The 72,089-nt window shown below is 45.3% G+C and overlaps 2 long non-coding RNA genes and 2 pseudogenes across 2 annotated transcripts; 2 read left to right on the top strand and 2 right to left on the bottom strand.

Moving 5' to 3' along the window:
* Positions 1-3,669: 3,669 nt before the first annotated feature.
* On the top strand, positions 3,670-4,776 carry LOC120851064 (annotated as a pseudogene).
* Positions 4,777-42,191: 37,415 nt separating this feature from the next.
* On the top strand, positions 42,192-46,069 carry LOC120851066. The gene is made up of 3 exons (XR_005718239.1): positions 42,192-42,231; positions 44,810-44,880; positions 46,037-46,069. It is a non-coding gene; the product is annotated as an uncharacterized LOC120851066 (long non-coding RNA).
* A 15,254-nt stretch (positions 46,070-61,323) lies between these two features.
* On the bottom strand, positions 61,324-66,453 carry LOC120851065 (annotated as a pseudogene).
* A 1,471-nt stretch (positions 66,454-67,924) lies between these two features.
* Positions 67,925-71,842, bottom strand: LOC120851062. Its single transcript, XR_005718238.3, has 3 exons — positions 71,805-71,842; positions 69,142-69,212; positions 67,925-67,971 (listed from the first exon to the last, which is right to left on the bottom strand). It is a non-coding gene; the product is annotated as an uncharacterized LOC120851062 (long non-coding RNA).
* Between the last annotated feature and the right edge of the window lie 247 nt (positions 71,843-72,089).

The raw sequence follows: 72,089 nt of genomic DNA, 5'->3' as shown, positions 1-72,089 counted from the left end.
GGGCATTCCGCACAAGTGCAGCACTCCATACCACCCTCAAGTCAACAAAGCTGAAAGGATCAACCGGAACCTCACAGCAATGCTAGTGGTATACGCCAAGAGTCACAAGGACTGAGACAATTACATCCCGGAAATGGCTTTCTTGGCTCGCACTCCGGAAATCCGTACGACACGGCTCAGGCCTTCCCAAATAAACTTCGGACGCGAGCTGCGATTTTCCCTCGAGAACAACTTTTCTGGCGCCAATACGGGACCAAACACTTCGTACGCGAGGTTCGCTGAACAACTTCGTGATAAAATCACCGACTCTGTGCGAGTGGCTTGACAAATCATTGAGTTAGCGCAGCTGGATTAGAGGAACCAATATGACCAAGGCAGGAGGCCCTAGAATTTTAAATAGAAGATTGCGTTCTCCGGTGTGTACACGCGCTTAGTAAGGCAGCGAGGGGCTTTCCGCCATGACTAGCTCCCTGTTGAGAAAATATTTTTAGTTGTTTCAGGGGTATCACATATGGTGTATAGGTTACGACATGTGAAAGACGGGTCGTGAACTGAGTTCGATAACATTTGTGATCTGAAGCCGTTTGTTACAAGAGGTGTCAGCCTTTATGAATGCCCTAATGAACTCAGTCCCCTGTCGATTTTCGCCACACGAAGGATCACTGCTCATGTTTATTTCTTATCCAAGCATGCCACCTCGACGCAGCAACGCCCATTCCTTTAGGCGATCTCGGAGCCGCTCCCCATCCGCCCTACGCCCCAAATTCAACACAAGTGGCCACTCTCGCCGCGCCAGGCGACATAGCCGCCGTCAGCGACCACCACGCACTGCCGAGGCTGCCACCTGGTGCGTGATGGAGGTCGTTCGAATCGTCACATTTGCGTCCCCGGTGGTCTGGGAGGACCAACCTCAAGTGCCACAAGGGCCTGCACCAGAGGATGTTCCCCATCCCTTCCGGCGTTGGACTCTGACGGAGGGCTGTGCTGCAGACCTGACCGCCGCCCACCGCGATAAAGAATACGCCGACATCAGTGAACTTTGCCGCGTCCCACTCATTTCATGCGAAAAACATCATCAAGGAGCACTTCATTACGACCGAGAAGACCGCCAGCGGGCGCTGGTGCTGGCTGGATTGCGGGCCCTCACACCTGCCGACATCGAGGCCGCCCTCGTTATGGTCGGCCGTGCCTGCCCCGAACGCCTGCGCCCAACACTAACTTCACCACCAGAACTGGCTAACGTCAGACTTAGCGACGGTGAAATATAACCACCACAGTAAACCCTATACCAGGGGTGGCCAGGCTGACCCGGCCTAAGAGTCGCAAACGATATCACAAAACTTCTAAGAGCCGCGGGCGGGGGGGGGGGGGGGGGGGGTTGAAAACTTGAATTTTGTTTAGAGTCTGACTGTACGTATGGGGGCACAGGCTGTACGACTGTACGTAGGGGGGTACAAGGCTGCCAAACCGCGAGGCGTGCTTTATTCTGAAGTCTTTTTTTTTTTCCTGGGGAAGTGCAGAAAGGGGCGGGGGGGGGGGGGGGTTTCTTTGCGAGGGATCTACGAGCCGCACTTGGGCCAGCAAAGAGCCGTGGTTTGGCCACCCCTGCCCTATACCCTAACAAGCAAACACAGGCTCAAACAATTTCGCACGGTCCAAATAGAAGCCTTCCAATTCCGGCGGGACGATTGTCCATTCTGTAGACGACGGGCAGCCACCGCCTATCGCCAAGGCTTTACCGACCACGCCCCACCGGCGAGTTGTGACCAAGGAAGCACGTCTGTCCTGGCTACCCTAGCATCACTTGCTGAGGCCACTGCTCCCAACGGAACCCTATCGTCGGCGGAGGCTGTGCAGTGACTGTACACACGGCATCACTATGCCCCTGCCAACGACTTCACAATCATGGCGTCTACACTGGGAGATGGTCATCGAAAACCAGCTGCGAAATAAACTTCCTCCTTCCCCCCTCCACCCCCCCCCCCCTACCCCCGAGAGGTGGAATGGTGTGAAGATTTGTCGAAAGGAAAAAAATAAAAATGGCTCGTGAGGCGGGTGAAGCTAGCTCACACTCAGGACAAGCGCGGGTTAGAACGGGTGAGGCCACCAGCGAAACAGTTGCCAGTTCGTGTGCCTCGACAAACTAGAAACGCCGTACCAATGGTACAAGCATTAAAATGCATTTTCCGAAAACGACAATTTGAAAGAAAAACAACTACTGAAATTCGCTTCCCAAACTCGATAAGACAATTCCTGCTGCAAAGTGAAATATAGTAAATTGTTCGTTTGAATTAACATAGGCTTTCGAACATGCGAGAGAGTTAGTAGTGTTTGTTTATGATTCCCGGGATTTCGCTGAGTATCAAGATTGACACATTGAAACCAACGAGCTTGAGTCTTACCTTAGAGCGCTAAACCGGAACCCACTGCCTGCAGCGGAAATGGCGCGCCCCCCCCCCCCCCCCCGGTGGCCACCATCTTGCCTGTTTGCCACATTAGTGATCACGTGACGTTGAGATGCTGCGCCCAAAGGTGGGCCAGATCAGATTGGCCAGATCGCGGTCAGCAGATGTGTACCCTGGGGCTGCGTTCGAGTCTTACTCGAATGGCGCCGAGTTAGTCCGGCGGATCAAGTCACGTGACAAGACAGCTGCAGCAATGCTGGACGCGGGTAAGTTTCCGAACGCAACGGGTACGAGAAGTTCACCCAGCAGTGAGATAGAAGCTTCGTTCAGTTTACTTGCACCTCCTCCACCGGTGCAGAAAAGTGTGGGCGGTGTACTTCCGGTTGTATCTCAATACATATACCGGAAGTAGACTGCCCTGCACTTTGCTGCACCGGCGCAGGAGGTGCAAGTAAATCGAACGCTACTTCTATCTCACTCCTGGGTGAAGTTATCGTGCCCGTTGCGTTCGAAAACCTACCCGCGTCCAGCGTTGCTGCATGTCTTATCACGTGACTTGATCTGCCGGAATAACTCGGCGCCATTTGAGTAAGATCCGAATGCAGCCCCAGAATGCCCGCGATCTGGCCAATCTGATCTGGCACACCTGTTGGCGCAACAATCTTATTATCACGTGATCACTAATGTGGCAAACAGGCAAGATGGCGGCAACCGGGGGGGGGGGGGGTGCCATTTTTGACCGTTGGTTTACCGCTCTAAGCTTACTCAAGCTCGTTGATTGAAACACATGTTCCTCCTTTCACCACGGCAACGAACTTTCCCTTTTTAGGGGCGAAGCTCCTTAGGGGCTAGCCAAATCCGTATATCCGTGCGATGTCCGGTGTAAGGGGCTCGTGCTCCTGCTCGTGAGCTCACGTGCTCACGAGCACGTGAGCACGTGTTTCCGTGCTTGTCTAGGAAAAAAAACGCATCTCCACGTGGTGAATAACGTTGATTGGGGAGAAGCTCTGGTGGTGCTTGTCTGCGTAGACGGTGAGCCGCAGCATGCCGAGCCTTTAGTTCGTTTTCATCCATGTCAGAAAGAGAGTGTGTGGTACGGAACGTGGTTATATACGCATTTGAGCATTTGACCGCAGCGTGCCATGGATGAAAGTGAACGAAAGGCTCGGCATGCTGCGGCTCACCGTCTACGCAGACAAGCATCACCAGAGCTTTGCCCCAATCAACGTCATTCACCAGGTGGAGATGCGTTTTTTTTTTTTTTTTAATTCTTTTCACGGATCAACTGATTGGGGAAATCGTTCACGAAAGGAACCGGTATGCGTGCGAGAGGATTTCTTCTGCGGAACCTCTTCCAAAAAATTCCACTCGAAAAAGTTGGGAGGACGTCACAATGGATGAGTTCAAGGCATTTCTCGGAGTCCTCATGAACATGGCTCTGAATCCCAAGCCAGATATCAAAGAGTACTTCAGTGAAGGAATTCTGAAGAAAAGCCTTTTTTTGGGGTGGTGTTCACCCGAACAAGATTTCTGCAAATTTTCTGGATGTTGCACGTTTCTCCTCCTCCGCAAGGTCCATCAGGACAGCCGACACGTGGCAGCAAGGTGAGAAACGTTGTGAGCTAGGTTGATTCAAAGTGCAGAGGACATTTCAAGCCCGGTCCGAAGATTTGCGTTGATGAGAGCACCTTGGGTTTCAAGGGGCGAGTCTCCTTCAAGTGCTACAACCCACAGAAGCCAACAAAGTGGGGCCTTCGGGAGTGCCTACTCTCGGACGGCGTAACTGGCTATGTTTCTGCATTCAAGACATACTACGGCAGCGCCTAGTTCGGAGAGCCTCGCCCGGCCAGACCTTCCTTTTACTTGCCGAATCGTCCCTCACCTCCTCGGCAAAGTGCAGTGCACTTCGCCGGGAAGGGGGTACCACCTGTACACAGAGAGGTTTTATGCGTCGCCAACACTCGCAGAGAAGTTGCTTTCGCAGGACGTCAGGCTGACGGGGACTGTGATGACCAACAGAAGAACTATGCCACAGCAGCTGAAGAAAAAGATGAAGAAGGGTAACGTGGTTGCTTACCGACAAGGAAACTCGTTCATCGCCCTTGCTTGGCAAGATGAGCGCCAAGTAACGATGCTGAGCTCAGCTCACAACCCCTCGATCAAGGCTGGGACGAGAACTCAAGCTCGTGGCCAAACGGTGATTCTCCAGAAGCCCGTCGTCATTTGCGACTATACTGAAAACATGGGGGCAGCGGACCGAGTCGACCATTACTGCGCAAGCTACGCCTTCTCTCGGAAATCTCTCAGGTGGTGGAGGAACCTTTTTTGTCACAATCTTCCTTGTGCCTTTATCAAAACGGGACGAACTTGATCGATTTTCTATTCTAGGAAACCTCATAATACTACGCGCTAAAATCTGAAAAAAAAACTTCCAACGAAAACATGGTTAACTTTCACTTAGTAAACAGTACAATATGTACCCACAACGATAAAACAAATACTACGTGAGGTGGCTGCGTCCTGAATGCTGCAACAAATAGAAAATTATGAACAGAAATTCAGACCAATTATAACCGTAACTTATTATAAATCCGTGTGTAACTACATTTGATATATTCATAGGAACCTGTTAACGCCCTCCACATATTGATCAAACAGACTTCATTGACATCCTGCATAATTTCATCGCAGAATTAATGACTTATCAGAGTATCAATCTTTTTGGCTATGCTGCCCCCTGTGTGGGAGAGATGTCAACGCACGTGGTTTCCACGTGGAAGAACGGCGTGCGAACTCCGCTTGGCCCAGTCGTTTCCTGAAGTAAGTGTTGCGTTCCTTCAGAGTTTTATGTCTTTCTCGGTTGTTATTGTGTCTTTGGAATACATTTTAGCGCTCAAAAAACAGGGACAAAGAGGCGAGAAACAGAGCACAGCGCACTGTGCTGTCTGTTTCTCGCCTCTTTGTCCCTGTTTTTTGAGCGCTAAAATGTATTCCAAATTCCAAAACCAACTAGCCCAACAATCTACTCTACTGGTATTGTGTCCTCCGTTTTTGAACGTTTTAGAACGTACCGCGTGTACAAAAGCAGGGGTAAGCCGCTGGTTTAGGGAAGTCGGCCTCCAGTTGCCCGGCAATGTTCGTCATAGATTTTATTTTAGTTGGCAGCAGCAATTTCAACGCATTAAACGCTTCTTTTTCAGTTTTGAATTCATCTGCCTTATTAATTTGTAACAAAAAGAATCAACCTGTCATAGATTGGCCCAAGCTAAAACGTGCTTGGAATTGTGTACATGTTTCCCAGTGTCGTGATATTCTTCTCTAAGAAGTGCCTATATTTAGTTAGATGCTTCCCTTAGCAACTTGTGACTAGGCGACCTTAGAATTGACCATCTGTACTCTTGTATTTGTAACATCAGTGAACATCATGGCAAGCGTTACTAATCATTCTGTCATACAGACAGAAATGCTATTTCTCCGGAACATCCGGAAAATGGTAATGACGTTATATTCGCCGATTCACGCACAAATATCGAATGTTTTATTATCATATTATCCGTTATTAAAAAGTGGCTTATTATGAAGAATACATTTGGTGAATTGCTTGCCCTTTTGTTCTGCGATTTATGGTATCATATGATGATTTATATTCATGGCTTGCAAACGTACTAAACGTCCAACTAAATGAAATAAAATGTTATTTGCAAAAGCCAAACTGATTTTCAGCTTGGCTGATAGACTATATTAAAAATTGATTTCCAAACAATGGAAAAGTAACGTAAAAGAGCTAAATTATACTTTCTGCCCCGACTGTACCTACCATGCCTTCTTCATATCCGCCTATATTCCAGAGAAAACTGTGCACATAAAAAACAATTTTTATTTTAAATCAACAAAAAAATTAAGCTAAGCGGTCTTGTAACTACAGATTTGATAATAAAAAAACGTTTTCTGATGTTATTCACCAAAAAAGCACAAACATTATCACGATACACTCTTTCTAACTGTTTTTCAATTACGCTACCTGTATTATTTAGTTCAAAAGCATATCTAAATCGACAAAAATGTCCGTGCAAGCAGAGCATCTGATTAGCATGAATTATTTCCCGCGAGCGCAGCTGACCAAGCAGGCAGCGCGTTCGTTGCCTAACGGTTATCGCGCTCTCCTTCCACACAGAAACGTAGGGTTCGATTCCTGGCCGCGCGTACGCATTTTTGTTGTCTCTAATGTGATGTTCTGGTAAATCCGAGAACCGTGTTCGCTAATTCGACGTTAGTATGTTCTACGCGTCGAACCTTCTACACCGACCATTCCGGAAGCCCACGCGTGTACGAAATTGGCTCTGCGTGGCGAGACAAAGTGAGTCTCGCCCCAGCGCTCGATCTTCCGGTTTCGCGGACATCGACGCCCGCGACGCTCTGTTGTTTTCTTCTGTTTCCTTTTTGTTTTCGGCACAAGTTTGCCTCCCATTAAACGTTTCAGCGTTCTCAGTTATTCCTTGCTTGTCACCTCGTCCTTCGCGACATTTTTGGTGGAGGCGCTGGGTACGCATGTCCAATCAGCGCACTACTATGAGGGCCCGCAGTGCAAGTCCGATCCCAAGCCCCCGAGGACCCAAAAAAGAGAGGACCGAGACCCGATCAAGCAACCGCAGCCATGGCCTACCCCCGGAACTTGAAGCACTGCCGGACAGGACAAAAAAGCTATCGAAGCCGACAATGAAGACCACGTCACAGCCAGACGGAACGCCACCGACATCCATTGTCTACGTGCAGGCTCCACCAAGGACGCCCCCGAATTTCAGTGGCAATATTCACGAAGATGTGGACGACTGGTTGGGCCAGAATGAACGCCTCGCACGGTTCAACGAATGGGGTCCTCAGCAGAGCCTGCGAAATGATTACTTCGCTCTGGAAGGCACTGCAAGCACCTGATTCGAGAACCACGAAGCGTCGATTTCGTCGTGGCAAGACTTCCAGGCGGAACTTCGACGCACGTTTGCCAGCCAGCAGCGACGTCAGCGGGCCGAATAACTTCTTCCAGCAAGAAGCCAAGGGCCAAACGAGAGCGTCACGAGTTTCGTCGAGGACGTTCTCCGCCTCATGAACCGTGCCGACCAAACGCTCCTGAAGAGAAGAAGCTGCGAATCCTGATGCGAGGAGTGAAAGAAACCATCTTCGAAGGCATTGTGCGGAACCCGCCTTCCACCGTCCAAGACTTCATCATCGAGGAAACAAACATCGAACGTGCCCTTCAAGCACACGCCTCCCACTATCAGAGACTTCCTGGCTTCGCAGCCTTCTCGCCGTACAACAGCAACACCCGGACATAAGCGAGATCCTCCGGAACGTCGTCCGGGAGGAAATCAAGAAGCTCCTGCGTGCTAGTCACCAGCCTGCTTTGGTGTCAATAGCCGAAGTTGCCCGCGAGGAGGTCCAGCGGGCATTCCAATCTGAGGCTCCTGCCAGCGTAGCAGCACCCGAGGAGCCGCGGTAGCTCGGAGACCGGCGCCAGCTGCCCGGCAGTATTCGACGCCACCTCGACGTGTCTTACCAGAGCCACAGACTTTCCGACGTCGGGAAGTGCAATTCCAGTTCGTCCGCACTGAACAACCGGCGCCAAGGAAGACGGATGTGTGGCGCACGGCCGATCGACGACCGCTGTGTTATCACTGCAGCGAGGCCGATCACCTCTACCGGAGGTGCCCGTAACGACAAATGGGCCTGCTAGACTTTGCGCCGAGCGACCTGCGACCCCGCCCTGGGAAGCGACCAAGGGATATCGAGGAGCTTCGACGACCCCTGTCCCCGGTACCGACTCCACCCCGAGGTTCCTGTTCGCCTTCGCCTCGACGTGCGCTTTCGCCCTTCCGCCGCTCTGGTCGGGACAGCCTGTTGCTTCTATCTCGTCGGGAAAGCGAAGTGCGGCAACACCTGGAGGTGGCGTTGCCGAAGACGACTGAAGCAAAGAGCCTCCAAGAACGACGGAGCGCTCCCACTCTTCCGACGCCCCGCATCACACCCCTATGAAAATGGCTACCGCCATTCTATGGACATCTGACCGACGTTCTGTCGCCCCTGTTGTCATTCTATCGCCCCCGCTTAAATTTTATAGACACTTTATCGCCCCTTTATCAACGTTTGGCACTGGCACGGTATTCACTAAAATGGCAATCAAATGGTGAAAGAACCTTTTTGCGTATTTTTATTGACAAGTGTGCGTACATTATTTGTATATCATCATTTTATTGTCATTCTGTTGTCTATATGGCGCCCCCGGAGGCAGTGCAATATTGGCCAATTTTTGATGAAAGTAAAGCGAACTTCGACTAATGTACGCTAGAGGTTCAACTGGCGCTAGTGTGCCGCGGCAAATTGAAACAGGCCGTACATGGGTAAATTGCTTCCAAATGTAATTTAATTACACTTACTTTGCTTCAAAATCAGTTTAATCAAAATTGCAATTACTACTACATGAAAAGTAATTCATTACAATTACAAATTACTTTAAAAATAATACAATTACTTTAAAATTACTCAATTCTGAGAGAGACCAACTTGGGCCACATAACTTCAAACTAGATGTTAAAAATAGAACGCATTTCTTTATTCCTTGCCCTAATGTTTCAGGAGGCTTGAGCATCGCTGTATAAATGTCACGTATTGTACATTCCTTTGTGAATTTTGTTAAATTAATAAAAGAACTTGACACTTTGGGGTAATGAAATCCTACAATATATTTTTATTAAATAATAAAAAAATAGTTCACATGTGCGTACCAACAGGGCAGGCAAGGGGGGCGCTTGACCCTCCTGTTCTCAGAGGGGGGGGGGGGGGGGGGCAAAGCATGTGTTTTGTCTCCCCCCCCCCCCCCCCGGGCAGCCACCACCGGGCAGGGCAAACACTGGCCGGCGGCGCCCAAGGGATACCAAGGGCACTGCCCCCCGGCCCTGGGAAGGTGGGGCCGAATCAATGATGACAATATTCACAGGTGCGAAGTCAGCTCCAAAATATTTATGCAAATATTATCCGAAGTTAAACCAACAGAAAATAAACTTGAAACTAACGCAAAAAACACAAAAAAATAAATATGCGACAGTACTCAAAAAGGGCGTATAAAACTGAGAAAAAAAAACTAACTTCATAGACGATTAAGATCGTCAACCCTGGCTGAAAGCTGAACTGCTACTGTTTTCTGCTCGCAAAACAGACGATCCCTCATGGCGCCATTGAGGTAGGCTCCAAAGAGGATTCTCTCAGCCCGCAGTGTAAGCGTCAAAACAACAAACAACGCGACAATCTTTTTGTTGTGCGTGTGTGTGAGTGCGTGTCTATGTGTGCGAGTGTGTCACCCAGCGCTAGGCCGCTTGTGCAAGAACTAAGGCTTTCAGAGAGGTTCCGTCGGTACCGTATAATCTTGTAATTGTGAATGAAAATTTGCAATTACGTGCGCTAGAAAATATTTAAAATACAATTCCGTTTAGCCGAAAGTAACTAATTACAGTTACAAATTACAAAGAAAGGGACTAAATCACAGTAATTACATTAATATAATTGAAGTACTGCTCAAGTATGAAGCAGACTGCAACCAGTCGGAAATTGACTTCCGATAATGCATTTCTATGAGGCGAAAAGGGTGCATTTTCTCTCTGCGCTTGACTATAACAGCAAATATCACGAATAATTCGTATGTACTATGTGCATTTCACAGTCATGCACACAAAATAATTGGTCAGTTACAGCATTTTTTTATTTTAAATCCTGGCATGAAAAAATGGAAGATGTTTACAAATATTTGTAATGCGAAGTTTGAGCGCAGCTCTTGAGGCATTTTGATTTTGCGATATACCATGCTAAACAATGGGGAAAATCAACATACACGGCGTTTCACGAAAGGCGGACAAATTCGATATTACAAAAAGTAAGCATCGCAAAAACAAAAAACGGCTTGTGTCGTTTTGGTCCTAGGCCAAGGACCTATTTAGGGAAATTATTAAAGTTCGGGATAATTAGGTTGTTAATTATTTTCGCGTAATTATTTTTTAAATATTGAGTTTAAGGGCATGGTTTTAATTAGAATATTGATGAGAATCATCATAAAAAATTCGAATCAACAAATTGCAGAACGACAGAAGGCAGACGCGGTATTTTACGACTTTTTTGAAAATCACACAATTTCGACGTGTTCTTCTCAGTTTGATATCGGTTTGATATCGGAGCGCTTCTTGGCACCGACGGCGCCGCACCCCGTGGAGAAATAGTGCAATAAACCTCTGCTGCGCTGTCCTCGCGGAATGCAGCAGAGGTTGGTTGCACTATTCCTCCACGGGGTGAAGTGCGGTCGGTGCCGAGAAGCGCTACCGTTACAAACCTAAACTTGAAAACCCGTCGAAGTATCGTGGTTTTTCCCTTAAAATACCGCGCGTGCCTTCTGTCGTTCTGCAATTTGTTGATTTAGTCTTTATTGATGATGCTCAGCAAGATTCTAATTGAAACCATGCCCTTAAATTCAATATTGACGAAAATATATTTACGCGAAAATAATTAAAAACTTAATTGGTCTGAACCTTAATCATTTACCTAAATAGGCGCCTGATTTAGGACCAAAACGACACAAACGTTTTTGAGGTGAGCTGCGTAGTTTTCGCAATATCGAATTTGTCCACCTTTCGTGAAACACCCTCTATATATAAGGTTGATTTACGAAAGGTGAACAAATTCGATAATGCAAAAACTACGCATCGCGCAAAAAAAAAAAAAAGGCTTGTGTCGTTTTGTTTCCAGACCAGGGGCTTATTTAGGAAGATTATTAAGGTTCGGGATAATTAAGCTAATAATTATTTTCGAGTAATTAAGTTTTCAAATATTGAGATAAAGGCCATGGTTTTATTTGGAAACTTGCTGAGCATCATCGAAAAACACTAAACAAAAAAATTAGAGTGCGATAGAAGGCACGCGCTGCATTTTACAGCTTTCTGAAAAACAGCACAACTTGAACTGGTTTTTAAGTTTCGGTTTCTAAACAGAGCGCTTCTCGGCATCGACAGTACCGCGCGCCGCGGAGAAATTGTGCAACCAACATCTGCTTCGCTTTTCTCGCGCAACACAGCAGAGGCGTGTTGCACCGGTGCCATCGGTGCCGAGAAGCGCTTCGATTGCAAACCGAAACATAAAGGGGTTGAGAAACAAAATTCCAGTGCTCATTTTCTAGTTTCAATGTGTTGCATGCTGCACCCTAACTTCAAAAACACCAGTCTTCCGTTGAGAGGCACAAGAAAACTAATTTTAAAGCTAAATAAGCGATCTTTCAATGTGCACCTGGTCGATGCATGCGGAGCCTATTTGGCAGGTGGTCTAGCAACGTAATCTGCAACGTAGTCGTGACCAGGGTGTAAGATAGACAGGTGGGGAAACGAGAGCCAAATGAGTGACCGCATTGTGTCCCTCTCGGTTTTCTCTTTTTCTGTGGCGCCATCTATGTGGAGCACCGCGAACTCTCACTCCGGGTGGGCGACTGATGGCGACCGGCTAAACTGACGGAGATGATTTCTCGTGGATTTTTAATAAAGGACTGTGGTACTCTCGGTTTATTTTGCGCACTCTCCCATAGAGTTCCACGCAAATCCAATTCCGATTTTTTTTCCTTTTGCCGCAGCGCCATCTGTCGCAAGTGGGGAGTACCCACAAGCAGACGAGTACACAATCCGGTCACGGCGCTGCGGTAGGCTTCTATGGGCCGTTTACCCACCTGTCCATCTTACACCCTGGTCGTGACGTAGCAGATTCCTTCGGTGCAGCGCCGCTCTTTGGCATTTCAACATTTTCCCTCTTCGCTTTTCTCCTAAACTTAAAAGTCGCGCATTGTACAAAACGGTCCAAAAGACCGAAAGGAAGGACTCCCCTCTTTCTCGGACCCTCGTTCGTGCAACCAGACACAGCCACTCTCCCCCAAGTAGATTAGTCCGTCGCTGAAAACTCGAAAAAAAGTTGCTTTTTCCACCCCGTTCAGCCATAAGCTGACAGTGTTGTGGAAGCTACGTGCTCCTTGGGCTGCAGCCGCACGCTCGTCAGCCCACGGCTACTTCGAACGGCTCGGTTGTAACGCGTTGACGGTATTGACACCACCACAACGCTGACAACGCCACCAACGACAAAGCTCATAGCCACGCCAGCCTTGCTACTCCACGAACGCGGGGAATCACGCCGCGAGATCGGCGAAACTACTTTTCGACGAGTTGTTCCTTCTTTTTCCGCTGCATTGCACTTTTGAAAAAAATGTGCACGTTTTCCCATCGGCAAGTCTCACCGCTTACACAGGGTTTTAAGAAACGTCTTCGGCGAATGACGACGAACGGGTAAAAAACGTGTCTTCAAGCGCGCTGCCGCCAGCCTCTGCAACGCTAGCAGAAACGCGATTTCCCCGCAAGCAAGATGACCGTCCGATGGCCGTACTCACGGAGCTTGAAAAAGCAGTTAAGCGGAGTTTCGTATCGCGTATAAAACTTTGGTTTTAAAAGATTTGTTTCGGTTCAAGTTCGCTAAAATGCTTAATTGTTTTGTTTCGCCACGGTTTTTCTAATAATGTTATTTTAACTTTTTTTTTTTATTTCTGCATTTAATATGCACTTTGAAGAATCCAATCTATGCCAATCCAAGCCACCCTGTACTCACTTCAGGGTTACCACTGGTGGCTACTTTTCGCCAAATTAGCTACTTTTGGGGGCGCTTGGCTACCAAAAATTACGCTTGGCAATCTGGCGAATTTTGGCTACACTTGGCGGCTCGTTGCGGCTCTCAGCAGTATCTCACAGACACGTTTCCAGGCCAAAGCAAGCTCGTTCTGCAAATTTTAAACGCTGGAAACGGGCAGGCTGACGGAAGTAATAAAGAAACATGGAGCATTTTCCTGGATTCTGCGCAAGCTGGCCTTGAGGAAGCATTTTCAGAATTGCTTGCTACTAGCGGACTGCCTGCCCAAGAGCAACTTCGCATTTGGGAAGGATGCTTTGGTTTTAAATAAAATGGCTAGTCAACTGCAAACGTGCATTCTTAACAGAACATCTGCAGTCTGCAGGCTACAAGCAATCAACCCGGAGGTTGAAATGGGGCCCAATGCTTGCTGGGAAATTTTCAGTTTGCCTTCTCACCTTTTCAGCACCTTTAGGAATGAGCTGGAAGCGGTGATCCGACTGTGGTCTGCTTTTGCCACGAACGAGACGAGTCCTGTGTTAAGCTTTTGGTACCAAGCACTGGTTTTCAGAGATGCTGCCGTTATATGCCCTTTCTCAGGAGTAACCGCAGGTGCCGTAAAGATTCTCACGCTTCCAGTTTCAAATGCCGAAGCAGAGAGAGTATTGTCCCACGCAGCGCCGACTAAAACAGAACTTCGCAATGGGATGAAGCTTTAACTTATGGGCCGGTTTTCTCGAAGCGATGGTAAACCCATTTTAGTACATCACGGTGCCTAGGAAGGAAAAAGTACCTAGGTATTGTAATAAACGGCTGGATATAGAACAACAATAATTATTTTTGATTGGGCAGTAAGATGCGCCATCTATCGGTGAAACAAGCCAGTCATTTTCTTTATCCTTTTTTTCGCAGGTTGTTATCAATCTCGTATGGTATTTTAAGTCAAAATATAGTAATGATGTACTTGAAGACCAATATATTTTTTTCTTCAGATGGTACGAAGAAATTTTAGCTACTATGCTAGAGTTTGTCGACAAATATTCCAAAATGTAAGAAACAGTTCCTTCAATATGTTCAGCCATAAACAACGCATAACTTTCCCGTGTGCCTTCCAGTCTGGCAACGACGGTGCTGTAGTCTCGTTTTTGTTCCTTGCGACGCACGTTTCTGCGATTCCTGCTGATCTCAACTTTTTGCCCTCTCTTGCGTTTGGATAACCGATCCAGCGGTGACTAAGCTTCTCGTCACCGCCCATTTAACACGAGAAGCTAAGCTTCTCGTCACCGTTGAATTTCTGGCCACCGGGGATATGTAGAAACTTCGATGCTGTCGGCATACTGTCGGCGCACTGCGAACAAAAAACCAGTACAATGTCCCAGCTGTTCACCCAAAACGAAGACTTTATGGAGGATAACCCCCTTTCTCCGCAAAGTAATCGCTGTTCACGAGTTGGTGTGCATAGTGTAACAAATTAAACGTGTTAGTATAAATATATATCAACACTCGTTCGCAAAGCATTTTTCTACTCACCATAAGAATACTTGCAAGGCTTATGTACCGTCATATGTCTTGGATGCCGGACTGCTGAAGAGTGATGCGTTCGCGGAATGCTGCCGTCCGTTAGTTTTGTAGTCCCTCTGAACTACCGCTTTGCTTGACGTGCTAATAGGTTGATGGTGCGTCATTAATGGAGCAGCCGGATCGAAATGAATGTTCAGCAGAACCCAGCAGAACTATTAAGCGTGTTTCACATGCAGCGATTTCGGCCTATAGAGCGGCGCGATTTCTGCCGTCGCGGCGCTCGTGGCGCCGCGACGGCAGAAATCGCGACGCTCTAGGGCGAAAACCGCTGCATGTGAAACAGGCTTAAGCCCTCATTAATCGACGTCGCGGCCATTTTGCTTGTAGGTACTGCTCCTCCCTCGGCGCCCCTGCTCTCCCAGTCACGTGACCCCGAATTCCCTCTTCTAGGGACAATAGTTAACTCTAACCCACGGTTCGCGTTCGAGAAAACGGGCCCTGGAGTCCATCCTAAGAATTAAGTGTAGCCACCGACTGCAGTAGAAAATATCATCTACATACATGATCCCTGATAAAATGCTTGAGAAAATGACTGCAAATCATTCTGGGGCCAGCAGCATCTACTAGTACTTTACTGCAGTATTTGATATGAGTTTGAAGTGCTTCACCCTCACGCTTGTAAACTTCTATACGGCCGGCACGTGTGTGCAGTAAACTCAAGATTCCTAGTTATTAACCTTTAATATAGTGTTCGCTACTTCTTTTTTAATACCGTTTTATTGTGCATATTTGGTGTGGCGACTTTTTTTGGCTAAAGCTCGAATAGAATGGCTACTTTTGGCTACTTTCTGCACGTGATTTGGCTACTTTGACTCTGAACCAAGGCAACCCTGACTCACTTTGCGCCGAAGTACTGTCACTTATCGCGGTTTTGTGTTTTTTTTATTTTTTTATCTAGTACTCATATTGATTTAATATGCCGCGTCCGAGAATGGAATTTGCGACTAATAAGTGGCCAGGCACCACGCGAGCAGGAATGAAGAGCCCTGGAGGTCGTGGGCCCAGCTCAATTGGCTCATTCCTCGGTGCTTCCTGAAGGTGCGCCTTTTTTCTTTGCACCCTTTTAAGCTTCGGTTCTAGCATCTCCTTCGTTTGTTTCCTTGCCCTGCATTTGCATAATCGCGTTCGAGAAATGTATTCGGTCAGTTATTTCCCGTTGGCGAGCATCTCTCCACGCGCTTTTCGTCAAATTGTCCGACGGGTTGCCAGTTTTAATCGGGAGGGTAGGATTCGGTCACCCATCACGTCGGTCGACCTGTCAAACGTTTTATCGCACGTGGGTCGTTTTTTACGCGTTGCTTCGTCCGCGTCAGCGACACTTCGCGTCGGCACGCATCGCTGCGTACCGATATCTGTACTGGTCAGGTTTCTTTGTCGGCCCACGCGTCTTATTGTTGTGGGTGACCTCAAGCGACGCCAGCGAAGCGTGTAAAAAAACAAAGAAAAAAAAAACATGTTGTTGGAGCTGCTTCATCTACTGCGCTAGACATTTTTTTTTGTTTTTTTTTTTTGTGCGATTTGTGTGAGGTTTGTAAATAATAATTTCTAAGATGGGGCGGAGGAGGGGGGGGGGGGAGCATCAAATATAAATAAGATGTATTTTCCCCCTCTTGAAGCTGTGAATGCCGCTCGCTGTCATAATCGCAAAGGAGCGCGGACGGCGTGTTGACGGTTCTCGGGGTACCGCCGGCGCTGTGGTGGGGCTTGGAGTGCGCCGGGCTGGGCTCGAGCACATTCGAGTACGATGTGTTCGACCCTAGCTTGGCGGGTCCCGGGCTTCGGCGTGGAGCTGGGGGTCATCGGCCTACTGCTCGCGTTCCATTTCTGTTTCCGACTGGGCATACACTCTAGAACAAGAGTCGGCCTCAAGGGACTAACGGCAGCATTTGGTCCTCTGAACTCTCAGTTGCTCCCCGTAAGGACCATCTGGTTCAACCTAGGTACCGTGCGCAAATGCTGGGGACTAACTGCGCTCGACTGGGACTAACCGATAGGCGTGCGCGAGCAAAAGCAGCCATTAGTCCCCCTCAGACAGGGTGCATCTGTAGGATTTAGTCCCCGAAGGCAAACGGAAGGTTCGCCAGGAGGACGGACGATATTTCGCTTGTCTTGGGGATCGGCGAGACTCTGCCCAGCATGGCTGAAAGTGTTGACTAAACTCCGACGAAACTGGCGATTTTGTTTAGTGTGCCGCGAACTTTCAGACATTATATTGTCACGAATGACAAGTTGAAAAAACAACGAAATAACTGAGAAAACTGAAACGTTTAATGGGGCCAACTTGTGCCCAGGAATAAACGGCTAAAGAAAATAACAACAGAGCGTCGCGGGCGTCGAAAGCGGCGAAGCAGCAGGACCCAACGCTGAGGCGAAAACTGACTCGACAAGGTCGCGGGCGGCCTCTTATCAAGAGTGAGTCACTATCTCGAAGATTCGGCGGTCAAGGTTCAAACGTAGCGCGCTCGGGGTGAGAATGAACACGCACTCTATAGAACAAGAAAGCAGGAATAAATGATGGACGTTACGTCCGAAACAAGAATAAATGAGAACATTCTAGAGTTCCGTGACCGATCGTTGATTTCCCGGCACCAGCGCGCGGCAATATGGTGGCTTTGCGCGTTGCGCGAATCCGAGCCGAATGCGTTGACTCTACTTCACCCAGCTATATCGTCAAAAATGATCTGTTGACATTTCACAAGTCCCATTCACGTAATATGCCTTCGCGCAAAAAAATAGCATTTATCCAAACATAACATCTCTAAAGACTAACCCCCGAATTCATAGATGTAACTTGACTCGAACTTGACTTGAAGCCGTCTTGAAAAGACGCCATCGCGTTTCATAAATCCTCCTTGACTTGAAACGCGAACTTGAAGCGATCTTGACTTGATCCAAATCTTCAAAATTTCAAGACAGCGTTGTACCTGTCTTGAACGTGACTTGAGCTTGACTTGGGCGAGTTTTCCAAGATGTCGGCTTCCGACGTCGCTCGGAGAATCGCGGCGTTCGAGTTTGCCTCCCGCGCCTCTGACCTCATCTTCGGCAACGTGTACGCGTTACCGAGAGTCCCGTGGCCATCGGTTCGAGACCGCGAAAACCCAATGGAGAGGTACAACGACGGGCAGTTCCTCGCGCGGTACCGCCTCACGAAGGAAACCGTGCGGGAGCTGCTCGCCACGCTACCTCTTCAAGTGAGCGCTGACAACAGGGGTCTGCCGCTGCCCCCAATGCTGCAACTCCTGGTGACCCTGCGGTTCTACGGTGCCGGGGCGTTTCAGATTGTCACGGGGGACCTCGTCAACGTGTCCCAGCCGACAGTCTGCCGCGCGGTCGGAGTCGTGACACGCCTCATCGCAAGGCATCTGTTCAAAGAACTCGTGCATTTTCCGGACGCTTCCCAATTAAACACTGTGATGCGCGAATTCTTCGAGATCGCCGGATTCCCCGGCGTTACGGGCTGCATTGACTGTACCCACGTGCGAATTAACAGCCCCGGCGGTGACGACGCGGAAGTATACCATAACCGCAAAGGAGTGTTCTCAGTCAATGTCCAGGTGGGTTCTCAGTTTATCAAAACCGAGCGAATGTGCTATCCACGGAAACGTGTTCGCGCGTTCTTGGCACGATTGTGCGATCGTACATTCGAATGATGCGTGCATGTTCACAAGCGCCAAGTCCGAAAATGTGCACCCAGGTATTTATCAAGCTGCAAATAGCTCAGTTGATTGGCTGTACTATGATAAGGAATTTGCAGCTTCTGCTAGAATAGAATCTCTAGTTTATAAATTGTTTGCGATGTGCGCTCTCCATTTTAATAAAACTAGAGCATGGAACCATGAAAGTTTTCTGCAGTCAGTAGCTGGCACACATTTATTCCAGATCGAATATATTTGTCAAGAATTCTCAAAATGTCAACCAGAGAGACACCACCAGATTCTATGTATTATTCAATCTACTTGCAGGCTGTCACCGGTCCGCAGCTTCAGTTTTTTGATGTCGTGGCAAGCTGGCCCGGGTCTGTCCACGACAGCCGCATCTTCGACAATTCGAGGCTGCGGGTCATGTACGAGGAGCACCGGCTGCCCGGGCATCTGCTGGGAGACATGGGCTATGCATGCTTCCGTTTTCTAATGACTCCCCTTGCACAGCCCGTTAGAGCAGACACACCACGGGGCAGGCAAGTAAATCCTAGAAGTGCTGCAGCACTTGGTCTGGTCTGCACAAGCACTTCCTATGATCAAAAGCATTTCGGGGAGTAGATGGAAACAAAATAGCACTGGTTTTGCAAACATAGAGACTATTATTTGAAGTTCAAAGGAGCCGACATGGGAGCAGAGGGCTTGTCAATAGCCAAGATGACTGGTGGATGCATCCGCAGTGAATCTCTAAAAAGGGAATAAAGCGAGGGCCTACCACTTAAATCAGTGCACATCTATAGAACAAAGCGTGGAGGAGGTTCACCAATTCACCTACGTGTTTGAAAACTACACAATGGAAGGAACATTTAAAAAAGCACCAAAAGAAAACTACACAAGTACGAGGAAGTAGAAAGACAAGAGCGCACTAGCAAATGGTTTTTATTTGTGAAAACTAACCGTACTCGAAGGAAACAGTGTTTTGTGGGACTTCCCTTTAAGCAGTGTTACAATTTATATGCCCCAACTGAGGTATCGTACGTCACTCGGAGGCGGTGGTGCTTTTAGTGCACTTCCAATGGCGTACCAACTTGTTTTTGAGTGGGAAGGCAATCCAGACCCCCCCCCCCCCCCCAGGGCCGGGGGGTGGTGTCCTTGGAATCCCTTGGGCGCTGCCAGCCAGTGTTTGCCCTGCCCAGTGGCGGCTGTTTCAGAGGGGGCAAAACACATGCCTTGCCCCCCCCCCCCCCCCCCCGGTTGGTACGCCCATTTGCACTTCTAGTACAAGGATGTGGGAAAGAAAAGCCAGGCCTGAATTAACGTCATTTCAAAGCTCCTGGCTTTTTGAAGCATTGAAAATGGTGTAGCGTGCTGCTAGCGGCTGCTGTGCTTGGTGTCTCTGGTTTCAGCAACTTGGTTTTGTTTCGCTAATTGTCGCATAGAAAACCGTTCATCATGCGGACTTTGTTTGTGATGTATAAGCAGTCTTCAAACAGCCTTCCAGCACATGTCACCGTGATACCTGTGCTCCCTATGCTGTGTACCAACCTACTGCTTGCATTGTTTTCCATCCAGCATAGAAGCACGAATGTCGTGGTGACTCTAATTCAAATCTGTTTGCAGGTAGTTTGATATATGGCGTATAAGTGGCGAGGCCCCAGCTTTACAATATGAGCTCCCCCTACAACTGCTAGAAGTGCGCCTGGTTGCGTTGTCAGCATAGTGAACTTACATTTATTTCTCCTATCAGCCAAAGAAACGTCTGTTTCCTAGAAGCTGAAAACGATGGGGCCATTCTCGCCAGCTGCTGTTGCGACTGCCGCCATGTTGGTCATCTACGTCCACTCTTGCAGTTATCTCATTGCTGCGCCATTTGCACCAAACTGTGCCAAAGTGCTTACCCTGCTACATTTGACCAAAATGTGAGGAATTTGCGCCAACATTGTACCAGAACTTAAGTTCACTTAAATAATACTGAAAATATAACAGCTGCAGGCCTTGCTACCGAGCCGGATCGTTAGGGTAGGCTCGTGCGGGGGTTGTCAGGACTTTCGATAATCGCCTCAAATAACATACTATTTGATTTGGTCTTGCACCAAGCACTAACAGTACTCAGAAGTTTTGCAATAAGTCTTGTGGTCTGTTCTGGTGGGCTAGGTGCTCGAAATGATTGTATTTTAACATTTCTTCAGTGGGATTTTGTACATAAAATAATCATTCACGGCAGTTTGCACTGTCCTTCATCAGTCGTCTTGTTACTGTGTCTGGTGCCTCCACACGCAACTAAACAGCTAGTGTTTGTTCTCCTCCTAATATTTGACTTCTCTCCTCCTCGCATTTGCAGTGATATAAATGAAAATGAAGAGTGCAGTTATGCTCCAAAAGCTCTTTTTCCAACTCCAAAATGAAGTTTTGGCTGCTCCAATAGCTACTCCAAAATGACTGCGACCAATCACATCACTGCTCTTCACATGCAATGAAACATACCCATGATTCCTCGTGCAAGCACTCAATCCACTCCCACCAAGCAGATCAGTTCCGATTCAATGTGCCTGGCTAGCAAATCGGGGCATCTAGATGGACCAATTTGATTCGCTAGCTCGATTCAATGCACTAGTATCGCATTCGCATAAACACGGCCACTATAATAAAAAAAGTCCTGTTTCCGTCCCCGAACTCGACGTTTTAGCCTTTCGTGTATTCATATCTATTCACCAATGTGCTCATTTTCAATTATTCTCATAAAGCATTCCTTGTCATTAATCTCACTCTCCGGTTGAACACCACATTCAGCTCTCCCCAGTTCGCTCGGGCGGGAGATGAAACGACAATGTTTATCTGCAGAAAGTAGTTGCAGGCCTCTAACGACTTGCATGCTTGTTTATAGGGTGAACCTTCCAACTGCACATTGCAAGTAAAGTTGAAAATGTTCATCACCTAACCTTATTTATACTTTCTCATTCATCCAGGTACAACAAGGCCCACATAAAAACGCAAAACTCTGTCGAAAGGGCGTTTGGAGTTTGGAAGCGGCGCTTCCCTTGCTTGGATATGCGGCTCCAGCATAAGCCTGGTCTTTCTGCCAGCATTGTGACTGCCTGTGCTGCCCTGCACAACCAGGCATGCCTGAGGAGGGAGCCGCAGCCTCCACCGCCTCTACCTCCACCAGTCAGGCGCAGGGTCCGCAACAACAGGAGGAGGGCCAGGCGACCGGTACACCTGCCCCCCGTTGATGCCGTGGAGGACACCCTGACGGGCATCCATACACGAGAGATCATCATTGAGAAAAACTTCACTTATTAAAGGTACGCCAAAAAGGTGTTTGACTTTGTTCAAGCAGGTGGCTATCCTAACCCATACCTGCTAAACACTCCAATATCCCAAAACATTAGTCGAATGCCCGATTCCCACAAATTTGCGAGCTAAAATAGGCATGTTCTTTTCCTCTTCATCTTTGCTCTTTCAGAACGAGGAAGAAAGTGACAGCCGCAATACGAATCCAATCGTGCAATTAGCGGAGCCATGTACCGTGCCTCTGGAGTCTGGAAAACCTAAAACATGCTTTAATAAAGAATCTCTCATGCAAGTAAATTGGTAAAATGAGGGAAGATGTTTGGCAGTAAGGTTGCCGAGGGCTGGTAAATATATAAAATAGCATTTTATGAAACTGTCCTATAGAAAAAGCTCATTATTTAAAAACTAGTCCACACACAAGTGGAGGCACTGGGCATGCGCATAAGCCAGCTTTGAGTGACGTGAAGCATCTGCACGTGCACTATGTGATAAGCAGCGCCATTGCTACGACAGACGCATGTTAATGTGAAGGCATTTCTTGGAAATGCGATTCGCTGTAGATTATGCTGCTGTGTGCAATTATTTCGGAGTGATTTGGAGCAATGAACAGCTCGCCTAGGGAAAATCTACAAAACATTGCTCTAGTGTTGCGCAGGGATGCAGGGACAAACTTGCTACATCATCAACGCACTCCAAATGCTCTTCGATGAACTTCGCCACGTTTTACAAAGGTTGCCCATCTCGAAGGAATGAGAGTTCTAATTAAAGTGCTCCGCAAACTTCGGCCTCAACTTTGTGTACGACAAGACAAGTGGCCTTGCGGTGCACAGTGGGAAAGTTCACAGTGTGTTCAATTTTGATTGCCTTCGCTCATTTCTGCAGGCTGTTGTCATGGTGCCACTGCAGCAGGCAGAGATGGAGGGCATGCTCCTGTCCTGAGACAGCCAACCTTCTTCCCCTGGCGACTTTTCTAGGAACACCATTAACTATTTGGCCTTTGGGTGGCCTGGTCACATCACTGCCAACCACCACTGCTACCTACCTACATTCCTGCACAGCTTGCATAAGTTCCAGCTCCATCATTGCTGCAGCAAATCAACAACATCAGACTGAGCTGTGTTGGTGCCACTGTGCCGCAAAACATACGTATCCATTGAAGGAGAACTTCAATAAAAATTAAAATGTATCTATTTCATCTATGAGCAAGTTATATGTGATTACCCACATCCCTGCAAAACAGTGCACTCTGGCTAGGGCTCAAACAGCACCTTGCCAGAGCATGCCGTTTTGAGCATCCTGACATGGCGCTCCAATTTTACTCTCCACACAGAAAATTTATGTGTTGTCAACATTGTAGACTGTGCATAATGTAACACATTCCTCAGCGTGTGAGGCTACGTTTGAGACTGACTGGTGCTCTAAAAAAATCGAACCAGTACGGTAAGACTGTATCTAGGGAGCACAAAACTTCTTCCAAAACAGAAAAAATATATGAAGAAATTTTGGTTATGGTTAGAACGCTGGTGTTGTAGGGTAATGTTATAAATAGGACAACTTTCTCAAAGTTTGTCTGGTTTGAGTTTATGTACGTTGAAAACATGTCGACGTGCGTTTGGTTGAGCCGCTCAATTAGGCCTTTTGCTTACTGGGCCGAAGCTGTGATGGTGCGGTAAACATTACAGGCCTTCAGAATTTCTTGTACGTGTGTTGATCAAATTAAGACACCCCAGTGGCTCACCAATTGCTGTGGAGCTCTATGGCATAATAATGCTGAGTCAAAAATCTGAAACCTCCGGAGCAGTGGCAGCTGGCAGTGCGGATCTCTCGACGTGGCTGGTCATATGATCAATTGCCACGACGACCCAGTGGTTTTTTGCCGTCGAGGAATGCAGTGGTCCTATAAGATAAATCTAAATTCTTTAAAATGACCGTTCAGGTGAAGGCAACAATAGAAATAAACACGTAGAAAACCGAAGAGGGCGCTTCCTCATTTGGCAGTATGGAAAATCTTAGACGAATCGCTGTGCACTGCGACATTGCCCCGGCCTTAAGTAACGCTGGTAATATATTTACCTTCGAGTGTTCCAGAAGGCATGGGTATGTATGGGAACTCTTTCTGAGTGCATTCAGTCCTCTTTAGATCATCTAAGGATTGACTGACATCTTGCTCCTAGGTCATGGGTACTGGCTTTAGTAGTGTTTCTGTTGCACAAGCAAGCTCAAGACTTAAAGAGGCACTAAAGGGGATTCTGCGATCGTCTGTTCTTGGTCCTAACGGATTCCACGGGCCCTAAGCATCCTAAAATTCCAAAAATTTCAATCACGTGATGCCAATTTCCTTATTAAAAACGTGATGGAAGGCCAGGACACACCTCTTACTGAGCATATTTTTCTGCTCGGGAAAGGCGGGGCATACCCCATCAGCAGTGTAAGCACAGTGACGATGGGCACTTGTCGGCCAATAAGCCGCCTCTCCTGGAGAGGGGGTTTGCAATTGGCCGACGAGCGCCCATCATCGCCGCACTCGCACCGCTGCTGGTGTTAGCATTGCCCGAGCAGAAATATCCTCTCAGAAAGGGCTGTGTCCCGACCATTCATCGTGTTTTTAATAAAGAAATCAGTGTTGCGTGATTGTAATTTTTGGATTTTTACAATGCTTTAGGGCCGATAGAATCAGTTATGACCAAGAACAGACGATCACAGAATCCTCCTTAGTGCCCCTTTAAGCAATGATGGTGTGAAATTCTGTGGTGGTCCTTTCACGTATATTTGATGTTACCTTCATCTGATCGAGTCATGTGATATAGACCTAGCTTTCCTCTTGCAAGTTCTATGAAAGAAATCAAACCACCTTTTAAAGTTCCAGGTTAAATTTGAGCAGCCTCTTTATTTTTCAGCTTGCTTGAGCTGCTCGAGCTTCAGAAGTATGAGTTCTTTTTTGGCTCGCTTTACTTCCATTTCCAAGCTGTGCTCCGTTGCCCTTTTCTGCAGTTTATCGTCATGGTCTTCCTTCATGAGACGGAGGCGGAGTGCGTGCTCCTCTCGCAGTAAGGTCTCTCTTACCTCATTTTCTTTAGCTAAGCTATTCTCTAGGACCGCCATCCTGCCTTTGGGTAGCCTAGTGGCGGCGTGGCTTGAGGCGTCAGTTCCATCAACGCTGTACCTAGCAGCGGCTGCAGGCGGCTGGGTGGCATGAGCTCGAGAGTGCCCACTGCTTTGAGCTGCTCCCGTGTCTACGGCACTGGCGCTTGCGCAAGCTGCTGACGTGACCTCCGGCTCGCTGAGGTGGCTTGGGCTTGTAGGCCGATTGTGGGCATCTGAAATAAAAAGGGTGAGCAGATATCTGGTTGAGGAATTATATGCAGCACGTTGCATACAATTTACATACCAGAAATTATGTAGTGAGCTCAATTGTTGATTACGGCAATCAGCCATATTTCACTCCACTGCATGTCTCTATTCTGGTGTTAATTTTTCTGCTTATTGTTCATTGTTCAAGTCACTTGCATGCAAAGTAACAAAAGTTACTCTAATGACAGAGACGAGGCAACCAGAACCTGTGATGGCTTGATAATGTTATTAATTGTACTGGTTGTCACACTGAAAGCGTGACAAACAATTGTCTCAGTGAGTCTTTGTTCTGTCATTCCAGTCGCTTTGAACGCAACTCTGAACCAGGCTTCACATGGTCCACGCTTTATATATGTCCGACTTCGTGAATACAGGAATTTAAGCCAAAACATGCAGTGTTGCGTGCATTGTTTTATGGAAGCAGTCTATTTGGTCAAGCTATTATGTAACATTACACTAGGAAAGATGCCATGGCCCTCTCCTAGCGTGACTTTGTCTGCAGCTCAAGTGTATTTTGAAAGTGCAAATGTTTTGATACACATTTTATAGCTTTATAAGTATAGGGACTAATGACTTGCGGCTTACGTGCAAGTTGTGTGCGGTGCATTCTGGGTATATCACCATCTTTGGGTCCCCGACAGGAGACAGTCGCGTAGCCACGCCAGGATTAGCCGCACTACACCACGAATCTTTAGAGAGTTTTCGTAAACTATTTTCCCACCTCCGCTCTCCGAAACAAGGACGCCAGAACTGCACCTGAGCGGCGCTAGCCTTGCCTGCAGAGTCCCAGATCTCATAGCGGGTTGCGCAGAATGTTGCGGGACAGCATAAATAACCTATGAAAACTCACTTTTCTCTGGTTTTGTTGACACCAGAATTTTCAGCGCCAGTATGGTGTTGTGCGTGATGATCGACTGCCGAAGCAAGTTGCAGTTGAAGAAGAAAAAAGAAGAGAGCAAGCTTGGGGACTCCCATTTCTTCAAGACTTCGAGAGTTCGAAGACTCGAGTGCGAGAAAGTATGGTCGCTCTCTGTAAGAAGGCACCGCAAATGGCTTGCACGTGTCAACCGGAAATACCTCGACGTAAACGTCGACAAGTACCGAGTGTGCTCAAGGCACTTCATCTCGGGCAAGTGTGGGCCCCATTTGGTTTCGTCGGACATGAACAGCAAGATTTGCACAAAACTTCGGCAGCCGCCCGTCGCTGCAGCTCATCGTGACGTGCGTCGCTTGCATGTGGTCTCGATGAAACGAGTGACAGGGGGTCCAGTTTGGTCGCTTTGTCTGGAAGAATTGCTCATATTGCCGCGTGCAGGGCTGAGAAAGCAACGCTCGGTCACGGACCGAGGGTCATCATTCTTGGCTCAGCTCACGCAAGCACTCTAAAAAAAAAAAGGTGTCAAGGGAGAGTAAGTGGCCTAACTTACTCTCCTTTAACTCTATCTGCATGGAAGTTACTCTTTCCCGACCGCTTCTTTCGATGATACTCTACCTTAACCCTCCCTCGACCTCGAGAGTAACTGTCCCGAGAGTTAGTTTCTCCTCGCGATATCACGGGCTGTCGATAGATGGCGCCGCTATGGGTTCGGCGCAAGTTCGACGCTGTTCGGCGCAGGTATTTTTTTCGTTTTCTCGGGGAAACCTTTTTTTCCTATCCGCTTTTCTTTTTTTCTATTTTTTTTTCTTCTTCCTTTTTTTTTTGGGGGGGGGGAGATGGGGCAAGGATGTTTTAATAAATGAGTTGGTACAACCTGCCTTGACGGGTTTATATTTCAGTATTTATTAACTTAATTATTACCTGCGGCAGGAATATCATTGGAGCGGGGAACACTCCTTTATCCAAGCAATAGGCAATTAATGTTTTTGCTAGACAGATATATTAAACAATAAACATATAGATCAGTGTGTAAACGAGTGTATGAGCGGATGCTGACGCGCGTGTGCGATTATGTTTCGTTACATAAGTGCCTAGGGTTGTTATGTAGCCCAGAGATGTTTTTGGGTCATTGTTATATTTTTGGGGGGTCGTTTCAAGTTACTGCTGAGCCCGACCTCACTGATCGTAGGAACAGGTATATGTATAAAAAAAGTATTTTTTCCACATTCGCATTAAAAGCAAGCAAAGAGGAAAACCTCCCTCCGTGACAGAAGAGGTCGGCTTCGCGCGGTCTATTGCATACGCCACGTGACGACCATTTCATAAAGCGTCGCCCTAAACACGGCGTTCGTTTCGAAGCCATGTATAGGTTCAAAAAACCTATAAATGGCGGCAAGCCATGTTTATGGTACGTGACACTAGGGGCTCCCTTATTTTCACCGCCGTGGAGAAAATAAACGACGGAGCCAGAGCGTTTGGAAAAGTTGTTAGCGATGATTTCCAAACTTGTTATGCGGTCTTTGTTTTGAGTCATTAAATAAACTTGGCTTGACTACTACCTTTTTTTTCAATATTTACATTTTACTTTCCGAAGCGCGGGAGTCGATCAGTCTTCTGCTCTGTTCAAGAAAAGCTCTGGGGGGTTAAACCTTTAAGTCTGCACAGTTTGCTACATCCTTTAACTGTTTTAACCTCGCTCTCCGAAGCTCCCTTGACAGGAAAATTTTCGATATAAGGGAACATTCAAGATCGCTGCTCTTTTCCGCTGTTCATCAAACAGTTCCTAATGTATAGCGGAAGCACCGTGTAGCATTCTGGATATCGATATTTGTGGTACGGATCTCACTGGCTTTAAATATAGATACATTAGTGTGTATTACAGAAGTCTTATTTCGCTGTCCAACAGAGCCACATTTAAACTGCCATTGACGGGTTCACCTTATGTTCAGTTGATTCTACACAGCAAGCGATAGCTCAATTATTTTGGGAAGAACGTAGACTGCTCTATGTCGCCCTACGATATGTTAAAAAGTATGCTAAGCATCTTATGTTCAATGTCCCCGAGGTACGAAACACGGACGACAGAAGCTCAGTTAAAATGAATGAGCGAAATTGTCTGTATGTTCTGTAACTAGCGGTAGCTTCCTCCATCTAGCATGGCCTTTGAAAAAGCCTGTGTCTGGAGTGCCGTGGTACTCTTGCCAAGCGTTCAAGTGCCCACGTCCGATGGCACTCTAAGCACGCATTGGAGTGCAATCCGAAGGCCCTAAATGGGCTGTACAGAAGACGTGCGTCAGCGCGTCCCGAGAAGCATAGCCTGCCGCATCCGTAAGCTAAAGAAATCGTATTTACAAAAAAATGTTCACCATCGAAGTGCTTCGGAAGTGAGGGAAGTGTCGCAAGCGGAAATTTAGGGGACCCAGAGGAAATTAGAGAGTAAATAAATTTAGAGGAATTTAGAAGATAAATAAATCTGTCTTTTAGAGACAGCCAAATTTACTTATAAGCTTGGTCTTGGTACCAATCCAGCCAGCTGAAAGTCATGATGTGGAAAGATTGTGAACTTTAATTTGGTCTCCTGTGTTTGTTAGTTACCGAATCGACAACAAACCAGCACCGACCAACCAGCTCTTTTACGACGCAAATAGTTTCACGAAAAAACTTAAAAAAAAAACTTCGAAAAAACAAATAAATAAACACAAAAAAGATGGTGTGGAATGGGCATGCTGCGGACACTAAAGTTCGTTAATATTTTTTTCTTATTTTTTTTTTTGTATGGAGCATTAGTGCAAGCTGGGTGCGCAAGGAACGAGCGAGGCGCCCGTTGAGTCCGGATTCCCTGGATTACCGCCTTCGGACGCACACGCTGTCCTCAGTTGCCACACAAAGCCTTTAGTCATGGATCGGGGACTTTATCCGCCGTAAGCTGACAGCGCGGTGGAAACTACGTGCTTGTTAGACCGTTTGACTGTCAGTCTCGCACCACGTGATCACCCCTTCTCCGCATACACACGCGAGGCGAGCGAAATCAAGCGATAGGAGTCAGGCCACTGAATGGTTGGCTAACGCTTAGCTTCACCGCATTGTCAACTTAGAGATGAACGAAATAAGAGCTCACCTCTACAATCAATTTCCGGCCTGTTATCGCCTGACATCACTTTCTGCGCGCGAAACCTCCAACCTTGAAAGCAACAAGATCGTTTTGCCCACAATCAAGCTTCCCGGAACTTTAGAACGGATGCCTTGCGAACGATGGGGCCTAGGAAGAGTAGCGCTGCCATAATGTTTTTTTCTTTTTTTTTTAATTCTGTTTTTGATTTCACGAACGGTTTCGGAATATATGACCGAATACCGTTTTGGCATCTCCACAGAACTAAGATTTAGTGACACTATGAATGTTAACCATTTTGTTCTTAGCCCGAGACTGAGGGGTGTCCTCGACTGTTCATTTTTCTTCTACTTTGAAACTTTCCTCTTTTCCTGCCTCAGTCTCGGGCTAAGAACAAAATGGTTAACATCCACCAGCTCGCCTGCGCAATCACTACATTATCATTTATTACTATGAATGTGTCATTCATTGTAGGTATTTCATGCGCAATTATGCATAAATATATAGGACAACGATAATTGATTTGTTATGTTTGTGAACACGGAAAATACATAAATGAATTAATTCATATATTTATAAAAGTATCTGTTTCACATTTTTTCTCAAGAAGGTCTTTCTCGCGCGCTTCATGGGTAACAACACAATCATTTAAGTACTAACGTGTGCACTTATATGGCAGAATTTTTTTTTTATACAAAAGAACCTTACGTTAATTTACCTTAATTACTTTTCTCGATTAAATTTTCCCTATAATAAGGGACGTGCTTAAATGCATATATGCTTCTGTGCAACCCTGCTGTCATTGCTGCCAAGAAAAGCAAACATCTTTTTGATAGGACAGGTCAGGACTGCTTATATTATAAATTTGAAATAAACACCCGTGCCAAAATCACCGGTGCATTTCCAATGAGAGGGGCCGCCATCCCGTGCTCGCCTGGCGTATAAATGATCAGTGACTCGTCACTCGTAATCTATAGATAGTATTTCGGATGAAAACATTATTTCAAAGCAAATGAGGGCGAAATTACAGTCGATGTGCCAGAGTGAATCGTTAATTAAACAAGAGCCCCACCTACACCAAATCTATGACGTCGCGCTTAGGCGGTGGTGCAGCCTGTTGAACGGAGCATGGCCGAACGCTTCACACTTCGGAAAATGGGTACATGCAGCGCGTCGTGCGCGGAGCTCTTGTGTGCAAACGCGTGCTTGTTTACACGCAACGAGTTGGTGTACACTCGATTCAAAGGTCAAACTGTTCGTGAGAGATTATTCGGCGTGAAGTCGGTCTGCCTTTCAAGATTTGCGACACTGGTTCGCGCTGTACATGAGACACGCGTAGCTATAGTGCAGCACGACCGCTAACCTGAGGTCGTTAACGTGCATCACGCGCTATACTTAGTTTCACCTCTGAATGAACCGCAGATGCTGTTTCAGTGCTTGTGCATCTGCGAGCGCTCGTGTGCCCGCCGAGGCGTCATCCAAAACAATTAGCTCGCGCTTTTAGCACGTGTGACCAAAAATGGTCCATGCTGAGTTGAGACGAAGTATTCCTGGTGTTCATAGCACGTTATGCAGAATGAGCTTGCGCTCCTCGTGCTCCTAGCTCCAACTAGTCAGCGACTCGCGCGGGCTAGCGCGAAATTCTCCCTTTGAAACATAAATTTCTAGCGCAAGCGGTCATTCCGCGAAAACACCTCTGAAGGCTGCACTTTTGTGCCGGTAGCCTTCGCTGTTTAAGCACAAGCCTCGGGCACGTGCAGCATTCGCGCGGAAATATGTTTTGGTGTTGTAGTAGTATTTTGAAGTGCAGGAGAAAAGCTGGAAGCCACCCGCATCTATTTCACGAGCGGAGTGCTCGCGAAAGTAGCATAAGCACTTTTAACGTAAGCTACCACTTTTAGAAACAGATTGTAATTGTTTGGATAATCTTCTATTTGTTCTTTTTTCCCAAAAAATTGATTCGTGATTGGAGTGATCTCCCAGAATACCGGTCACCAGTGATACCTGTATAGTGCCATATTGGCGTGACATTTGAGTGCTGTGCTCTTGATGCATCGTGTTCCTTTTTATTATTCCTGTTTTTTTTTTGTTTGCTTTTTTTGCAATTTGAAAACTGGACTTTTATGTAGTCGGACGCTGTGTTTCTCTATCTGTGACAATTTGATAGTTTATGTACGAAATTAATCCCTAAAATAATGCCCTCTGCTCACTGTAGGCATTTTATAAATAAATAGAACAAATAAATATCCGCGGGAAGGGTGCGCTAATAACTGAATGAATAATTTTCGATTAGTCTTTCAAAGGTTGGTATTTTACGGCAGTTAATCATTCAAATATTAAGCTGAGATCTGTTTTTGTAGTGAAGGCAAGTGGAACCGTTCGCGGGTTTTAGAGATTCGAAGAGCTATCGCTGTAAAATGGTAAACACTCTCCAATGTACTTTTTTTTTTTTTTTTGTTCGGACATGTTGGTTTGAATATATTTACTGTGGCGGATGCTTTCAACGCGTGAGCTCTTGTTTATTGGGGGCATTCGTTCAGTAGTGCACCCGCTCTCTCTTGCCTCGGTATTACGTATATCATATGATAATTAACCCCTCCAACTAGCAATCCGGAAAATGGGTTTTATCGACGTGTTTGATCCGCTATGGCAATCAGTTTGTTGGAGGATGCTTCATCGACAAAATCGTCTCGTCCACACTGCGCTGTCCCATCGACGGTTTCATCAAAACGAGCGTTGTGTCGTTTCACAACATAGCTTGCTTTGCGATAGCATTTATGGGCGAGCCCTGCGCACTTTACGCGTCCGTAACGGTCCGCCGGTCGGTCGTCTGTAACCATACAACAGATTGGAGCCACCACATAACCACAGTGGAAATAGCGCTCCATATAATAGTTACAAGGTCACGTGACAATAATCCGTGCGGGCGATGTAAACATCGTCACTGATGAATCCATGAATCCCGAACAAGAGCTCTGCCGGACAAAAGCTTTTCGATGACCCGTACGAAACCTCAGCACTTTTTTTCAGAGACTGAGATAAAAGTACATCCTTTTATGACTACGCATGAGCAAAGGGTTAATGAAGAATTTCTTTTATTTTATTGCCGATCTTGATATGAAGACCGTATCTTTGTTTCTGGAAACCGAAAACTACGATAAGAAATGTCTCGATATGGGCTCATCGGGGCCGCCAAATGGGGCTGCCGATGTCTGCGTCAATGCCTCGTCATTCCGTCGCGACCAAATGCATGGGACCTTTCGCACCAGATTATTATGTTGACTTTACGACCTCGAGAGAAAAGCTTCGTGCTCTAACTACGGGTTTATGAACTCCATTTCGTGTCCAGTGAAGAACCCCGTTGCGATTGACAGGACAAGAACATATTCTGAAGCGTGGTTATACAAGGACGGCTCTATGACTTTACGGCACTACTGCTGCCACAATAACACGCCGAATGCCTCCAACGTGGCACCAAGACACTGATAGCAGACGATAACGTCGTGTTTGGTTTAGAGTTTAGCCGGAAATAACGTCAGCTGCAAAACGCAAAAAAAAAAAAAGAAGCGAGCACAAAGAAGTTGCCAAATGCCCCACGACTGACACCCCACCCTTTAGCCCCGCCTTTAAAAGGCTAGCTTGATCAGAAGCCCATGACTCGAATCCCCAGATCATACGGCCGGGTCCTCACCGTGACGGTTGAGCCTTCTGCTTTTAATTAAGAGACAGTAAGTGTGCACGCGAGCGTGTGTAACGTAATCATGCCGTCATTTGTAGACCCTCAACATATTAGGTTAAGACATGGAACAATGCTGGTTGAAGCTCGCACAGGGATTCTGCACGTGAGGCTATAATGCTACACCCGTACGATCGCCCACATGTGGTTGGTATTTTAGACTACCGATCTGGCGCAATCCACATGTTTGCGTGCAAGTTCTTTTTTTTTTGGTGGGCATGTTTTGTTGTTTTGTTTATTTTGAGGCATAACCTAGTTAGCTTCGCTGGTGCTCCGAGGCAACGCGAAAGTGGCTGACGATTTTCTTGAAAATCAAATTGCATCTTTTTTTTTTTTCGTTGGGAGACATTTGATTTATCATTCTCTTTTTAATTTTGACATTAGGCTTCAAGCTGAGTTCGGAGCGTCGTGTCTGCCAGACTCTTTTTGTCTTCTTGCTCTAGAGCTGTCATGTTTAAGCAATCTCTACCACATTGGTTTTTTGGATACCCGGCAAGCAAATACCAACAGAGACAAACGAAAGAATTCGAGCACCCTTCTCCCGCACGGAAGGGGGGGGGGGGGGGGGGAGGGAGGAGGGAGGGCGCACGCTCCGACGGCCTCGAAACGGAATGCTTACAAGGTCGCTCGGCCTGGTGCAAGACCTCGTTTTTTCCCTGGGAAAGGGCGAGAGAGGGTAATGAGAGAACAGTTCCCCTCCCGTTTTCCCCACACTGCCCCCCACACCCATCACCAATCTCTTCTAATCTCTTCTTTGCAAGCGAAGAGGACTCGTCCTTGAAGGAGGACTCCCTTCATTCCTACGCTGACAGTGTCGAGCGAGCTAAGCGCCCACCGGACCAGTTATCACCTGCCTCGCTCTCTGCGCATGGTTACAGGAGGGAGCGTGATCACGTGGTTAAAGACAGACGTGCGATTAGTTCACCGGGCACCCCTTAGCTTCCTCTACACTTTCAGCTTAGGAGTGACGGAGCCCAGCACGCAAAACACACACACTAAAAAAAAAAAAAAAAAAAAGAAACGAAAGCGTTGAGAGGCGCGCGCGGGCGCGCGCGGCAAAACGCCGACGCCGTCGAGGCGAGATCTCTTTGCTTTAGGGCATTTCGCCATCGGAGCGGCGTAGGGAGGCCTACCCGAAAGCCGGCGCACTCAGCTCGCGGACGAAGACGTCTGTCACGTGATGTTTACTGGGCGCACCGTCGACACCTCTGCGTAGGCTCGCCGACGGCAGCTCTTCCGTGACTTCGTTGCCGCGACCTCTTGTCACCATTCAACCGCACTTAAAAGGTAAGTAGCTCATTTTCGCATGCGCCTTGAGAGATAATCGAAGTGCAGAAGGAATGAAAGACGCGTAACTTAACGCGATAGCGCGTGTTGTGTCAGAAAACGCGCTCAACCTTGTTGCTTCTGCTTTCCCCACTCAGTTGCACGAGGGCAACGCATCCTCGCATGAGACTCGACTCGATTGATGTGTCCAGGACAAGGGCTCATATCCATGGGAGTTCGGTTTGCTCTGGTTTCTTCTAAACACTTTTTGTTCGTACCTTTTCGCTTTCCGGCGCCGTAAAAAGAACGGAAGAAATCGAAAACACTGAACCGCACTCGTTGAATAATTACGATGGGCGCTCTCGCGTGCTGAAATTTAAAGATTGGATGTCATGTTTTCTTTAGTCTACTTATCTATGTAAAAAAACAAAAAAAGTTCTTTTCTTAGGCAGTGGTGTGTTCGTTTCACATCGTGCATCCCCGCTCCGCGAATGCGGCCACCAGACGGTCATGTTACATGTCGAAAAATTGCCTTTTTGGAGCGTTGCGGAGGCTGGCGGCAGCGTGCTGAAGTTACGTGTTTTACTCGTTCGTAGGTATTCGCTGAAAAAGTTATTTAAAACCCTGTGTAAGCCGTGAGGCTTGCCGTTGAGAACACGTCAAAAGTTTTACGGAAGCGCAGTGCCGTAGGAAAAAGGCGCAATTCGTCGAAATCAAGTTTACCGCGGCGTGATCAAAGCTTCCTTGGCACGCCGAAGCGCTGCGTCTCTCTGCCTTCGCGCGCTTGGATACCGATCAAGAATCGGCGCCGCGGCAAAGTTTTGAAGGTGTGTCGCGCGTAGATGTTTTTGGGCATCATATATCGGGCACGGAGTTCTGGGTCGTCCAGCTGTTCCGGCAAGTTGCTTTGAATAGAGGGGGAAAACAATATGGACGGTTGCTCTTATGCACTATTAACCATGTTCCATATCTGCTCTAATGGATCACATGGCAGCACAAATAGAGCAACGCTGTGGAGCAAGTTTGGTTTTCGAAGGCAAAACTACAAGACAGCGAGAATTAAAATGTTTGAAGCGCGACCCATACGGTCGTGTGCAGTCCCTTCGCCAATCACAATTAGGCGAGTCGCGCTCAAACGTCAAGTGCAATGAAGTAGGTTTATAATGGTTCAGCACTAATCAGTGATGAGGAGCTATCGTGCACAATATTCTGTAAATAGTCTAACAACGAATAAAGACGTACTGAGAGCGACACAGTTTGTGCGAACAAGTAATCGCCGGTTTTTCCAGTTTTTCTCTTTGAAACCAAGGGATGTCATCCAAGTTATTATTGCTACGGAAAGAGCTCATATAATGTAAGCAAAAACATTTCGTGCTCGCTAATACTAATTGGAAGTAAAATGTGCCGATGTCGTGTTCGCGCTAACAGTATCATGATGTGTACCTTCCCCTCCTCGTTCGTTGCCACTGGCCACTGGATCAAGATCTTTCTGGACCGCAAGTGCCGGAAGTTACAAATACAGGGTGTCACAAAAGAAAATTTACACGGTCTTTTTTACTGCAAAAATAAACTGGCATCGCCGAACGCTCATTCTCCGCCCAAAGGTAGAGCTAGAGGTCACAGCCAGATGCCAAAGTTTCAGCCTGATCCGATAACTTAATCAAAAGTTATAAGTGATTTTCTGAAAATTTCAATGGGAAAATGGAGCCCATTTTTGCCCGTTTTCGGTTTCTGGTGCCATAGAGCCCCATGTGTTTGAAAACTCTGTCGGCAACCATTTTCCCATTGAAATTTTCAAAAAATCGCTTATAACTTTTGATTAAGTTATCGGATCGGGCTGAAACTTTGCCATCCGGTTGTGACCTCTAGCTCTATCTTTCGGCAGAGAATGAGCGTTCGATGATGCCTAGTTGATTTTTGCAGTAAAAAAGACTGTGTAAATTTTCTTTTGTGACACCCTGTACAGTCGTCGGGGTAAAGTAAAATGCTGCTCCAGAAGCACATATGGCTTTACACACACTGCACTCGTAAAACACATTTACACGTCGATTCTTTATTGTCACCCGAGCACGCGAAGGCGCAGAGACGCAGTGCTTTTGTGGGCCAGGGAAGCTTTGATCACGCTGCTAGACCGGTGAAACGTGCTTTCGACAAGTTGTGCCTTTTTCCTGTGGCACTCTGCTGCCGTAAAAATTTCCACGTTTTCTCAACGGCAAGTTTCACGGCTTACACAGGGTTTTAAAAAACTTGTTTGGCAAATGACGACAAACAAGTAGAAAACATGTCTTCAGCTAGCTGCCGCCATCCTCCACCACGTTCCAAAAACAATTTTTCAATGTGCAAGATGGTTGTTCGGTGGCCGCACTCGCGCTGCAGCGAGCAAGTGGGGATGCGTGATCTGGCAATTGTCATAGAGACCGGTGGTTCGTTCGTTTCGCGGTAGGCCTAGCGGGCGAACGACGACCGTGATTGCATAACATACCGCAGGATGGCGCCAACAACATCATTAGATGCTGGCTGGAAGCAGACGATGACGTGCCACCTGCTTTGGCCGCTATGATTTATTAAATACTTTCAGCGGATATGATGTGTTACCGCTCGATAATAAATAGGACTGAGGTACACAAACCACCTCTGTCCCACGGTGACCTGAGAGAGCACTGCCATAGACGGAAACAATTTTGTCCTTTTATGAAATTAAGGAACACCAAGTTACTCGCTTATATTTCCCTACGTAAAAGCAACTATTAAATTATGTGCTCGAGCGAAAAGTAGCCACTTTCCGAGATAAGTGTTCAACTTTTACTTTCCCTTTATAGTTGCTTCCCCTTGGCTGGAATGGTTATTGATGCTTTGCATGGGAGGAAGTGAGGCGTCAATCATTGTTTCAGTGGCCCTGATTACTTGAGGAACACTCGTATGACTCTTCCTCGCTATATTTGCATTTTAAAGGGATGCTGAACCGAAATCTGGATTCCACAAAACACGGCAGCAAAAGCGTGCAACGGGATGCTACAAACACCAAAAGATCACCCATATAGCGATATCTCAACCATATTTTTTTAAAAAAGGAGGCGCATGTGACAGATATGTTGACGTCTTGTTTCTTTGAGAAGAGTCGAGAAGGAGAGGGAATCTTCTTGCGTCTTTCTCGCCTCGTCGCCTTGATGGGGCAAAGCGAAGAGAGGAGAGAACCAGATACGTTGACTCCACGTCCCTTGTTGGCCTCGTTCAATCTCAAACTCTTTTTCCAAATATACGGCCGTCCATTCGAAATATCGCCTTACGAGTAGTGTTGTAAGGATTGTAGCGTCCCATCTACAGCTCCTGCATTGTTTTCTGAAATCCAAATTTCGGTTCACCACCCCTTTAAGGAAAAGTGCATGTTACGACGTGTAGTTTATTCGCTCTGTTAAAATAGTTTTATTGCCCTGCAGTTGTCGAAGACTGAACTGATTTAGTAAATGGACCGAGATTTAAAGGCATTTTGCGTTTTTACTTTATCCCCTTCTATTATAACACTTCCAACAACAATCTTTTTGCTGTAAATATTTGTCTGTGTTATAATCACAGTTAAAATAGTTTTTATGGCACTTTGAGGAACTGCGGGGTTTTCTGTAGTACTTGCATCGCTTTTTACAGGGTTATGAACGAGAATTACCTGCTCCAAAAGCTGAAATCGGAGGGGGGGGGACACGCTACCACAGCCATGATGGAGCACTTACACATATTTTTGTTGCAGTCTATACTTCTGAGCATCGCCAGCAATGACGGGCCCATGTGCTGGACGGACCATGGGACGCCACTGAACCGATCATTCTCGAGCCAACCACGGGAAAACAGCGGCTCCCAGAACCCGTCCTGGTGTATTTCAAGTTAGGAGCATTAGGAGCCTGCCAACATTGGTCGTCAGCTGCGATGCCTCTACAAAAGCCGCTATCCGATGCCGGTCATTCGGGGCACGCAAGCACAGCCGTGATGGAGCACTCAAACATCTTTTTTCTGCAGGTTGGTTATTTGAAAACTTCCGCTTGCTGTCATTCTAGCAACTAATGTCTGCTAGTGGTATTGTGGCCCAGTGATGGCCAAATTTAACACAGCTCTCTCGAAATTTTCTGACAATTATGTTGTAAATTTTTTTGATTCTACAGTTAATGACAACTAGTTACTTTCCAAACAAAAGTTGCTAGAATTCTTGCCTTTGTTCTATGCGTTCGTATTTGGTTAGACAGCACTAAACCCTGGTACATGGAAGATTTTAAAAACTAGGGCAAAAGAAAGAAAAGACTATTTAAGATAGCCAAAAACTCGAATTTCGAGGCAGCCTGGACCAAATATAACTCTTGGGCCAAACTCTGTATCGAAGGTATGCATTTCTTCGAAGACAAATTTTATAACTGTGAACTGCCTTCAATATTATAGAATAACCAAAAAACGTTTTGGAAACTTATTTCCTCATATCAGTCATCCCGTTCAATACTCTTGATGAACAATGATGGCACTGTTATTTCGGACAATGAATGTCCTACGGTTTTAAACAATTGCTTTTAGTCTACTTTTACTGATGGAGATAATTCCTTTTTACCTTTTGTACCAGATGTAGATTTTAGGTATATGGACCCTATTTCTATAGCACCGTCTGAAATTGCGATATTAATGATAACCTCAAAATTTTCAGCTTGGCTGGTGTCGACTCAATTCATACAAAAATTCTAAAAAATACCAAGGGTTGTCACAAAAAATAGGTGACGAGGCGAAGTAAAACTGAACAAAATGAATGTTTAATGGGGCGAACTTTGCCCAAATTAAAGGGAAATAACAGCACGTCGGGGGCGTCGAGTGTCTTCAATACAACAGGGTCGAGCACAAGCGATAACTGATTGCATAAGGCCACGCGGGGCTTCTTTTATAGCACTCTCCTTTCTAGAACATTCTGTACTCGAACATTCTGTACTCGAACATTCTGTACTCGAACATTCTGTTCTAGAATTAACCACGGCCTTCTCAAATTTTCTAGAAGCATCGTCTTAGGAATAAATAAAGACATCTGCCGGTCCCAGGATTCAAACCCGGGACCTCTGCATGACAGTCGGGCGCGGTGCCCCCTGGGTTACCCCTAAGCACGCAGTAATATGCAGTCTACTTTTCCAGCATTCATCCACTGGTTGCATCCCACCCGAGTGGAAGGTTGGGAAGGTCGTTCCAACCTACAAAAGTGGCGATCGTCACTCTGCGGTAAGCTACCGTCTCGTATCATTAACCAGCGTTGTATGCAAGTTGTTAGAACTCAAAATATTTTCTCATGTAGTATCGCATCTGGAATCTACTAACAACTTTTTCTACCAAAATCAGTACAGGTTTCGTAAAAGATATTCATGCTATAGGCAGTTGCTGGAGTTCACCCGTGATATTCATGTTAATATGAACACTAACTCCCAAGAATGATGCCATATTTTTTTATGACTCTAAGGCTTTCGATCATGCAATTTACTGTCATTTAATATCAAAACTTTCCTCACTGAATATTGATTCTCTCACTTTATCATGGATTCGAAATTTTCTTCGTGAAAAACAGCACGAAAGGGAAAAGGACAAAAAGGAAGGACTACATAGGATAAGTGCTTACTAACAACTGATTTTTCATTGGAGTGTGTAGATGGCACTATGTTCGCTCGGGTATAAGGCGCACCGTGGATTTTGCACTTCCTTCTTCTTCATTGCACACTCCACATGCTAACCAAGATTCAGAAAATGAATCTCAGTGTTCGTTGGAGTCAGTGAAGGTTGGCTTACTCAAGATGGTCTGTTTTTTATTATGTAATAGGTTTCCTTCATTATGTAATAGGTTTCCTGCAGTTTGCACCGCAATCTCGACAGTGTACCGCTAAATGCTAGTATGCGGTCCCTTGCAATGAGCTTTGGTGTTCTCAGAGTCCGATGTTCAGGCATCGCCTGGTCACCCAGGTATCCTGGTCAGCAGATAAAAATCAGAAACATTAAAAGATATATTTTGTAATTATTGGAACTTTAAATATTCTTAAGTGTTTTCTGTATGCCCAGTAACCTATGGGGCTATCATGTAATGAATACTCTAACTTGCCTAATTTCTGTGTCCTGGCCCCTTTCAAGTGATTTCATTTGGGTTTACAGCTTTCTTAAATCACACTGGCACCTGCAGTGCACTTACGTGCAACTCATAGTTTGCAGGTATCGGGTGGTTTAGTTTGTCATTCCATTCTGTTCAGAACCTAACCACATTCCACATTTTTTTTTGTTTTTCTTTGTTTCGAGGTTCTATTGTTGTTCATATAGACTTGATTGCTGTGCAGGTTACGAACATTGCCTTCCACTTGAAAGCTGGACGTAACCCAGTAATTATTTTTCAAGAATAGATACGAACATGTTTTACTCAGTGCTGCATCTTGTGTGCACTTGCTTGCAATTTCTGACTAACACAGTGTTCGAACACCTATCTCTGGGAGGTGCACTTGGCAGTAACCTCTGAAATTAACTTGTGAGAGCAGGCTTGAAGAAACTCATTGAATGTGGAAATTTCATTTTGAAAGGTATTTTTCGAACTTGCCTTGTTAAAATGGTTTCATAGCATAAGTCACACGTTGGTTTCACTGATGCCAGAATGAATCTGAGTTACCTGCACTGCGCTTATGTATAACTCATAGTTTGCAGAAATCGGGAGGTTTAGTTTGTCATTGCATTCTGTTCAGAACCTAATCACATTCCACTTATTTTTTTTCCAGGTTCTGTAGTTTTCCGTATGGACTTGATTGCTCTGAAAATCAGAGATTGCCTTGTACATGAAAGCTGGACATGGCCCACTAATTATTTCTCAAGAATAAAGGTATGAACAGGTTCTACTCCGTACTGCATCTTATGTGCGCTTGCTTGAAATTTCTTGCTACCACAGTGTGTAATTATCTCTTGAGAGACACAGTTAGCAGTAACTTCTGAAAGTAACTCGTGACAGCATGCTTGCAGAAACTCATTGATTGCAGCAATTTTGTCTTCGAAGGCATTTTCGGACTTCCTTTGTTAATTCGTAGCATAGGTCTCAAGTTGGTTTTGCTGTCTAGTTCCCGCGAGAGTTAAGCTGAGGCTCTTGCAATGCGCTCACGTCTAACTCATAGTTTGCAGAAATTGGGAAATTTATTCTGTCATCGCACTCTGTTGATAATCTAATCACATTCCATATTTTCTGTTTTGCTTTTCCAGGATCTGTAGTTCTTCATATGGACTTTATTGCTCTGAAAATCAGAGATTGCTTTGTACATGAAAGATGGAAATGGCCCACTAATTATTTCTTGAGAAAAAAAGGTATGAACATGTTTTACCTAATACTGTATCTTGTGTGCACTTGCTTCAAATTTCTAACAGTGTTTAAGCACCTGCTAACCGCTGGGATGCGCAGCTGGCGTTAACTCCTGAAAGTAACTTGGGCCCACAACCTAATCAGATTTTATGGTCGCTAGATATTTACTTTGAATTGTTCCCGCATCAAAAATTAGTTGGTGTGTTGTCCGTAACTTGCGGCGGCAAAAAGCTGCAACTCTCAATCACTGAGCTGCACGTCATGCGTGACAACGGGAATCATTCAGACATTAAAAATTAGCTGCCGTGTTGTCCATACCTTGCAGTAACGGCTAGAGCCTGTTGAACTGCTAGCTGCAATGATCTAATAAAACGGACGTCTCGGTGAACAATAATTATATTAGTAAATTGTTATATTTATTGTTCACTGAGACGTCCATTTTGTTAAGTCACTGCAGCTAGCAGTTTAACAAGCTCTGGCCGTTGCTTCAAGGTGCGAACAACACGCCAGCTAATTTAAACGATTCCCGTCGTCGTGCGTCACGTGCAACTCTGTGACTGAGAGTTGCGGTTTTTTGCCGTCGCAAGTTACAGACAACATGGCAGCTAATTTTTGATTCCGGAACAATACCCGTATCCGTGCATCACGTGCAGTACAGTGACTGAGAGTTACAGTTTTCTGCCATGCTTCTACCCAGGTCAAGTTACGGGGAAAACCGTGGGGCCTCATTCCTGTCATGCACGTAATAGATAGTTAATGCTGTGACCGTGATGGAAGACAACACTAATTGTATCGGCATCAAAAATTAGCTGGCAATTTTTATTAGTTTGACGGAATTTGTTTTTACAGTGAATGTACTTTTTGTCAGGATCTGTTGAGCTTGGATTGTGTCTAACCCTTGGCCGGGAATCTCCGACGAGTCCAGCGTGTAATCCACGGCGAAAGGCCCTGTACAGCGCTATTTGTAAGTGCTTTTTATTCTAATAGTTCATGAAAGACGTTATGATTGGTTACTTTTGTGTTCGAAGTCATGTTTATTTCATTTTCGCTGTTAAAATATGGCTGTCTTCTTGGCGGTAGATGTGTGCTGTAGTAAAGTCCTCCCAGTAGGTCCAAAGCCGAATGCCACAGAGTGTTGAGTTAGTCCTTATTTGCCAAGATTCGGCTGGTTGGGTGCGAGTGGAGTGTCAGTTACGTCACTGCGATATGTGAATGTATTTGCCAGGAATTATCTTTACTCAACGAGTTTTTTTGTTATGTGACTGATTTATTTTAAATTCTTGATTCATTCAAATGTCATGTTTTTTCGTATAACAGGGTATTTATTGGACTGTTAATTTAGTAGTACATTTGACACTGGTTAGCTGAAGAGGGAGGCTAGCGGTTTGATTTTTAACTTGTAAATAATATGGAGGTAATATGGGTACATTTATGACTACATATTTCTGTGCCGCAAATACCGTAAGTCTTAAAACATTCTTTTTTTGTTTTCAAATCAACTTAGACATATAGGTGTGAACTTAAATGGCAAGTTTGTAATTATCAGTTCTTAAAAACACCTGAAAAAAATTTTTTTTTTAAAGTCTTGTTGGGGCACGCGTGTCAAAGAAAATTGAAGCAAAAAAAAAACAATTTATTTTACAAAAATATTGATGGCGCGAGGTGCCATGCAATTAAGTCAGTAGTCACCTCCTTTCAATTGCTTTTCTCTTGGCATTCGGGCGTGTGGAGGAAAGGTGGATCGGCTTCACCTTCACGTTGAGGTGGAAAGAACGAATGACCATCTCGTTGAGGTGGAAAGAGCAAATGACCATTCTGTCATGTCATTGACTTTGCCCGCATAATTTGAAATCATTCTTTTGCCGTCAATATTGCTCTGAACATTTTTTTTTCGCATAAAATTCTTTTGACACGCGCATCCCAACCAAACTGCTTAAAATAATTTTTTTAGAGGCCCTTTAAAGCTAGATGAAGGGTTGAGGGTCACTATGATGTTGCAAGAGTAGGCCTAAGCAATTTATAAATTCACCTTCCTACTATTTGAAAAAAAGAAAAAAAGAGCTCTAAATTCGACCTTGCAATGCATGTGCCTGCATTTGCAATCAGAGTGGTGCAACCAGTTTATTCACATGCACCAAGAAATTTAGAGCGCACATCTATTGTGCAGGTAGCTGCATGATGAAGTGGCACACATGGACAGCTTGCTGACTATCTAGTAGTGTCGGTTGTGGCGCAGCTTAAGCAGGCCATAATGCATTCTTTGTTTTGACATGTGGCACATTTATCAATTATTTTAACTCTTGCGAATCACAACCTGTGTGTTCTTGGGTTGGGCTACTTTTATATATATATATGTATATATATATATTTTTTATAGAATTTGTGCATTTTAGTATGTATAATTTTTTATTTTTTATTAAGGTTAAATGGTACTTTATAGCAAATTAGCTCCTTGTAGAGCTGAAATTACATTTAGTCAATGGTCTCCCCAAACTGAGATGTTATATGCATTTGCTAGCTTTTTTTTTGTAAAGGTGTAAAATATACTATAGTATATGGCAGCCAGCTCTGAAACACAATAGATTGTTCACACTAATTAATCTATAAAAACTTGGACGATTCCACTTGGACAAATCCAGTTGTTAAGAAATTGCATTCATCCTACCCTTCGGGAAAGTCTGTATAAATATAGAGCTATGTCTTTCGCCACTGTGGGCAGAGGCCAGCTAAATTGCTACCGTTTGGAAGGTGGAGGGGTGATGTGCAGGGAAGCTAAGCCCTATCCCTCTCTCCCATATTGTCTGCTATAATTGTTTCAAATATCAAAAAAAAGGGGGGGGGCAACTGCCCCCTCCCCTTGCACCCTTGTCCCGATGCCACTGTCAGGGGGTAATAACTTGGGGATGCCATAAATAAATGCAACCACTTACGGCTGCCATTGCATACAAAGGAGAAAATAGAGAGAGAGGGAGAGCGATGTGGATTATCTTTCTCTTAGGTATTCATGTCAGAAGGGGTACTAATGGTTTTGGATGGTTGTGGCTGAGCGAGATAGCCATGAGTGCTGCCTAAGTGTTTGGTTCGGACTCTTGTTCAATCGGCAAAAAAGCAAGTCCCAGTCAACTATTCAAGTATATCTTATGAATAGCTCCTGGGATTTTCGAAAATGGTCTATTGTCTTGCAAATGAGTGTGCTGGTATTAACTAAGGACACTTAGCAAGCTGTTTACTCATTTTTAATATTGCTGACTTTACATTAAAGCTGGTGAACTTTCAGCTTTCTGCAACGCATGGTTTTTTTTATTAGGTCCAAAAAAGTTGGGTATATCTTTCTTGATTGGATTCTGCATTATTGTTATCATTCAGCTGTGTTGAATGAAACATATGGGTTTCTTATCCCAGCCTTGATATTTATTTTTATGCAGTCGGGGGGTGGTGGTCATTGCCTTGATTTCATAGTGTTTTGGCATAGAATTTTAGGAATTATTGCCATATAAGAATAAACTTACCATCAGAAAACTAAGCAACTTCATTCTTTGCAGCTCCTGCCATGGAGGTGGTAAAGAGCCTGGCAGCCCTGCTGAAGGATTCACCAGCTTCTCTCATTGAGAAGGTATGGTATACCATTCTGATATAATTTCTAACCTCTTAAACGAAGTGAAAACTGGCTCACATATCAATTTCAGTATGCATGGTAACTCAGAACCCTGCTCGCAGGTACCTGTGAAGCAAAAGCAGCCAGGGAGGCTGTTCTAAGAGCAGCCTCTCTGGCATCTCGTAGAAAAAAAGAAACCTGCAGCATCATCACCAACTCGAAGAACACACAAAAAGCATTGAAAGAAATCAGAAGAGTAGCTTTAAAAAGATGAAGTTGTTTAAAAACTTGGTTTGCCCAAAAAATTTAAGAAATATTATAATGTGACTAAATATGGTGAAGGAGATGTTCAAACACTTGCTCTGCACCTGTTGCTGGGCTGACAGGCAGTATTGGTCTTATGCCTTCAGCCTCTATAAAAGATGCTCTAATAAAGCAACAAGCAACAGTGTTTTATATAGGCATGTATTACCTCAGCAGACTCCGAGCATACCGAGATACATACAATAAAATGCAAATAAGCCTGTCGTGCTTATTTGGTAATTCTGGCAATTTATAAAAACAATGTGGTGTGAAGTGGGGAAAGAAAGTTTAGGCTTCAATCTTTGAGCTAGTTGAAAGGCCAAAATTATAGCAAAAGGCAGGATATGGTGTTGTTGCTCTTATTGTGTGCTGGTGTAACATGAACAAATATTTTCATCTACAAATTGTCACTTTACTGAAGTGTCCCTTTAATGGTGTGTTACTTGATGTGCTATTTGCATTGTGTTGTATTTTTCTGGGCCCACGAGGGGGCCACATATATTGCCGCGCATGATGTGGTGGCCGAGTGGGCACCACTCCTGGGTGTCATGCAGAGGTCCTGGGTTTGAATCCGGGGACCACTGCAGTTGCTTAATTACTCAAAAAACCCGTGGTTCTAGAAATTTGCTCACAGTGCTCAATGCTCAATGTCTTGTGTTGTAATGGTCTCATATATTGAACCGCCTCTACAGAGGTCAGGGAATTTCACCTGCAATTGTCAGGGAAGATCTGGAAAAGTTGGGGAATTTCAAAATAATAATTCGCTAGACACCCTGAAATTGCTGTAATTACCCCGAGGAGACTGAGTAACTTTCTTTGGTAATTATCTTCCTTTCAAATACTACAAATTGCCCATGTTTCTTCTTCACAGGAGGAGGATCATGTCCAGCCAGCCTTCCCTGTGAAACAAGTCAGGGGAGGGGCCTCAAGTTCACCACTCACAGTGGTGCTGGAGGACTGCTCTTTCGAGGTAACGGACATTGTGGCCGGTATTGCGCTCATTCTTGCGCCATACTGGGTCCATGACATTTCCTGCTGTCCAAAAGCATCCTGGTCACTTGCTGTGATTGGCAACTTCATTGGCTTGACCTACAAGACCAAGTCATTCTTGGTACTAGATTTAATTTAAAAACTGGAAGATTGAGATCTTAAATGCGTGTATTGTTTTACAGGTACATTAAAATCTGTTTTTTGAACGAGCACCGTATTACTGTTTTCACTCGACCTTGTATGAGGGCCTGTATGGGCACCCTCTGAAAAGGCTCAAGCAACACCTTTCGTCCTGTGAGCACATGCAGAATTCTCTTCGGACATTCGCATCCGTGCATTGCGGAGTGTTGTAGCTGTGAACAAGAAATGCCCATATTCGAGGGAAATAAACACCTTGCTTAAGGGATTCAATGTCTTGGAAGCTCTTTGTTTGCCCTTCTATAGAGTTCAGGCACACTACATGAAAGGGAAAAGATAACACCTAACAGAGTGTACTTTTAGCTCTGACGTAGAGCTTAATTAACACTTCTTATGGAGCTGAAGTTACCCTTTACGAGGGAGTTAAAATAACTCTTGACGTGAGAGTGTAGCCTTGACCACTCTTTAGAGTTGTTCTATTTGCACCTAAGAGAGTAGCCACAACATTCGCTTCAAGGGTACGTACAACACCACCTGTAGGAGTCTATGCTACTCTTCAAAAGTGTTAATTTTACACCTCATTTCAAGGAGTAACCCTTACCCTAGAAAAGAGTAACACTAACTCTCGCCAAGAGTAACTCATGGTTACTCTCAAAAGTGTAAAGTCAACACCTCGTTTTGAAGAGTAATTGTAACTCTTGTCAAGAGTAACTCCTTGTTACTCTTAAAAGAGTAAAGTCAACACCTTCTTTCGAAGAGTAACCCTAACTCTCAAAAAGGGTGGATTCTGCGACAAACCATTTACACTCCAAAAAGTGTTAAGATGACGCTTTTTTTTTTTAGAGTGAGAGATCCTTCGGCTCAGCCACACCAGCCATCGCCGGACCACCGCGTACCATCCGCAGACCAACGGGCTAACGAAGCACCTCAACAAGACGATCGCCGACATGATCTCCATGTGCGTCGACGTAGAACACAGGACGTGGGACGAGGTATTACCCTACATCACGTTCGCCTACAATACTGCAGTTCAAAAAACAACCAGGTTTACACCATTCGAGCTGGTGCATGGCAGAAAAGTGGCGACCATGCTGGACGCGATGCTGCCCCATGAGCCAGTGGATGACGGATGCAACGATGCCCATGCGGTCAGTCAGAGAGCCGAAGAGGCCCGCCAACTAGCCCGCCTTCGAATCCACGATCAACAGCGTGTCGACGCTCGCCGGTACAATCTTCGTCGGCGCGACGTTCACTTCCAGCCCGGAGACAGAGTTTGGGTGTGGACGCCGATTCAGCTTTCGCCGAACTCAAGCGAAAGCTTCAGTCACCCCCTATCCTCGGGCATTTTGATCAGTCGGCGGAGACAGAAATCCACACGGACGCCAGCAATACTGGCCTTGGTGCGGTACTCGTTCAGCGACAAGAAGGAGCAGAGAAAGTAATCGCTTACGCAAGCCGGGCGCTGTCCAAGGCAGAACAAAAGCAGGAATAAATGATAGAAGTTACGTCTGGAACAAGAATAAACGATAACTTTTAAGAGGTCCGTGACTGAGCGTTGCTTTCTCAGCCCTGCGTGCGGCAATATGTGGTTCATACCTTAGGCTTAGTTGTGGTGAAATTCCAATAGCAACAAAGAAACATGTTCAAGAAACTCGAATGTGAGCTTATCTCAGGAGCAGCGGAAACGGCACTGTAACAAATCTCCACTCACAAGTTTCTTTTTGCCACTTTTTGGTTGCCACAGTTCGGGCAAAAAGAATCACACTCCCATTCCGCTCTCCTACGGCTCTTTTCTTGTTGATTCCAAAAGATGCGACACAACACCGCTGTCGCTCGGTCTGTCAAAACCAAATGCAACCGACGCATGTTACGATAACCAGCAGCGACGGGCGAGGTTTTGTGGAAATCTTATCGTTCATGTTCATGTCTGCGCGGCCGCGACTGTCTGCTGTCAGGGACCCAAAGATGGTGATGTACCCAGAATGCACCGCACACAACTTGCATGTAAGTCGCACGTGAACATACAAGTCTGACAATCACAAATCTGTACCAATGTGTTGCAACTTGCACAGACGCATTATGCATGTAACACTGTACCCATGTAGTCGTAATGCTCTTCCTCGCCGTCGATCATTGGCTGAAGCAGCCGCACCACCGGCTCGCTCTGGACAGGGGGCAGGTACGATGCCCCATCGCAGTCGTCCTCGTTGGGGAGGCGAGCGGCCATGTGCCCCGCCAATGCCCCGACAAGCAGTGAGATGGCACTCACGGGGGTAGGGCGGCATCCCCCTCCTAATGGCAGTTTTATATATGTCAAGGCACTGACATATATAAAACTCTAATGCTCTATTCTTTTAGGCACCATGGTTGCTTATTTTGTTATGCTGCACAGAGACCTGATATGCAATCGTATCGAGCAAAACGCCAGTTCTACCGGAGGCGTATTTTTTTGTGCTTTGCAGACCCTGTCAGGATCGCTTTACCATAAAGACCTGTTCACGCATGCAGCAGAGAGCTACAAACATAGCGCTGACCTAGCACTAAGCGCGTGCTGACGGGAGCTTTTACCAGCTTTTTATCGCACCATCAAAACTGTTGCTCATGGCAAACAATAAGCACTTCACGACAGGTGAGCAGCGCTACTTCAGTGCTTTGCTGCGTGTGAGAACCGGCCTTAATGGAGACATTTATTTGATTCTGCAGACTTTCGCGTTGACGGCGGGAGATGGTTCCGTCACTTTGAAGCATAGTTTCAGCACGCACACGCTGAATCTGTAATTCGCAGCGAACGGTCTACTAAAAATATAATATTACACTGATCTGCTGTCAATAGATCGCATGTTAGATGGGAACCATTGTAGGACTTTTGTAGCGTATTCGTCATTTTATTATGTGTGTGTTATATCATACTTTTGTTGAGCCATCTGGTATTTCGCGCTGCCCCTGTTGCTAATTATCCGAATTCCTCGCAAACGGGCAGAAGCTGCCGGTGCCCCAATAAACGGTGCCTGGACCACGACCGGATTGGACAGCCGTCCCAGTGTTCAAACCATCGTCGACGCAAGTGCGCTCTTCGGTTTTTGGCCTTATCGTGGATCCTACTGCTCAGGAACTTCTACTTCAATCATCCTTGAAAGCGATGTGTACCTACAAGGTAATAAAGGTACGTTTAACCTGAACTGCACAATATTGTTTCGGAGATTCGTGGCTCGGGGACCAAATGTAAAGGATAACATTTGAGTCGCAGGGGTTTAAATCCAAGGGTGCAACGTTTATACCCAGGGGTTTAAGTGCAAGGCCTAACAGTTGGTCCTCGGGGTTCATTTGAAACGGTGTAACAGTTAGTCCCACGGGTCCAAGTGCAAGGGCCTAACAGTTCTTCCTCGCGGTTCAATTGAAACGGTGTAACAGTTGGTCCCAGGGGACGAAGTGCAAAGGCCTAAGAGTTGGTCTTCGAGCAGCAATTGAAACGATGCAACAGTTAGTCCCAAAGGTGCTAGTGCGAGAGACTAATGGAGGGGTGCAACAATTACTCCCCTTCCCGTTAGTCCCCGAGGCGAGTAATGGTTGTGGCAACGCACTTGCTCCGCTTGGGGACTAAGTCGCGCTCCCCTTTTTCATAGAGTGTAGTGTTGTTATTAGAGTCAAATGTTTATCACCCCCTTTCTCCCCCCCCCCCCCAACTTTTTTTTTAAGTTGGTGTGTTGCAGGCTACCGGTATGGGCCTTCGGCCTATCTGCCGCACCCCTGTCTCTCCTGAGCCGAAATAAATGAAAATCACGCGCGACTAGCAAGCCGTGCACTCTGAGTACATCACCATATTTGTATCCGTCATGGCAGACGGCCGCACATGAACAGCTGCATGGCCACATTCAACGAGATCGCCATACTGCGCAAATGCTTCTCTATTTCAGGTGGCGTCACGAACGAAAACTGTGTCGCACTCGAACAGAGAAAACTGAAGGCAGCAGGTGTTGCACACTCCTGGTTTCTGGAAATCGCGGAGTCCGAACAAACAGGTGCGAGAAGACTGTGTTGCTCGCCATGAGAATTCAATGCAAATGACTCGCGATCGCCTCAACGGAAAAACCTTGATGAAGATTTCGGCCAGTCGATTATGTTCAAGGTACTTCGTCTCGGGTTATTGTTGGCACGGTTAACTTTTGTCCGACATTGTTTTGATTTAATATGCACTTCGTCTCGAGTAAGTGTCATCCCGGTTGGCTTTTGTCCGACATTATTGACATTATTTTGATTTAATATATACTTCGCCTCGAGTAAGTGTCGGCACAATTGGCTTTTGTTCGACTTTATTTTGATTTTATATGTCACTATAGCAGGCTCGGCCTATTCGAAGCCAAAGTTCCATTGTGACAAACGAGAAGGTCGAGAGACTGGAATGGAAGTTCCTTGCCACAGGGGCAATGGAAAATCGGCATCGGAAAAAATCACCGTTATTGATAACACGTTCCATTGCCTCCCAGCAATCTCGAACGTAGCTGTTGCTGTTAACTGCCGCTGTGAAAAATCTAACGGTTCGCGAATTCTCTTCCTTGGCTCTTTTTTTTTTTTATACGACATTGTGCAGATGCTGCAGCAAATTAGTTTGACGGCTACAGTCCTGACTGGGCAGCCAAGAAACATTTTGGCCACACACGCACACTTGTCAAGCCTAACCTAAATAAAAAAGCCAACCTTTCCGACACTTCCCCGAGATGAAGTGCCTTGAACATAGTTGTTCTTCCCGGTGTTGGTAGAGGAGGGTTCAGCTTCGATCGTTCATGGCTTGGTGGCGGACACATTGCTGAGGGATGTGCCAACTTGCGCTGCTTTACTTCGACTATACATTGATTTACATAGTTATACAAATCCCAACTTAGACGACCATCTCGAATTCCGCAGAGCCTCATATTGAAGTCCCCATTTCCTTCCCCTGTTCCTCCTTTTGACATTTCCAACTCTCTTCCTCTGACTAATGAACAAACAATCGGTTAAAATTCCACATCTTTTACGCTCTCTTATATGAACCAGTCGACGTCGAGGATCCTCCACAACTGCCGTAACCCACAGCAGTGGTCGAACCCTTCGAAGTTGATGTTGAGTACCCCGTTGGAGATGTCACACCAGCGCTAGCGATATTTTATTGCAGTTCACCCTGCACTGGGATAAAAACTACATCATAGAAAAAGAAATTGGCCGCAAAAACCACTATTGTTGGTTGTCAAATGGCAATAGCACTCATCGTGAGGCTTACGCGACTGCTCACTGACTGCGACGACATAAATGTTGAGTAAACATATTTTATGAATTGTTTACTACAATCATTGACGTCAGTGCGCCGCTTTGAGATTGAGTAATTACTTCGTATGGTGCGAATGTATACTTTCCGCTTCATTGTGGGCAATTCGACCCGCCGCTTGCCAACTCGACGCACCGCACTTCAGGGGGTGGCTCTCCCTCGTCTGCAAGCTATAGTTAAGGAGTGCCCCGTCCCGCGCCAGTTCTTCTCTGGGCTCTCAACGCCCCTGTAGCCTGGCGGCCCAGCTATGTTTCTCTGCTCAAGCCTGAGGCACCTTCTGGATGGCAAAAACCCTTACGGGTTGTCTGGTCGATCGCCTGCGGTGGCCGAGGGAAGTCGAAAGCCACATGTATGTGAGGCACGGATTTACCTCATTGCGCCACAGCCAATCGGGTGGAGTGCGCATCTATTCTCTGCCACTTTCGAATAGGGTGCAGATGTGAAGGATTGCGTACTGTCGCTTCGCACGCACTGGGCGCAGATTTACCTCCTCTTGTTACGAAACCAGATACCGTATCGCGAAATCCGGGTGAAAGAGCAAAGGAGTGCTATCGCATTAAACAAAAACGGCGACTTCGCAGTTTCGGCGGTCCGCCACAAAGATTATTCGATTTTTGCTTCCTCAGGAACCCTATGCTTTGTCACCCCATCCAGAGCCGCCTCTATCACACGACGTTGCCCCAACTCCACGACGCCACCTTTGCGCGTCCCGAGGTGCTGTCATGTGGAAAGTCCCAAGCCCCACACAAACAGACGTGCACTGACCAACTTCACTAACTTGCTCACATACTCTCCACTTGTCATGATTTTTGTGTGGGCTTTGCCCGTTGATGGAAGTGCGTCCTTGTCGTTTCAGGGAGAGTGACCGAGCCATTTTGCACGCATGTTCGGACTCTCGGATTTTGCAGAAACTGGGAGTCTGCAATGCCTGCTGTCCTTGTCTTTTTTTCTCCAGTTCATCTTTTTTCCTTGTGCAACAGCAGACTGCTGCACTAGAGCGACATTTTTTTCATACATGGTGTCACCTGATCCGTTGAAAGATTCGCTGCATAGTGTGGACCGTAAGGCTACGCGCGCGCCGCTCTCTGCTATCCCGAACACAAATACGGTGATCTACCCAGAGTGCACCACTTGTTAGCCTTGCGTGAGTACACCCTATATGATACATGCTGTTTAAGGTATCTTTATGCGTAGCTGCTCCAACCTGCATTCTTTTTTGCCATTGCTGGTAGCAAATTGTGTCTGTTCAGTTATTGCATACTTGCCAACTTCCCCGTATTATTCAGAAGACTTAAATTTTGATCAGTTTGTACAATTGACAAAAATATCTCCCGGAAAACAGAACTTACCCTCCCCCTCCCTTCCGCACTTAAAGAATGAGTGTTTGCCATCACAGCAGATTGCTGCAATCGGATGAGCAGTTTAATATATAAATGTAACCAAGTTCTCTTCATGCAAATTTTTTGTCAATATTTCTTTTTAAAACACCTGCTCCCCCTCCCTCCCCCCTCCCCCCTCCCCCCCCCCCTGCCCTGCTTAGAAATTATCCCGAATATTATTATTATTATTATTATTATTATGTCTCCAAACTTGGAAGGTATGGTATTGTTTGTGCCTTTTCTATCTTGCGTCGTTTATGTAACATAATATATCTCTTATTCACATTTACAATTAGTGCATGCCTGGTCAAGCAGGAGTTGCTCAGTGAACTACTAGTTTGAGTTCCCGAGACGACAACACTGGCATCACCTTCAGTGCCGAGGTTCAGGCTTATTGGCAGACATCAATAGGAGTTCATGGTAAGTTGTCCTATCTACTTAGCAGTGTTGGAAGTAACTCACTTGGGCTTTCATCGCTGTTTTCACTCGATGTTTGTTGCCTTAACTCCTATTCCATTAAAATTATCCAGCCTTCACGCTTCTGCGGTTTAGAGCGATTTGCAGATATATGTCGGTCATAGTCGAAGCAGTGTGGCTCATCATCAGAGTTGAATGCTAAGTTTCGCTTGGCAGCTTTTTGGCCACTTCGGTCGCTACAAAACATTATTTTCCATCCCGGGTACGTGTCACGTCTGACTGACTGGACAGTTATCGAGTGTCAGCGGCTGTCGTCATCAAAACCTCCCAGGCAGCACACCATTGTTGGACCTCCATCAGGCCAACAATGGCAAACACTGGCTCCAGAGGTTGGTCCAACATTGGCATTCTGGGCGAGCGCAACTTCTTCCAATGTTGGCCCAGCCACTGGCACCAACGTTAGGCCATCGTTCAAGCAGTATTCCAGCCAATACTGGGCTAGTGATGCTTATCCATTCTGCAGCCAATATTGGCAACCGCACTAATTCAATGGCTATGCCATCAATGGCATACAACCCAGGCAAACATCAGCCCACTTCCAGCTGGATTAAGGAACTGGTCTCAGCTGGAAATGCGGCAATCCAGCTGGACTGCCTAATTTCCAGCTGGGACTAGTTCCATTATCTAGCTGGAAGTAGACTGATTTGCGCCTGGGAAGCTCATTCATTGGCTGTCCCAATATAGGTGCCACATGCTTACTATGGAATGGCAATGCATTTAAATCCTGGTGGGGTTCCAAGAACCCCTGTCCTGTTTAATATTAGCAGCCCGCTGCATCGAAAACACCCTGGGCACCAATGACAAGATCCGCCTATGCTTTGTCCATGCACTATTTCATCTGGCGTGCAAATGACTAATTCAGCATCAATTAATACTTTTTTCCGAACTTTTATTTAAAAGAGGGGTCTTATGCACAGTCTTGGGGGGGGGGTCTTATACCCATTCTTGGGGAAGGTCTTGGGTAGGCTCCTGGGGTGAGTTTTGGGCCTCGGGAGCCATTGTGGCTTCAAAGCGTCGCTTTCGGCCGCCTCCCCGGTCACAAGATCCGGGCAGCCACTTGACCACCATTTTTTTCGCAGCACTCTTCAATTTGCACTCTCGAACCCACATTGGTCTTTGTAAATTACATTGCCTGCAAGTATTGTATAGTTCTGAAAAAATATGACCACCTAAATTAGAGGCATAAACCATTGAGCTTATCGAGCAACCCAAAGCTACTGTTTGAACTGAGAAAACAGCAAATTCACGATTCTACATCATCCAAATGGTGTCCAATGAAATTGAATTCGACTGCTCAATGCAACTATGCAGGGAAGCTGATGTAGTCAGCAGAAGACTGAAAAAACTGCAGCACCATTTACTCCGTTCACCCTTAAGCTGACAGGGAACGAGCTATCTCCTTGCTTTGCAGAATGTCTTTTTAGTGCAAGCGCCCGTGCCACAGAAGCCCGTTTCAAAGCTGCAGTCTCGTGCCCGTAGCCTTCGCTTCCATGTCAGCTTAAGCCTGATCGGAGTATAGACCTTTCCAGCGGCAGTCTCGAACGAAGCGATTTACAGCGCGTGTCCCTGGTTTTGAGAGTGTACGTCAGTGTTGCCCGACTGCGCTGAGCTGTGGAGTTTCTCGTCAGTGGGCTGTGGCAGCCTGCGTAGGCGCAACTTCGGACGCTGGTGGCGGCTGAATTGCCGCGTTTTCTTTTTTATCTTGTGTTCCGAGGCGAACATAATTTATAGAGTTCTTTAAGAACGCAGTGCTCTATTTTTGGGAACAAAAATGAAGAAATTAAAGCTGTTTTGGTGAGTCCGTGCGCGACAGAACAAATGCAACTGGAATGTTTGTTTCATTTTATGTTCATTGTTTTACGGCACCGGTACACTCAGCCGTGTCAATCTATAAAAGTCAAAATATTTGACCACGCAGGATATCCGTACTGCATGGATATTCCCCGCCCACAACATAAAATTCAATGAGTCTCATCAATCGAACAAAAAATATAATGTACGTACCCCACGGTGCCGCGTTATCCGAACAGGATTTGAGAAAGGTCTCAAACAACACAGCATATCCAATATGCAGTGTCGACGATAGTCACTTCACGACGATCGGACGGAATCCGGCGTGTTTTGGGGAACATGTAGAAGAGAACTCCTTTTTTTACACAGCTTCAAAGCAAATGAACGAACGCGCTTATTCCGTCGCCACACCCCGGACCCGACCCTATCAGCTAGTCTTTGCGAAGACCCGGAACAAAGCCTGGAAGGCTTTTTGGAGATTGCCTCGACGGAAATAATCCTCCAAGCACGTCGAACTGCCTGCGTCGCGGGCTGCTTCAAGTTCGCTCTCTTCGTTTGTTTCCTGCGAAGGCCGAGTGGGCTACAAGCCCTGGTATCCCTTACAAAAAATTTATATCTGGCCAGATACGAAGATTTCAGATAAGGCCACATATAACCTGATATCGTATATCTGCCAGATATAGCCTCATAATGCCAGATATAGCCTGATACCCCTGGCCAGGTATGGAAATCCCAGATCTGGCTAAGTAAGGAAATTCCAGATCTGGCCAGGCATTTCAAAAGAACACAAGCCTGAAATCAGCACTTTACATCTTTTTATTGTCTACGATTCTCCCAAGTGCCCCGGCCCGCACTCGAGGAGTTATGGAAACGGTGATCCTTCAGCTTGACCGATTCCATGGTTACACAGTTTCGAGTGTAATTCGTAGTCACCCTGAACAAGCGTCCCATAGGGCTCAAGTACCTGTCATATCACTTTTAAATTTTCTCGTCAACGGCAGCGTTTATGATACTGTGCATTCTGTCCAACCTTCAACCACGCTGAGCCACCGACATCTCTTACCATATTATCATTCTCGTGATTGTTGTTTTAGCAGGAATTAATTAAAAGCCTAGAAATTACAACAACCAAAACCGGGATTTAGCTCGGATTCAGCGCAGCTGTTTATGACATTTTTAGCGTTTCTAACTTAATATCAGCGTCTTTGAAGCTGTACGAGAATGATAATAATGTAAGCGATATTTCTGCAGCTCATCCAAATTCAAGGTTTGACGGAATGCACAGTAATGACATTGGCGGGACATTTTAAAAGTTGTATGGCAGGTACTTAAGTTCTGTACGGCACGTGTTCAAGGTGACTCCGAATTACACTCAAATCTTTGTAACCATAGAATTACTCAAAATTTTCGATCACTAGGCAGCTAGAGAAACACCGTCCCCATGATTCCTCGAGTAGGGGCCGAAGCGCTGGGGGGATTAAGCATATTGTCTATTCGGGCGTAATGTTAACACTTTGAAACAATTAAGCTACATTAAAATCCTCGTGAAAACTAGCACAAATAATCTCAAACTTAAGCTTGTGAAAGCTTAAGTTTGGGATTATTTGTGCTAATATTTAACTCGCGAACAATGAGTCATTCAGAGTTTGCTAACAAAGAATTTTTTTACTTTTTAATGTATTGAAAACAGGCCGCCAGATAAGTCTGTATATACGCTATATCAGGCTGTATATATGCCAGATAAGTCTGTATATACGCCAGATAAGGCTGTATATAGGCCGTATATAATCATATAATGTTTGATATGGCCAGATATGGGCCATATATAAGATTTCCATACGGGATTCAGTGGTTCTCACAGTGGAAGATAACATACAAAGAGTAAGCATCCTAAACAGCCGAATAAAATAAAAACTTCCAAGAAAAGCCGGCCAACTCCGAATGCAAAATGCAGGTGGGGAGTCACGCTGACCGGGTTTCCACAGCTGAGGTGGGTGCCAGATATTTTTGGCTGATAGGGGTCGCTCGATTCGCAAAATGGCGGCGGCCAGAACGCTCTTTTTGGAAAGTTCTATAGAGAGAGTTATTTCAAAATTCCTGCTTTGATGCCCATTTTGCAGCAAATTTAAGGCACACATTTAAAAAAAAAAGGAACTCCAGCAGTCTATCTCGTATCCGAGAGTAGGTGTAAGCATAGAAGTATTTGGAAGGTGGCAACACTAGTGTAATCTCTGTATTAGCAAGCGCACCCCTCGCATTGTCAGGAACTAGGATTGAAAATTCCAGGCAAGCGACTATGGAGTATCAGCAATTGAATAGGAATGTATTGAGCTCCCATTCCTCGTCTTCTTTCTCGGGGCCCTCGTCATGCGATGTTCATAGCATCCTAGAACACGCGCCACCCTAACGAGAACAGCATACCACCCTTATAGCGCTATGGCCTCTAGAATCGCAACGGCAAGGAGCCCTGCACACCAGAAAACTCGCGGGTCATAGTCGTGCACCAGTGCCCCGAATTTAAAAAAAACTTGATGAACTACTTGTGGCTGTGCCCACCTCCCACCATACTGACACGGATTTAGTACCTGTAGCAATAATTTATTGTTACTTTAAAGGCAGTGACCACACGATTTCTGAGCAGATTTCGAGATGGCTTCGTATATATTTTAGAAACGTTTCGGAATAAATTTCGACAAGCTTTCTAGTAGACTTCGAGAGCAGTTTACGATAACATTAGGTGACAACGAGAGCTATAAGCATTTAATGCTTAAAATCGCGCAGTAAAATCTAGCAAATAAGATAGTTCGGTGAGTTCTCGCACATATAAGAACTTTTTGGCTCAAACAGCAGCCAAAACCGGGGGAGGGGGGGGTTCTGGAGGAGGGTAATGTTTGGTACATTGCATTAAAATTGGATACTACACAAAAAAAATATGTCTAGGCATCTATTGGGAGTCAGAATACATTCAAATCTTCACAGCAGAAGCAAATATAAATTACGCCCGGAATTTCAGTATTACCTAGAGCCAGAGTGCAGAGGCCCATCGAAATAAAAGGCCTCTTTCCCTTGTTGCCATAAAGGCTGAATTTCACTTGCCCTGGGAGGGTCATGACCGCCTTCATGATGTTTGCCACAACTTCCGTCGGCTTCTTACCGCCCATGTTGATGAGCCGCTTCTTCTGCAGAAAACAAAACAACACAAAAATGAACATTAAAAAACTTTGAAAAGGAATGGAGCATTGTCAATGGCAAATTAAACATCTCTCCCTCTGAGTAGAACTATATGAAAGCATAACACTTTGTCGAAAAGAAAGCACATTACGCAATTTTATTTACAACGTAAAACAACAGTTTTCTCGTTTCTCAATGACCCAAGTGTGTTCTAGAGCGTTTCTACTTTGATTTGGTTTCAATCCACCGTGAAGTATCGCAATTTTAGGAGATAGAGAGCAATGTTGTGTACCTTAAAAAGTTGTGACCATGGTACAGTGGGCTACAGTTAGAATGAACAAGCAATTGTCAGTTTCACTTGTTTTTCTCGAATAATTTAAAGGCTGCCACTAAAACAACTAGTGTAATCAATAGCACTTATTTCGAGCTTCAACTAAAGCGGTAAAATTTTGTGCTCAATATTACATTTGAGTAAAATACCAAAAGGCACAAATGTTGTGTTTGTGCTAACAGTGTCGCGCTCTGTACCTAATCTACATGTTGCCACATGCATGGCAATTAAGCGATACACCGCTCCTCCACCCGATTCGGAGTCTAGAGACGATGAATGAACTATCAAATGAGGGGAAGAATATCTGCACTTGACTCTGAGATCCAGAGATGAAAACGTAACTATCAGAGCTTCTCCATTGCATGAGATTGAATTCGCGTCGGCATTGACAACGCACCTCCCGCTCCACCGAGATTGCCGTTTTAAGGCCCTGGACCCTGGAATACCTCCAGATTTGACTGTCTATAATTCTGTAATTGATAGTCTAACACCTCATCAATTTAACGAAAAAATATTTTGTGTAAAAATTAGGTGCTCGTAGGCGAGGTAACCAAACCTTTTAAAGTATGGCTCATCAGTACAGTTTCGATATTAAAAAAATGCCATGAAACAATGTGCTCGAAAAAATTCAACAGTTTTTTTTAGCATTTTGAGGAAAACGAATCTATGGGAAAACTAAGGGTTAATCAAGTAGCAAGAATATGCCCGAGTGACCTAGAGGTAGCGTGCCTGACCTGTGACCCAAGGGTCCTGGGTTCGATTCCCTCCTCACCCCACTTTTCTTTTTTAATCACTTTTAAATCCACAACTCTACGTGCGACATCACGACCGTCGCATGGGCAAGGAATCATTTGACTTTCTCGACAAAATAAAACTATAGCCTTAAATTAAACAAATAAAAAATTAATTTCTCAATAATAACAAAAAAAATTATTTTTCCAAAACATTATTATTTTTTATTAAATAGGCCCTTAGGCACACACCAACATGGCATAAAAATTTTTTTAGCACGATGCATAGTTTTCGCAGGAGTGATTTGGCTCGCATTTGCGAAAACAACTTATATATGCAAAATGACAGGATAGGAATCTACACAAATAAAAGGAGGTAAATACCAAGGCTGTGACCACACACTCATCCCGAATGGCCTCGTTTGCTTCTTCCAACTCGGCCACAGTCATGGCTGGCAGTCTCGGCAAGGACGTCTCAGCAAAGACTGGCGGGGGTGGCGCGGCCTCTGCTCCAGAGGCCTCCAGCCGCGCCATCCTGCCGTCAAGCTGCGAAAGCAGCTGGTGCGTGTCTCGGTTCTGGAGTCGCACCTCCAGCAGCAGGCGCAGGATGCGCAGCTCAGCAGCTGAAACAAAAGCCAGAACTTTCAACAGATGTGGCCACTTCGTTGTTCTAACTTTTGCTGCATTAAACACTGATGAACAGTTAGGGAAGATATGAAAAAGGCCAAGCGAGTGCGTGGCTTCTAAAGCACCCAACGCAGTCCAAGTTAAAAGTGGAACTATGACAAGGTACAGGCTTCGAAAGCAACCAGCGCTGTCTAAGTTAAAAGTGGGACTATGATAAGGCACTGGCTTCGAAAGCAACCAGCGCTGCCTAAGTTAAAAGTGGAACTATGACGAGGCTATGATACGTGCAAGCGTCATCTCAGCAGCTGTTCGATTTTGCTGTCACCCCCGCTGAGATGCCCTTTTTTGATTACAGCTGTACGTATAGGTTAGGTGATTGGGTGGTTTTATTTCTTAACACCTAAAACAGTGCTTTCTGGACCTTCCAAAAAGCAAATGCAAAGCTTAAGTTAGCTGAAAAACCAGAATAGCCAGATTTCAAATGACCGAGTGACAGAACAATAAAAGAATTAATGTTGGAGGAAACACAAAGACAAGATCAGCCTGTCGTTTGACCCATCTGACGCGACTTTATTAACAAATTTCAAAACACAATCCTTTTCGGCATGACTGAATGAGGTGTGCTCTCTCTCGCATGTTGTAGCATAATGCTGCATGCTTCATCTAAGATCATGGCAGATATCAGCATTAACTCAAGAGTAGTTGGTCGGTCAAGCGGTGAGTCAAATGTGGGGGTTTTACGTGCCAAACCTACGACGGGCATCTGGCACGCCCCAGCGGAGGACTGAGGATTAATTTCGTCCACCTGGGGATCTTTTGACGTGCAACCGAAAGCTCGGTTACATGGCGCCTTCTCCGCAACAAGCTTCCGTCATATTGCGGGCACCTCGGGCGGGATTCAAACCCGCCACCTGGGGATCCGTAGGCCGGCGCTCTCGCCTTGGAGCCACCGAGTTTTTTTTAATTATTTTTCTATTTAAAAGTTTAATATATAGATGATTAAAAGGATGACAGGCTTTTTTTCAACCAGAGAGGCATGTCTTGCGTGGTTACAGTGTCGCTTGGACAACGGCATGCACTCCCGGCTACGGATCCGATAAGGCTAGCACACTGGGCTATCGCTTCCTCACAATGCCCGGCCGATAAGTTTATCTCCTCAATGAGGTAAATGGCGCATGTTCCACAGAAAAAAGGCGGCTGCCGCCCGCCAAGGGTCATGGCGCTTCAATGTTCACCTCTCGAAGTGAGTTCTCGCTTCTGCAATCTTGCATTCAATTGCGACTAGCACTTTAAACCAGGTTGCTCCGTTACTTCAATCAAAGAGCAGACGTACTTAAACACGTCGACAAAATGCTGCCAGGCAGGCTTTCCTCCCTCCGCTACTTCTAAGTGTCCCGTCCTCGATCTCCATATTACATGGAGACCAAGGAGGGCTAGTACTTTCCACGCCCTGCTCTCTGGCCCCTCTCCGAACTTCAATAAATTTGCCCGTTTCCATCCCACATACAGGTCGATCCTCAAGACCGCTCGGAGTTCTGCCAAAAAAAAGTTCCGCATTGGTGCAATACAAAAACACATGTTGTAAAGTTTCCGTCGTCGGACACAATACACAATTTGTAGACCATGGTTCATAAAACCACTTCTTTGCCCGCCAGGTCTTGACAGGCAAAACTTCAAAATGAAAGCGTGCAAAAACGTTCTCGGTACTTGTTTTGACGGGGTATCTATCTCCGCAGCCGTTGAAAAACACCCGACTCGACATTGCTTCCATCCACCACGTGCTATAACGGCGGCGGCGTAAGCAAGTCTAGGGTAGGGGTGCCGCGAACCACCCTAGGTTCGAATGCGAAAGGTTTCGATCTTTTCGAACCAAACTGATGTTCGATTTTGAAAAGTTTCAATATTTTCGACCGTAGGGAGGTTCGAAATCGAAAAATTCGCAACTTTCCAAAATCGTGGGGTTACGAATTCGAAAAGTCCGAAGCTTTCACGATTTCGAAAAGTTCAAGTTCGATTATTTCGAATATTTGTTTACTTGAGGTTCGATAAATTCGAAGATTTCTAACTTTCCTAATTTGAATTTCGAGTGATTCGAATGTTTCGAATTTCTTTGGATCTAAAATTTGAAAACTTCGAACGTTCCGAATTTTTAAAAACATAAAGTTCGATAAATTCGAAGATTTCGAATTTCTTTCTACATAAAGTTTGAAAAGGTCGATGGTTTCGATTCTCTTTTAATGCTAAATTTGAAAAAAAAAACTTCGAAGGTTTCCGATTTTTTTGAAGTCCAAGTGCGCAAAGTTCGAAGTCCGGTTTTCATGTTCCGCCACAGTTTCAGTTTCAAATAACGTTTCTACGCCTCACTGGTTTTCACGAATTCAGGTTTAGAAAAGTTCTGGTGTGATTTTTAGACTGCGCGAAGTTGGTCAGGCAATTAAAGGGCAACTCCGCTTCATTTTTGGTTTTGAAAAAACAACGCAGTCCTGAAGCAATGGTGAGGGTACAGGCTAGCTGGTGTAAATTGAGCATAGTTGTAAACCAGAGACTGGGGATACGGACAAGGGACAAAACACAGAACGACACGGACGTGTCGTTCTGTGTTTTGTCCCTTGTCCGTATCCCCAGTCTCGGGTTTACAACTATGCTCAATGCAGTCCTCTTCAGTATCGCCTAGGAAGACCACACGTCAAATATTACGACGCAGTTCCGTCTAAATGTTTCTTAAACGGTCCGGCAAACTTTGCAACTCGCTAAATTGCCGAAATCGGCAGACTCGAGCGGGCGAATTCAGGCACAACCAACAGCGCAGTCAAGGCTAAGGCATGGGCGGAGCCAACATTGAGCTAAAGATCATCATCATGGCCCCCTTTTGCTTGTTTTTACTTCTCCGATCGAGCGTTGCGCATGACGTCAGCAACGTTGCCTCTCGGCCCTCAGCGGTGTTCACGTGATTGACGTACGCGCCTGCGCAGCGCGCTTCTTGGGAGCAGACCAACCGCCCGCCGTCGACCCACCGTTACCGCCGTCTTCCGCGTCACAACCACCGTCGTCGTCTCACCGTTTGTGATTAGTGCCTCTTGGAGTTTCGTCCACACTATGGACACCACGTGCGCAGAGTCGCACACTTATGCCGGATTTGTGTAGACGTCGTCGAATACTGTAGACACCAAAACGTGGCGAAGAGTGCGGTGCAGACGACACTCGCGCCTGCCGCACGCCCGCCCCCATCCCGCCCGTCGTTGGGCCGAGGATCACGTGACATCTCGTACCACGTGATGGCCATGCACTTGGCGGCCCGAGGCCAATGTTGCCGGACGGAGCCGAAGTTTCGGTTTCGATTTCCGCTCTTGTTTAAAATTAGATTTAAAAATATATATCCCATTTTTCGCGAAGCAAACGACGTAGTGTCTTTTACTAGGGCTTCTTTAATTCGAAATCACTCATTATCCCGAAATCTTCGGAATTAAGCGGAGTTGCCCTTTAAAACGACGAGTGATCCGGATGTTCTGGAACATTTGCCAGTGCAGTGACGTGTAACAATAGATCAGTAACTGTGACCCCCAGCCCGGGGTGGTCATTAACGTGCATTACGAAGTAGTCATCTTACGAACGCACTGTTTAACGATACTCATGCAGTTCGAAACGGCCAAGGGCAGGCAGGTGGTTGAGGTTCACAAAAACCTTGAAGTGATCTGGCAAACTGCCCCCCTACCCCCTTGCACGCTGGTAGTAATCCGATCAAACGCCACCCGAGTGACGCTGGCATATATTAAGTTCAGTTTGTACATGATGCAAAATCCTGAGACTGGGAATGAAATTTGAAAGAAAAATTGTAAAAAGACAGAAAAAAGGGGACAGGACAACGTCTCAAACTCAGCTCAGGACAACGTCTCAAACTCAACTCAGCTGACAACTCAGCTCAGGAATAACGTCTCAAACTTAACTCTATTGAGTTGGAGACTTTGTTTTGTCCCCTTTTTTTCTTTCTTCTTACACTATTTCTTTCGAATTTCATTCCCAGTCTCGGGATTTTGCATCATGATCAGCATACATCAACTGGCCTGCACCTTGACAATTTTTTTGTTTGTAATTGCTTTGGAGGTTTTTCTGGCGCGGAAGAAACGTCGAGCAAAAGCACAGAAACTGACGCACCTTAAGGTCGAGGAGCGTTCTACCATACCGGTGGCGTCGGAAGAGGAAAAGCGGGGGGGGGGGGGGGGGGGGAGGGAGGGAAGGGAAGGGGGGGAGCTCCAGTGTCTCCCCTGCCCCCCTCCTAGTATTTCGGACTTTAAAAAAAACAATACGGGGAAAGAGGGCATGGTCGAGCTTATTGTAATCTGAAATTATTTGTGCATATGTATAGACTGTCGCTCTTCACTGCATAAAAGATGACGTAGATGGTCATTGTTCAGGAGGCACTACTCTACTCGTCACATGCTCGGTGGCTCGAAAGTTCAAAGCTATGTCTTTTCGACTTAAATAACTGTGCCATGGGTAAAAAATAATCAATAAATAAACATAACAATAAATGCAAAAATAAATAGCTGGAGAGAAAAAAACTATGAAGAACCCGGCCGGAATTGTTGTATTCTTGCATATTCAGAGGCCTAGAACTATGAAACAAGTTTCTCCTACCGAAATGTGTACAGGCCAAAAGAAACACGTCCCAAAAACGTAAAATAAGAAAAAAAATATTTTTTTATGACGGGCTGAATTTGAACAATTTTGGAAATCTTCCCCCATGAGTTAATTTATTTCTCAACGTGAAAAAAAACAATAAATAGATTATTTTGTAATCTGCAGATGGTAATAATATGTACTGTCTCTGGTGTTAATTTAAATGCGACACCCAAACAATGTAGGCGAAAAAAATTACCAAGTTTAGGGCATAATTATCCGTGGGTACATGTTTGGATATTTATTCGAAACCCGTCTTGCACAACAATAATCATATATTAAGACGACACTCACTTAGGCATTATATTGATAATGCTTAAAAAGTATAACATCTCTACCATAAATAGCTTCGGTTATAGAGCGCTTCAAATCTGGCACAAACGATAATCGTCAAACACCCGTCGTCCTTCCTCGCTCCTTCGGGAATCTATTTTTCTAAAACCAAGCATGCCAGATGATTGAAATAAACGGCATTGTCTTTCGCAAGGAATGCGGCACCCCATGTAAAATTACGAAAAAAAAAATTACGAGTGTACCTCACAACTTGAATCCAAATGAAACCACCCGCCGGTCTTTCGAAGTTCGACGACTTCGAACTTTTACCCTAAAAGTTCGAAGTTCGTCGAATTTTTACACTTTTCAGGAATCGAGAGTTCGACAATTTTCGAATTCTTTAAATTCATAAGTTTGAAAGTTCAAAATTATCGAATTTCTTAGCGTATAAAGGTCGAAAGTTCGAAAAGCTTCGAACTTTTTAGTGCAAGAAGGTCGAAAGTTCGAAAATCATCGATTTTTTAGTCTATCAAGTTCGAAAGGTCGAGAAGCATCGAATTTTGCAGCGTAATAAGTTCAAAAATTCGAAAAGCGTCGAACTTCTTAGTTTAATAAGTTCGAAAATTCGACTTCCGTCGAATTTCTCGATTTTGAAAGTTTAAAAATTCGAAATCTTTCGAGCTTTTCGAACCGCTTGATTCGATCATCGCAACTTCGATTCGTAAAAAGTTCGTGGCATCCCTAGTCTAGGGTGTCCCAGTACAAGGTTTTCCTACAAACCTTCTTCAAGTACTCCTCCGAGAACCGTGCTTTGAAAAACTCAATCGCTGCCGCTATTTCCTTATAAAACTTCAAAACGCGCGAACAGGAGTTCCCGGTCTCACCCTCTACCCATGGCCTTAAGAATCTCCATCCCAGATTTTTAAAAGAAGAAACTATGAGTGGATCTTTTTGATCTCGAAAAAAAAGGAAACGTTGAACTTTCAACTTAAGCTCAACGTTTACCAGATCTAGGCCGCCTTTCGTTTTGCTCAAAAATAAGTTATCCCGCCTCATGCGCTCAAAACACGGATTCCAGACAAAAGAGGTCAAGAAACGATGAGCTTTAGCAATGTCCCCCTGTGAACATGGCAACACTTGTGCCGCGTACCATACGGTCGGACAAAATAGAGAGTTGCATATGAATGATCGGCTAAACAAAGACATCTGCCTGGCATGCCAGTCTTGAACTTTGCGTCTAAGGCGGTTAATGTTCCCTCCTCCGCGCCCAGCACTCAGTTGCTCCTCATCCAGGCTTACACCTAGGTAGTTCGACGCACTTTCCGTCCAGGTGATTCCGAGGTATCGTTGTGGCTTCGGATCCCAGTCTCCCAGCCAGGCTCCGGCCGACTTGTCTTTGTTCATTTCAGCACCCGGGGCATCGCAGAAGTCTGTGATGTGTCGGATCACCTCACTTACTTGCGTTCTCAATGAGCACACAACAGCTACGTCGTCCGCGTAGGCAAACACTTTCAGAGACCCTGTCAACAAGGACAGCCCGCGAATGCTTGCGTCATCAATAATCGTCCTGCACAGTGGCTCTAGGTACACCGCGAATATTATCGGCGACATAGGACATCCTTGTCGCGCCGACCTAGTCACAGAAATTGGAGCTGTCATGTTCCCATTCACCAGCAATCGTGTTGTGATGCTCCGATAGCATATTTGTACGTACCGGAGCAAGCGCGAACCAATCCCGCAGTTCTCTAGTAGTCGGAAGAAGAAGGCGTGCCACACCCGGTCAGAGGCCTTGCTGAGGTCTACCTGAAGCACTGCTACACTCTAAAAAAAAAAGGCGTCATCTTAACACTTTTTGGAGTGTAAATGGTTTGTCGCAGAATCCACCCTTTTTTGAGAGTTAGGGTTACTCTTCGAAAGAAGGTGTTGACTTTACTCTTTTAAGAGTAACAAGGAGTTACTCTTGACAAGAGTTACAATTACTCTTCAAAACGAGGTGTTGACTTTACACTTTTGAGAGTAACCAGGAGTTACTCTTGACGAGAGTTAGTGTTACTCTTTTCTAGGGTAAGGGTTACTCCTTGAAATGAGGTGTAAAATCAACACTTTTGAAGAGTAGCATAGACTCCTACAGGTGGTGTTGTACGTACCCTCGAAGCGAATGTTGTGGCTACTCTCTTAGGTGCAAATAGAACAACTCTAATGAGTGGTCAAGGCTACACTCTCATGCCAAGAGTTATTTTAACTCCCTCGTAAAGGGTAACTTCAGCTCCATAAGAAGTGTTAATTAAGCTCTACGTCAGAGCTAAAAGTACACTCTGTTAGGTGTTATCTTTTCCCTTTCATGTAGTGTGCCTGAACTCTACAGAAGGGCAAACAAAGAGCTTCCAAGACATTGAATCCCTTAAGCAAGGTGTTTATTTCCCTCGAATATGGGCATTTCTTGTTCACAGCTACAACACTCCGCAATGCACGGATGCGAATGTCCGAAGAGAATTCTGCATGTGCTCAGAGGACGAAAGGTGTTGCTTGAGCCTTTTCAGAGGGTGCCCATACAGGCCCTCATACAAGGTTGAGTGAAAACAGTAATACGGTGCTCGTTAAAAAAACAGATTTTAATGTACATGTAAAAAAATACACTCATTTAAGATCTCAATCTTCCAGTTTTTAAATTAAATCTAGTACCAAGAATGACTTGGTCTTGTAGGTCAAGCCAATGAAGTTGCCAATCACAGCAAGTGACCAGGATGCTTTTGGACAGCAGGAAATGTCATGGAGCCAGTATAGCGCAAGAATGAGCGCAATACCGGCCACAATGTCCGTTACCTCGAAGGAGCAGTCCTCCAGCACCACTGTGAGTGGTGAACTTGAGGCCCATCCCCTGACTTGCATCACAGGGAAGGCTGGCTGGACATGATCCTCCTCCTGTGAAGAAGAAACATGGGCAATTTGTAGTATTTGAAAGGAAGATAATTACCAAAGAAAGTCTACTCAGTCTCCTCGGGGTAATTACAGCAATTTCAGGGTGTCTAGCGAATTATTATTTTGAAATTCCCCAACTTTTCCAGATTTTCCCTGACAATTTCAGGTGAAATTCCCTGACCTCTGTAGAGGCGGTTCAATATATGAGACCATTACAACACAAGGCATTGAGCATTGAGCACTGTGAGCAAATTTCTAGAACCACGGGTTTTTCGAGTAATTAAGCAACTGCAGTGGTCCCCGGATTCAAACCCAGGACCTCTGCATGACACCCAGGAGTGGTGCCCACTCGGCCACCACATCATGCGCGGCAATATATGTGGCCCCCTCGTGGGCCCAGAAAAATACAACACAATGCAAATAGCACATCAAGTAGCACACCATTAAAGGGACACTTCAGTAAAGTGACAATTTGTAGATGAAAATATTTGTTCATGTTACACCGGCACACAATAAGAGCAACAACACCATATCCTGCCTTTTGCTATAATTTTGGCCTTTCAACTAGCTCAAAGATTGAAGCCTAAACTTTCTTTCCCCACTTCACACCACATTGTCTTTATAAATTGCCAGAATTACCAAATAAGCACGACAGGCTTATTTGCATTTTATTGTATGTATCTCGGTATGCTCGGAGTCTGCTGAGGTAGTGCATGCCTATATAAAACACTGTTGCTTGTTGCTTTATTAGAGCATCTTTTATAGAGGCTGAAGGCATAAGACCAATACTGCCTGTCAGCCCAGCAACAGGTGCAGAGCAAGTGTTTGAACATCTCCTTCACCATATTTAGTCACATTATAATATTTCTTAAATTTTTTTGGCAAACCAAGTTTTTAAACAACTTCATCTTTTTAAAGCTACTCTTCTGATTTCTTTCAATGCTTTTTGTGTGTTCTTCGAGTTGGTGATGATGAATCTCTGTTAAACTGCAGGTTTCTTTTTTTCTACGAGATGCCAGAGAGGCTGCTCTTAGAACAGCCTCCCTGGCTGCTTTTGATTCACAGGTACCTGCGAGCAGGGTTCCGAGTTACCATGCATACTGAAATTGACATGTGAGCCAGTTTTCACTTCGTTTAAGAGGTTAGAAATTATATCAGAATGGTATACCATACCTTCTCAATGAGAGAAGCTGGTGAATCCTTCAGCAGGGCTGCCAGGCTCTTTACCACCTCCATGGCAGGAGCTGCAAAGAATGAGGTTGCTTAGTTTTCTGATGGTAAGTGTATTCTTATGTGGCAATAATTCCTAAAATTCTATGCCAAAACACTATGAAATCAAGGCAATGACCACCACCCCCCGACTGCATAAAAATAAATATCAAGGCTGGGATAAGAAACCCATATGTTTCATTCAACACAGCTGAATGATAACAATAATGCAGAATCCAATCAAGAAAGATATGCCCAACTTTTTTGGACCTAATAAAAAAAACTATGCGTTGCAGAAAGCTGAAAGTTCCCCAGCTTTAATGTAAAGTCAGCAATATTAAAAATGAGTAAACAGCTTGCTAAGTGTCCTTAGTTAATACCAGCACACTCATTTGCAAGACAATAGACCATTTTCGAAAATCCCAGGAGCCATTCATAGGATATACTTGAATAGTTGACTAAGACTTGCTTTTTTGCCGATTGAACAAGAGTCCGAACCAAACACTTAGGCAGCACTCATGGCTATCTCGCTCAGCCACAACCATCCAAAACCATTTGCACCCCTTCTGACATGAATACCTAAGAGAAAGATAATCCACATTGCTCTCCCTCTCTCTCTATTTTCTCCTTTGTATGCAATGGCAGCCGTAAGTGGTTGCATTTATTTATGGCATCCCCAAGTTATTACCCCCTGACAGTGGCATCGGGACAAGGGTGCAAGGGGAGGGGGCAGTTGCCCCCTTTTTTTTGATATTTGAAACAATTATAGCAGACAATATGGGAGAGAGGGATAGGGCTTAGCTTCCCTGCACATCACCCCTCCACCTTCCAAACGGTAGCAATTTAGCTGGCCTCTGCCCACAGTGGCGAAAGACATAGCTCTATATTTATACAGACTTTCCCGAAGGGTAGGATGAATGCAATTTCTTAACAACTGGATTTGTCCAAGTGGAATCGTCCAAGTTTTTATAGATTAATTAGTGTGAACAATCTATTGTGTTTCAGAGCTGGCTGCCGTATTCTATAGTTTATTTTACACCTTTACAAAAAAAAAAAGCTAGCAAATGCATATAACATCTGTTTGGGGAGACCATTGACTAAATGTAATTTCAGCTCTACAAGGAGCTAATTTGCTATAAAGTACCATTTAACCTGAATAAAAAAATAAAAAATTATACATACTAAAATGCACAAATTCTATAAAAAATATATATATACATATATATATATATAAAAGTAGCCCAACCCAAGAACACACAGGTTGTGATTCGCAAGAGTTAAAATAATTGATAAATGTGCCACATGTCAAAACAAAGAATGCATTATGGCCTGCTTAAGCTCCGCCACAACCGACACTACTAGATAGTCAGCAAGCTGTTCATGTGTGCCACTTCATCATGCAGCTAGCTGCACAATAGATGTGCACTCTAAATTTCTTGGTGCATGTGAATGAACTGGTTGTGCCACTCTGAATGCAGGTGCAGGCACATGCATTGCAAGGTCGAATTTAGAGCTCTTTTTTTCTTTTTTTCAAATAGTAGGAAGGTGAATTTATAAATTGCTTAGGCCTACTCTTGCAACATCATAGTGACCCTCAACCCTTCATCTAGCTTTAAAGGGCCTCTAAAAAAAATTATTTTAAGCAGTTTGGTTGGGACGCGCATGTCAAAAGAATTTTATGCGAAAAAAAAAATGTCCAGAGCAATATTGACGGCAAAAGATTGATTTCAAATTATGCGGGCAAAGTCCATGACATGACAGAATGGTCATTTGCTCTTTCCACCTCAACGAGATGGTCATTCGTTCTTTCCACCTCAACGTGAAGGTGAAGCCGATCCACCTTTCCTCCACACGCCCGAATGCCAAGAGAAAAGCAGTTGAAAGGAGGTGACTACTGACTTAATTGCAAGGCACCTCGCGCCATCAATATTTCTGTAAAATAAAATGTTTTTTTTTGCTTCAATTTTCTTTGACACGCGTGCCCCAACAAGACTTTAAATTTTTTTTTCAGGTGTTTTTAAGAATTGATAATTACAAACTTGCCATTTAAGTTCACACCTATATTTCTACGTTGATTTGAAAACAAAAAAAAAAGAATGTTTTAAGACTTACGGTATTTGCGGCACAGAAATATGTAGTCATAAATGTACCCATATTACCTCCATATTATTTACAAGTTAAAAATCAAACCGCTAGCCTCCCTCTTCAGCTAACCAGTGTCAAATGTACTACTAAATTAACAGTCCAATAAATACCCTGTTATACGAAAGAACATGACAGTTGAACAGAACATGACATTTGAATGAATCAAGAATTTAAAATAAATCAGTCACATAACAAAAAAACTCGTTGAGTAAAGATAATTCCTGGCAAATACATTCACATATCGCAGTGACGTAACTGACACTCCACTCGCACCCTACAAGCCGAATCTTGGCAAATAAGGACTAACTCAACACTCTGTGGCATTCGGCTTTGGACCTACTGGGAGGACTTTACTACAGCACACATCTACCGCCAAGAAGACAGCCATATTTTAACAGCGAAAATGAAATAAACATGACTTCGAACACAAAAATAACCAATCATAACGTCTCTCACGGACTATTAGAATAAAAAGCACTTACAAATAGCGCTGTACAGGGCCTTTCGCCGTGGATTACACACTGGACTCGTCGGAGATTCCCGGTCAAGAGTTAGACACAATCCAAGCTCATCAGATCCTGACAAAAAGTACATTCACTGTAAAAACATATTCCGTCAAATTAATAAAAATTGTTAGCTAATTTTTGATGCCGATCCAATTAGTGTTGTCTTCCATCACGGTCACAGCATTAACTATCTATTACGTGCATGACAGTAATGAGGCCCCACGGTTTTCCCCGTAACTTGACCTGGGTAGAAGCATGGCA

Source organism: Ixodes scapularis, unplaced genomic scaffold, assembly GCF_016920785.2.
Source record: "Ixodes scapularis isolate PalLabHiFi unplaced genomic scaffold, ASM1692078v2 PGA_scaffold3__209_contigs__length_174095766, whole genome shotgun sequence".
NCBI classification, from domain to species: Eukaryota; Metazoa; Arthropoda; class Arachnida; order Ixodida; family Ixodidae; genus Ixodes; species Ixodes scapularis.
Note: the sequence above shows the minus strand (reverse complement) of the source record. Positions and strands in the feature narration are given on the sequence as shown.